At 39.2% G+C, this 72089-nt stretch overlaps 1 protein-coding gene across 1 annotated transcript; it reads right to left on the bottom strand.

The window, feature by feature from the left end:
- Window positions 1-43310: 43310 nt before the first annotated feature.
- On the bottom strand, window positions 43311-45378 carry LOC132614941 (cytochrome P450 78A7-like). Its single transcript, XM_060329488.1, is given in 3 exon segments — window positions 43311-44060; window positions 44062-44210; window positions 44366-45378. Coding segments are annotated over 3 exon segments (1602 nt in total). The 5' UTR covers window positions 45338-45378; the 3' UTR covers window positions 43311-43579.
- Between the last annotated feature and the right edge of the window lie 26711 nt (window positions 45379-72089).

Genomic DNA, 72089 nt, shown 5'->3' with positions numbered 1-72089 from the left:
TCTATAATGGTGATTATGAGTTAATTGGCTATTTATAACTTGTTGAAGTAATTGATGAAGGTTTATTAAAAGGAATATGATGCATATTGATTCATAAGGTGATTTCGGTGTTATCCATAGCATCGGATGCCTGTTACGTTCAGGGTAGGGTTCGGGGTGTGACAAGCTTAGAATCAGAGCCTAGGTTTAGATGTGTCCTAGGATTTGTCTACGTTTGTGGAGCTATGCCTAGTAGAGTCTTCCTTGTGCAGCCCGATCACCTGCATGATCGAAAGTTTATTAGGACATTTATAGGTGTTTCGCATTCTTCTTTATTATAGATTGTGCTATAGAGCTTGAACTTTCGTGCGGATAATTCTGACGTGTTTGTTAATTCGTGCCTCACAGAAATGGCTTTAACTCGTGCGGGAGCTGCTAACCAAGGGAGTAATGGTGCTTATGATTCAACATCTGGCGGACCAGCCGCTAGGATCACTAATCGCACCACTGCTGAGACTACTACTGGGGTTGAAAACAACAATGGAAACGAAGCACCACCTGCTCCAGCTGCCCCTGCCGTAGGTGTAGCTGATATTGGGCCGATGCAGAATATGATCCAGATACTTACCACCCTTGTCGTAGCCCAACAACAACGTGGGGGTGCATATCCGACACTTGGAGATGGAGGAAGACTTAAGCACTTTTAGGGCTGAATCCGCCCAAGTTCTTTGGTTCGCGGGAAGATGATGATCTTCAATAATTTATGGATGAGACTTTCAAGGCTCTACGAGCAATAAGTGCCCATGGTTATGAAGTCGTGGAATTCGCGGCCTACCAGCTGAACTCATGTTTGGTTTGAATTATGAAAGGCGGAGCGGGTAGTAATACTCCGGCTCCTACTTGGGCTGAGTTCAAGGAAGCATTTATGGAGAGATTCTTGTCTGACGAGGAGCGGTTTGCTATGGCTACTAAGTTTGAGAAGCTTGAGCAGGGAACTATGTCTATTCGTGAGTATAGTTCAAATTTTACTCGTCTGGCAAGGTATGCAATGTTTATGATTCCGGCTGAAAAGCACAAATTGAGCCGATTTATGCATGGTTTGGTACCACGTATTAAGTATGCGTATGCTGCTGCTATGTCTCCTACTTGTATATTTTCATCCTTGGTTGGGTTCGTTGAACAACAAGAAAATTGGAAGGTGAAGAGAAGTTAGAGAGGGAATAAAGTAAGAAGGCCTGATATGCGGGTGGTTTTAGTGGTTCATATAATAGAGGACAGAGAAAAGGGTATTCTGCACCTGCTTAGTCTGGCGCTTATTCCAGTGCTAGTGTTCCGTCTGGTAGATAGGGTCAGAGAAACAATAATCAGAGTAGATTCTCGCAGGGTAATAGCCGACTGTCATCCAGTTGGGAGGATCGTATTTGTCACCATTGTGGAATAAGGGGTCATATCAAGAAGGATTGTAGAAAATGGCTTCATGAAATGGCTAACTCTTCTGGCCAGAGAAATAATTCATTTGCTCCTGCTGCTGCTAGAAATCCGCCTGCTGGTAATGCTAATAACGCTCTTAATGCTCGTGGTAATGGGAATAGTAAAGTGGTTACTAACACAGCTAATGGGGGATAAGCTCGACTTTATGGTTTGACTCTTAGAGAGGCAGCTGAAGCCTCAGATGTTGTGGTCACAGGTACTCTCACTATTTGCTCTTTTGATACGTATTCGTTGATTGATCCGGGTTCAAATCTCTCTTATGTGACACCATAGTTTGCTCTTGATTTTGGGGTGGAGCCCGAACTGTTGTTAGAACATTTCTCTATGGATACCCCTACTGGTGTTCCCGTTATTGCTTCTAGAGTTTATAAAAACTGTGTAGTTATAATTAAAGGTCGTGAGACCATAGCTGACATATTTGAACTGGAGATCGTAGATTTTGATGTGATTATGGAGATGGATTGGTTGTCCGCGTGTTATGCAAACGTGGATTACCGGCACAAGTTAGTTCATTTTGAATTTCCTAATGAACCGGTTACTGTGTGGAAAGGTGAAACTGCTAAGCCTCGAGGTAGGTTTATTTCTTATCTTAAGGCTCATAAGCAGATCTCGAAAGGGTGTATTTATCATCTAGTTGCTGTCAACGACACTCAAGCTGTAGTACCCGAATTCGTGTCTGTCCCTACAATTAATGAATATCCCGAAGTGTTTCCAGAAGATTTTTCGGGTATCCCACCGGATAGAGTTTTTGATTTTGTGATCGATGTGATTCCCGATACTCAACCGATCTCTATTCCACCATATCGTATGGCTCCAGAGGAGCTACGAGAATTGAAAAATTAATTGAAGGACTTGTTGGATAAAGTTTTTATTCAACCAAGTACCTCACCTTGGGGTGCTCCAGTCCTGTTCCTCAAAAAGAAGGATGGATCTCTTAGAATGTGTGTTGATTATCATCAGCTTAATAAGGTGACCATTAAGAATAAGTATTCTTTGCCTAGTATAGATGATCTGTTCGACCAACTTCAGGGTGCTAAATTCTTTTCAAAGATTGACTTGAGGTCTGGGTATCATCAGTTGAAAATAAAGGAGCAAGATATTCCGAAAATAACTTTTCTTACTCGTTATGGACACTTTGAATTTCTGGTGATGTCTTTTGGTCTGACTAATTCACCTACTACATTTATGGATCTAATGAATCACGTGTTCAAACATTTTCTTGATCGTTTCATTATTGTCTTTATTGATGATATTCTGGTGTATTCGAAGAGCCATGACAAACATGCAGATATTCCGAAAATAACTTTTCTTACTCGTTATGGACACTTTGAATTTCTGGTGATGTCTTTTGGTCTGACTAATTCACCTACTACATTTATGGATCTAATGAATCACGTGTTCAAACATTTTCTTGATCGTTTCATTATTGTCTTTATTGATGATATTCTGGTGTATTCGAAGAGCCATGACGAACATGCAGATCACTTGAGAATAATCTTAACAACGCTTGAGGAGACTAAGCTTAATGCAAAATTTTCTAAGTGTGAGTTCTGGCTTAACTCTGCGGCTTTCTTAGGCCACGTGGTGTCTAGCGAAGGTATCCAGGTTGACCCTCATAAAATTTTGGCAGTCAAAGACTAGCCTAGACCCACGGGTGCAACAGATATTCGTAGCTTTTTGGGTTTGGCAAGTTAATATCGGAAGTTTGTGGAAGGTTTCTCATCGATAGCCTCATCATTGACAAAATTGACTCAGAAGACTGCTAAGTTTCAGTGGTCTGAAGCCTGTGAAAAGAGCTTTCAAGAGCTTAAGGCGAGATTGACTTCGCTCCTATTTTGACTTTACCTTCACGGTCTGGTGGCTATGTAGTTTATTGTGATGCTTACAGGGTTAGTTTGGGTTGTGTGTTGATACATAATGGTAAGGTGATCGCCTATGCTTCGCGACTGTTAAAGAAGCATGAGAAGAATTATTCAACTCATGATTTGGAATTGGCTGCTGTGGTTTTTCCTTTAAAGATTTGGTGTCATTACTTGTATGGTGAGCACTGTGATGTCTTCATTGATCACAAGAGCTTGCAATACATCTTCAAGCAGCGAGAGTTGAATCCCAGATAGAGAAGACGGTTAGAGTTGTTGAAAGATTACGACTTGAACATCCTGTATATATATCATCCTGGTAAAGCGAATGTTGTTGCGGATGCTTTGAGCCAAAAATCTATGAGCACGTTAGCATATTTGCTTGCTCAGAATATGTCAATGGGTAGGGAAATTCGAAAACTTGCTAGCCTTGGGGTCCCACTCGATGAAACTGAAAATTGGGGAGTTAGTGGGAATTACGCAAGCGCGATCCAATATTGTGGAGAGAATTAAGTCCAAGCACTGTGAAGATGGACTTTTGGTGAAGCTGCGAGACGAGGTGGAGAAGGGTGAGTACACGTCATTCACCGTTGGTGAAAATGACGACGTTCTGCCATTTCAAGGACGCTTATGTGTTGTCCCTGATGTTAATGGCCTCCGGTAAGAATTGATGGTGGAAGTGCATAGTTCCAAATATTCAGTGCATCCGGGATCCATCAAGATGTATAATGATTTGAAACAACACTATTTGTGGAAGAGTATGAAGGTAGATATCTCTAATTTTGTCGCTAAGTGTTTGAAGTGTCAGCAAGTGAAGGCCGAACACCAAAGGCCAGGTGGATTGGCTCAAAACATTGAAATTCCCCAATAGAAGTGGGAGATGATTAACATGGAATTTGTTGTAGGTTTACCTCGCACAAAGGACAAGTTCGATTCTATTTGGGTGATCGTGGATAGACTTACCAAGTCTGCTAATTTTCTTCTTGTGAAAATAACGGATACCGCGGCGCATTACGCCAAGTTATATTTGACGGAGATAATCAGATTACATGGGATTCCGACATCTATAATATCTAACAGGGGTACGCAATTCAATGCTCATTTTTGGAAATAGTTCTAAGAAGGTTTAGGAACTCGAGTGACTTGAGTACTGCCTTTCATCCTTAGACGGACGGGCAGGCAGAGAGAACTATACAAACTCTGGAAGACATGTTACGAGCTTGTGCAATTGATTTTGGAGGTAATTGGGATGAACATCTACCTCTTGTGGAATTCGCGTAAAACAATAGTTATCAAGCAAGTATATAGATGGCTCTGTATGAAGCACTTTATGGGAGGCGTTGTAGATATCCAATTGGGTGGTTTGAACCCACCGAAGTAAAGATGTTGGGTCCTGACTCAATACACGAAGCAATAGAAAATGTGAACCTCATTTTGCAACGACTCAAGACAGCTCAGAATCGACATAAGTCTTATACGGACATGAGGCGTCGTGAGCTAGAGTTTTCTGTTGGTGACAAGGTATTCTTGAAAGTGTCACCGATGAAGGGAGTAATGCGGTTTGGTAGAAAGGGTAAGCTTAGTCCTCATTTCATTGTCTCTTATGATATTGTTAGGAGAATTGAGACGGTGGCTTATGAGTTGAAGTTACCATCTAAGATGGCGCATCCTGTGTTTCACATTTCGATGTTGGTTGTATAAACATGGTCCTTCTCATGTCTTGACTCATGAAGAGATTGAAATCAACGAAGGGTTATCTTATGAAGAAGAATCGGTGCAGATCTTGGATCGACAAGTTAGGAGGTTAAGAACAAAAGATGTAGTTTCAGTTAAAGTCCTGTGGAGAAACCATAATACCGAAGAAGCGACTTGGGAAGCGGAGGAGGTCATGAAGAAGAGATACCTTCACTTGTTCCCTATTTCAGGTATGTGTTGAATCTTCTAGTTGTCGAATGCTTGCGATGGTTTAGGCTAAAAGTGTAAATCCCTCATTTCATGCATAGGCTTGTTTGGGGTAGTTGCAAGGAGTTCCCCGTGAGGACCATATGGTTATTGTTAGAGTATTAACTGAGTTTTTTTAGACAGCTTGAGGCTTAGTGAATACCTTAGGCTATGACTTTCATTCGGGGATGAATGATCCGGGGGGGGGGGGGGGGGGGGGGACAATGTAACACTCCATAAATTCGAGTTAAATATGAATGTATTAAATGAGAGGTAATGTGACATTTTAGGTATATAAATTCCTATCAAGATGATTCTGGAAAGAAATAGTTGATTTAAGATCAAAACCAATTAGTGAAGTTCGTAAGAGTTCTCAATCTCGTCTAATTTTCAGTAAGTTTGTGTTGTAGGCTAATTTCGTGAAACTCCATTGATAATTTGGGACAACTTGCTCTAATAGAAGTTGTAGATCTTTGAAATAGATTTCCAATGATATAAGGTAGAGCTTAAAAGGATTTGTGAGAAAAATGTTATACCCATTTTACTGAAGCCTATCTAGGACGCCGGCTGAGATGCGACCGCAAACTCAGAATGCGATACCGCAAACTCAGGATGCGACGTCGCATATTGGTCATATTTTGGCCAAATTTTGAAAGTTACTAGAGTGAATTTTCATTCATAATGCGGCCCGTATGCGGCCGCAAACTCGAGATGCGACCGCATACTCATCGTAGCATACTCAATTGGGAAAATTTTGTATAAGAACGTGATTTTCTTGAAATATCCAAATCTGCTTCATTCTTGGCCCAATTTTTGAGGATAAAAGACATTAGAACTTCTCTAATCCTTACAAGGTGAGTTCCTAATCATCTTATGATTAAACTATATCAAAGTAACAAGAATTAACACTATTTCATCATCCAAAAACCTTAGATTATTGAAACCGAAGAAAGAGAGGAAGAAGGGACATTTGGGGGAATTTGAGATTCCTTCAAAAAGGTATGATCCTTGACTTTTCTGATGTTATTGAAGGGGTTTAGACTAGTGTAAGTTATCCTATGGGATTAGAATCTATGAATGATTCATGAAGTGTTCAAGAACACGTTCTAGACATGAAAATCCTAGTTTTTCTGTAAGAGGATATATGGGTAGAATTAGATTAAACCTCTAATCTTTCTCATCTAAATCCATTATAGTGTGATTGTAGAACCTTGAGAATTACGTTTGAGCGGAATTTGAGGTATGTCTATATTTCAAAATCATCTTTTCAAGTATGTCTACTTTTGAAGTACACTTATATTGTGAAAGCATGATTTGTATTTTAGAATCCTTCCTCGATTATTTGTATAAGTTAAAACCCTAGTTTGGTGGTTGTTCTTTGTTGAACTTGTTTTCAAACTAACAGATGACAATTGAACAAGGTCATGCATGTTTAAGGTCAAGCCCGCATCGAACCTTAAATGAATTGAACTCTTCCAATGAACATGTTTTGCCCGTCATAGGATGATTGAATTTATTTCTAAAAGTCTGAAGTTTCAAATGTGTCGTGAAATTGCATAGATGATTTTAACATGATTTCTAAACAGAATGTGACATGAAATACCTCTATTGTGAGAAGATGGTCTGATAAGTGAATTCGACTATAAGCCATGATTAATAATTCGGTTATATGCCATAATTGTAATTGTTTATGTTTGGGCATGTATAGGCAAGCTCTGCTAGTCCAGAGGACGATTAGCCATTATGAATCCTAACGTATCGATACGTTTATTGTTGTGTTAGTACATAGGACTATTGACCTCCAAGGGGTGTAGCCCGGTGCATCTATTGTTGTGCTAGTCCAGAGGACGATTAGCCTTTGTGGTTTCCTAGCCCGAAGTATCGATTAATTGATTTGCCTGTGAGTTGTTTGTTTCGTATTTTGTTGCCTGTGAGTGGCTTGTGGAAACCTTCAGTTCGTAAATGAAACACATAACAATGTGAACGATAACATAAGTAGAACTTGATATATTCCTGCATGTTGACTCTTATTGGTGATTTTCCTAGTTTACTGGCTTACTTATTTTCTGGAGTTCGAACTGTTTCTTTTGATATCGTTTTATTGATTTTACTACCTTACTTTGGTTTTATTAACTATTTCCCCTTAGACATTCACTGAGTACCCAGTACTCAAGCATACCATTGTTGTTTTTGATATTGTGTTGGTAACACAGAGGAGCAGGTTCGCGAGACACGTGCGACTTAGAAGAACTTACTGCTTTTGAGACTATTCGGTGAGCCCACATGATTGTTCGTGGGGCTCCATTTTATCTTTATTTTATGTATGTTAGTTTCTGAGCTGCGTCCCGATGAGTTAGAAATTTATTTAATTATCTTAGAAGCTCCACAGATAGACGTTATTATTGTGGATAGTTGTTGAAGTCATTGTTGACTCTTTGGGTGTTGCTACGTTTCTTGACGATGCATTTATATTAGACTTCCACTGATTTTAATCTATAATGGTGATTATGAGTTAACTGGCTATTTATAACTTGTTGAAGTAATTGATGAAGGTTCATTAAAAGGAACATGATGCATATTGATTCATAAGGTGCTTCCGGTGTTATCCATAGCGTCGAATGTCTGTTATGTCCAGGGTCGAGTTCAGGGCGTGACACTTTACGGCATCTATTTTCTGAGAGTCAACCTTCACACCTTCACCTGAAATTACATGGCCTAGAAATACCACTGACTTAAGCCAAAATTCACACTTAGAAAATTTAGCATAAAGCTCACGATCCTGAAGTGTCTGCAACACTATTCTGAGATGTTCTGCATGTTCAGTCTCACTACGGAAATATACCAAAATATCATCAATGAAAATAATGACGAATATATCAAGATAAGGCTTGAATACTCTGTCATAAGGTCCATGAAAGCAGCTAGCGCATTGTCAAACCAAAAGACATGACAAGAAATTCTAAGTGATCATAACGGGTTCTGAAAGCAGTCTTCGGAATATCAATTTCCTTAACCTTTAACTGATGGTATCCTGATCTGAGGTCAATCTTGGAATAACACTGGGCACCCTGAAGTTGGTAAAAAAAATCATCTAATCTAGAAAGAGGATACTTGTTCTTAACGGTGACTTTGTTCAACTGGCGGTAGTCAATACACATGCGTAAGGAACCATGCGTGAGACACTTGGCCTAATAAATCCCTTGTCAAGGAGATCTTTCAACTGGGCTTTTAACTCTTCTAGCTCTGCTGTAGCCATTCTGTATGGCGAAATAGATATCGGCTTAGTGCCGGAAGGTAGATCAATTTCAAAGTCTATCTCCCTGTCGGGAGGAACTCCGGGAATATCTTCTGGGAAGACTTTTGAAAACTTATTAACGACTGGTACGTACTGGAGAGTTGGGGTTTGGGTACTGTATCCCTGACTCAAACTAAGTGATAGATCTACCCCTTGGAAATCATCTTTCTGGCTTTAAGATAGGAAATAAATCTATCCCTAGGTACTACTGAATTACTTTTCCATCTTATGACTGGTTCGTTAGGAAATTCAAATCTTAATATTTTGGTTCTACAACCCATTGTAGCATAACATGAAGCTAACCAATCCATACCCATGATTACATCAAAGTCTACCATCTCTAATTCTGCTAAGTCGACTATGGTTCTACGGTGATAGACAAAACTAGGCAACCCTTATAAATACGTCTAGCTATAACTGACTCCCCAACTGGTGTGGACACTTCAAAGGGTTCATGCAACTTTTCTGTTTCTATCCCAAATTTCTTAGCAATAAATTAGGTTACATAAGACAAGGTGGATCCTGGGGAAATAAGGGTATAAACGTCGAAAGTGAAGACTGTTAGTGTACCTGTGACAACATCTGCACATACCTCTGTATCCTGACGACCTGTTAAAGCATACAAGCAGTTTTGACCTCCGTCTGCATTACCAGACTTAGCTGCACCATGCCCTGACTGGGCTTGAGAATTTCGAGGAGCTGCTGAATTTATGGACTGAGCCACCTTACCTCCGGTACCCTGTTTCGCTGATGGACAATCCCTCTAAAAATGGCCCCGCTGGCCACACCCATATCATATATCCATACCCTTACGACACTCCCCTGGGTACCCCTTACCACACTTGCTGCAAACCGGATTATCATAAGTCTGCTGACCCACACTAGCCTGAGAATAGAAGTAAGTTGGCCTGAGATTCCGTCTCTTCTGATCATTCCTGAACTTTGGGGTTAGGGCACTAGCTGCAGATGGAGCGGGTCCTGATGATCTGTTCTTGAAGAATTTCCTGCCTCCACCTCCCCCATGACTTAAGTTACCTGCAGACTTAACTCTCTTATTGAATTCCCTGTCCTTCTCTTTCTGAAGAGCTTCCTCTTCCTTTATTCAGTTGTCAATACCCTGAACAAAATAAACTATCTTGGTGATAGTCATCGTCCCATTCTAAGCAGCAATATTTGCATCACCATACAAGTCGGGTATAAGGCCCAACACAAATCTCCTAACTATGGCCCTCATATACTGAGCATACTTAGCCAAAGAAACAAACTTGAGGTAATACTCATTCACACTCATACCATTCTGCGTGAGTCTCTCAAATTTGTAGGCCTTCGCCTCTCTGACCTCAATCGGCTGGAAATGCTCAATGAAAGTATCTACAAACTCATCCCAAGTTGCTGGAGATGCATCTTTCCCGCGGGACTGTTCCCACGTCTCGTACCAAATATGAGCAACATCCTGTAACTGATAAGCTCCTTGCTGCCGCTGTCTCCGTAGCGTGCATAACATGAAAGGCTTTCTGAAGCCCATCAATTAAGTTATGGGGATCTTCACCCTTAAGAGACCCTGTGAACACTAGAGGCTTCATGTTCAGGAATTCCTTCATCCTAGAACTATTTGACCCTCTACTAGCACCAGTTCTAGGAGCTGTTTCATGACGTTGAGCTTGGTTGGCAACAATTTGCGTAAGCAGTTGGATAGCTCCCTTAACATCTATGTCTGAAGCATTCGGCTGCGGAGTAACAGTGGGACGGACCTCTGCAGGCCTCTCTGTAGCTGGGGGTGCAGTATCTGATGCAGCCCTCTGAGTCTGAGGCTTCACTTCTGGAGTAACGTTAGCGGTAGCCCTCTGGCTGGTAGTTGTAGTCCTCTTAGTGTACTTTTTTTTCACAGGCATTGTCTGAAAATACGTAATACGCATGAGTTAGAAGAATTCCCGAAAGCATAGCTCTAACTGCACGATCTAGAGTAGAAAGAAGTGAGACAATCCTAGATGTCTTGGTGATCAGCTGTTCATAGTGTGGTGCGCACACACATATAAAAGAGACCCTATTGGATACGGTTTCATACACTCCCTAAGACACTTGAACCTAGGCTCTGATACCAAGCTTTGTCACGCCCAAAACCATGGCCTGGGCATAACACGACAGTCGGTGCCTTGCTGCATGTGACCGAGCGAACCACATGGTTCGCTGAATCAACATGGGGCATAAGCTGATACTGAATGTATTATAAGACATGGATAGTCTAAATAAAACATGTGACATCATAGTAATACTGAAAATACTGTTTAGACATGATGCGAAAATAGTCAGAAATTATAATAATAAGTACTGAGCCAATGCTGGCTATACGACTCTGAACATCTGACATAACATAATTGACTAGTTTATGAAACCTCTGACATGAGTCTGATTGTTAAACTGTTTACCGGGACAAGACCCCCGGCATACCTTTACTGCATAACTGATAAAAAATAAATAAAGATAAAACCCCGAATGAGATGGGGATCACCAATAGCTAGTACGTGCAAAGTCCTAACGAGCTGATCCGTCGTCCTGTAAATAAATAAAAAGGGACGTCAGTACATTCGAATTGTACTGGTATGTAAAGCAACTGAATGAAATAAGTATTGCACATAAAATAATAGGACTGAAATTGAAACTGTATCTGTAAGCTGAACATGAACATGAATATCATCTAACATGAATATGCATAACATGAATAAAATATTTTAAGTCTGTAAAGATATCTGTGGGAGAGCATTAGTATAACCAACATCTAACCACCACGTAAGCACGTCGCATCTGATCTCTGCCCAATTAGCTAAGCCATCTTGTACCTTGCTGGGGTGTAAGACATGAACATGACATGAATGGAGCTAATAACTCGTAATGGGTAAACATGAAGGAATCGTCCTAACTGGGTGGATCGATCCTTATCCTATGCTGGCATACGTAGTTTCAGGTATTAAACCTTCTCGGTAATCTGTGCAACTCCCAAAACATGAACATGGATATAAATGGCTTAGTAGCCTATGAATTATATAAACATGATTGTAATTTGTAAACATGAAGATAGATATATTGTATAACTTGTATGAAAACATGGAAGCATGTAGAAGTTCATGAAAATAAACATAAAAGTTCATATCTTACATTTAAGAACCCATGGAATGCAAAGTATGGGTTTTCATGGATTACAGACAGATTCTCAATAACCCAAAGGGAATATTAAGAACAAATAACAAACTATTAATGGAAACATGGTATGTCATGGTACATGTACTTATGGTTATCATGAACATGTCTAGAACCCTAGTTTTGGGTAAAACTTTTTATAATCATGAAAGAACATGGCGTGGGGAAAGAAAAATGATGTTCCCATACGTAGATAGAAACCCTACATTCCTGTAACTCTCCAAAACTTTGTATAAAAGTCTGAACTTTGAGAAGAAGTCCAAAAGCCTTCGTCTTGAATCCTTGTGATGGGTTTTCTTGAAAACCGTAGGTTAGGAATGATGAACTCTTATTTAATATTCAAGGATATCTGTTAGAATTCACTTGAGATGCTTAGAATAGGCTTACCTTGATGTATTCTAATGGTGGGAAGAGAAGAACTTCATGCTAGGGCTTGGGAATGTGAAAAGTAGAAATAAAAACTGAACCCACGTATTTATACTATTTGCTGAAGCGGGGAAACTACGGGTTCAAAGTATGTCCCGTACGTTTATGTGCGGCCCGTACAATTGGGTCGTACCTGGATTGCCAAAATCCAGTGACTTGATATTTTTGCATGAAGGGTATGGGACAAAAGTACGTCCCATACATTGATGTACGTCTCCTGTTCATCCTAAGCCGTACCTCGTTGACAATTTCTAGTGACTTCAACTTTCCCCCCCGAGATGTACGCCTAAAAAGTACGTCCCGTACAAAATGGTCCGACCCGTACAAATTGAAGTAAAACGTACAATTACCGTTCCAAGGCCAATTCCAATACTTCCCATCTTGATTTCTGAGCCTCGAATCATGAACGTAACTTAGTTAGAAGATACGAGGTGTTACATCTGCCATCACAACCACTACAAGCAACCACCATTGTTAATCACCACCACCGTCGCCAACCATCAGCCACCACCAACCACCTCTGACATCACAATCACTACTAGCAACCACCACTACTGCCAAACATTACCTTCAGTCGCTACTACTCCTATCACATCTATCATTATAATTATATCACTGTCACCACCACCATCGTCGCCGACGCCACTACCTCCGCTACTACTATCAGCCACTACCACTACTACGGCTAATCCCTACTACCAACCACCTCCACCGTCACCACTATTACCGTCATCAACAACCACCAACACCATCGTCAACCACCACACATTCTTTAGCCGCCACTATCAACATGGTAAACTATTGACATCAACTAGCTCCACCATCATAACCACCGCCACCAATACCGACCGTCACCATCGAGCCACTCACTGCAACACCAACGACCTCCACCATATCACCGATGCCATTACTAGTCACGAACACTAACCACCATCATCAGCACCACTACTATAAACCATCTCCTCCATCACTATCAAATATAAATGTTTCATTTTCTTATTAAATAATGCTTTTTTATAATTAAATTTATAGTTTTAACTATTTTTAATTATTTTTTCATTTCAATTGTATACATGTAAAATAAATTATGCTCATTTAGATGTTGAAAAATAAACAGTCTTTAATCATTTAGTGTTCAGATCTAGTGACACCATCTTAATCATTCAAGTTGCGTTCAGATTCAATGTCTTAATCTTAATGCAAATAAATGCGACCTTAGTACCGCAATTCTAAAATTCATTTTCTTTCAAATTTTACAACCTTGCTTTATTCGTTTTTTCTATTCACCACCTAAATCTTTCTTTTAGTTTGCAACTGTTTTTCTTTCCTTTATTTCTTTTCACAACAAGAAGTTTCTTTTTCTACATTAATTCCATTTTTAACTTTTTCTTCTCTTTTCGTTCACTTTCATATTCCAATCAACATCCAAATTAAAATTTACTTAATACACCATTCAATTTAATTAGGCCTCTAGCCTATGTCGAAAATTAAAGTATTCAAGGAGCTAGGTTAGATATCAAAGAACAGTAAAATAACTAAGCCAAAAAAAAAAAAAAGATAAAACTTGTAATAATGCTGCCCAATAAAATTGTCCTTCCCTTCAACGTATGTACAAAACACAAGAGAAAAAACTCATCCTTAATCAAAGGTTTCGACTTCCCATGAGTACGGAATTGTCTTTGTTAGAGAGCATTTCACCCCCTAATATAGAACGAGTTTAAATTTTGTGTACTATCAGTGAATAAAATACTTTACATAATCCGGTAAAAATTAACACAATAACTAATTAAAATTTAGGAAAAAATACATTAAAGTATCCTAGACTCCTAGTTATACTCTAACCAAATTAGCTACTGTTTCCTTCTATAACGTAAATGAAAATCTAATTTTTCCATGTTTGTCTCTCAACAAAATTTTCAGGCTTCAATGCAAATACACGACACTGGATGAAAAACCAAATAAAGAGATAAAACTATGAAATATTCATCATAGTTGGAAGACTGACGTAACTGAACGATGAGTTCCCGACGTAAATCCAACATAGTCAAGTCCCAATATAAATATCGAACACGGGCAAAAAACCCAATAAAAAAAAAAGATAAAACTGTGAAATGTACATACGTAACTGATGATGGAATATTGGGGGTAATTAAAGAGCAAAGAGGAAGGAAGAGAGGAAGGTGGGATATCTGAGTTGCAGAGGCAGTAAATAATTGCACAAATTCACGTGGCAATGTTTTCTCTTCGAAATATGAGCTTAACTCAATCAACCGAATTTGCAGCGTTCACCCAAACAGCTGCATGCTCTATTTGTTGCTGTACAGTCTACTGTTTAGCGCAGAGTCTCTCTCTGTCCCTCTGTGGGCGTTGTCGCAAACACTATTTCAAGGATAGATATTTAAAGAGTGGTTGGGGTCGTTTGGCTGTAATTATAATGAAAAAATTAATAAAGTAAATATAAAATAATACTTAGTATACTCCCTTTGTCACAGTGAATGCCGATTAATTTGAGGAATCAAATAATTCTTTCTTTGATTGTAATTTTCTTTAATTATTTTTATACATTATGAATTATTAATTATGCAGACTTATATAACTTTTTATATAGTTTTCAAATATGTAAATTTTATTATAAAAATACTTGAAAAATGTATATTTAAAATTAAGTAAAAAAACTATTTAACTCCCTAAATTGATCAACCTTCGTATAAATTGAGACGGATGGAATAATTGTATTCGTAAAATACGGACCTGACATGTGGACAACTAGGGTTGACGCATGGCAGCACCCTTCTAGTCAGATTCAAGTTAGCCTAGGCAACCTTGACCCAAAATCGAGATAATACCCGAGGAAGTTAACTCAAGCTTACTGCGAACTAGCTACACCGGCACAAGAAGGCCTTGCTCCCAATATTGAGCGACCGGTTAGTCATTAGTGGCCGGATATGATAAGCTTCACAGATCACCTATCTCAAAGGAATTCGAGATCCATTAAGATAGTTACGTAAATCAGCATTCATTATTTGGGAGACATGCAGATAATGGTCAATATGACGTAGGTGATCTTAAGAAACATTACTTTATGGTTAGACTAGCACCCCGTTTCCTCCACTTGTACCGCATGTGGATTTTACGATTACTACTGTATACGGTAAAAATCGAATATATGTTAAACCGGTAAGACCGGTGACAGAGGGAAGAAAGAAACAAGTACGAGCATGAAGATTCTTTTGGGACCGGAGAAGTGTTTGAACCGGAGAAAGCGAAGAACATCGTTTGATCCGGTTTCTTCATAGCCGAGTTGATTGTGGCCGTTGTTCCGTTTGATCGTAGTCATTGGTCCGTTTGATCGTGGCCGTTGGTCCGGGTGATTCGTTACACAATTGTCACGCGTCAATACCGTTCTGCCACATAGTACTACCAATCGTACGGGTATCAGACCGTACGACCAACCTTATCCATTTTAGGGTTTTTCTTTATTCTTTAAGACCTTATGTTGTATAAAGCCCATGAGGCAAAACTATAAATAGGGGTCATTATCCTACTTTTAGGGGTTGGCTTCTCAGATCTAGAACATATTGTAATAGCAAAATATACAACATTCTCCTACTTATTATCTGATTGTGGTCCGAATTTATTGTGTTCTTCTTAGATTTGTTCAATAAAGCAATATCATATATTATTTAATACACGCATTATTACAAGCCATCAATCACTATTCAGATTACTCATAGCTCATCTTAAGTCATTTTCTCTCAATCAAGAATAGATTAAAATTCAACCACATATCCTATACCTCACTCATAAATTTAATTGGTTATCCAAATTTGGGGTAAACAGTTTGGCGCCCACCGTGGGGCTAGGATAATAGTGGTCTTTGATCTAGATCTCTATCTTACCCGTCAGAATCAAAAATATCTTTTGTTCATCTCTGTAAAAACGGACCAAATGGCTAACAGTGGACAATCTGGTCACGTCAACAACAACGAGATTGTGGCCGAAAATGAAGACAGCGGGCCACGAGGATTACCAAACCCCGCTGACCCGAACCCCGTTAATTCGAGGGAGGGCCTCAACCGGCAAAACACCGTGGACCAGGAGAATGCCGCCCAGCCGGCCACTGATCCTTTAAATACTCACAATTCAATTACTTTGTCCTGGACACAGGGCCGGAAAGAGCCGGATACCCCGAATGATAATATTGACTTACGTTTAATTTTTGAAATGTTGCAGGAACAAAGAGCAGTGATTGCCGAACAAGGAATCGCAATAGCCTAGTTGCAAAACAGAAGAGATAAAACGACCCCGGAAAAGGCGAAGGGCGTTGTTGAACCCAGAAGAGATGAGGCACGGATGGTTGAAAGCAATGGGTCCGGAGCTGGTTCATCCACCGAGGTTCTGAGAATGCTCGAAACATTGGTGAAGCGGGTAGACTCGACCGAAAAGAGGGTGGAAACATACAACTCTCGGGTGGATCAAATCCCGGGGTAAAATAAAACACCTTTTCCGTGGTCTTATTTTAGTGTTTATAGCTTGCGGTAATGGGTGACTCGGTTATTTAATTGACGGGGAAACATTTGAATATTTATTTATTTATTTATTCATCGTGTGTGAATAGTTTATCCATAGGAATATTATTTGCACCCATATAAGGTATAAGTTGGTAAATATAGTATTTGATGGAGTGGATAATTTTTAAAGTAAGACAAATAGTTAGGGAATTAAGGAAGTTACTGTGAAAACAAATTGGACTAGGCCCACATATATTTTAATATCCTTATCACATAACCCATGAAGAGAATGAATTAAGTTGGTAGGGTTTAATATTTCTGAGTCTCAGTACAAAATAAGATAGTTTCTTACGGCATAAGAAGAGAACTACTTTTCTCACAGTGGACGACAAGTTATAAAAATTAAGCAGGTACGTTTATGTTACGTTTTGCTCTTGGTATTCATTTATTTGTGTAATCATTAGGTAATGATGATGGAAAAGATTATTCATTAATAATCAAATGGTTTCCTACTGTACGAAAATGTTGGTCACATGATTAAATATTTTGTTTTGTTAATGATTAATTCAACATAGGGAAACGTAAGGGTCAATTGTTAAACAGTTAATAGTGGAAGTTGCTGACATTGTTTTGTTGGTAAAGAATCTTTCTTTATATTATTAAATTGGCACTTGTACTTTTGCACTTGGTTTTAAATGGAAGATTCTGACAATTTAGGAAGGGAAATAGAAGTCAAAAAGTATACTTTTGGTTTACTGTAACAACTTATTTCATACTACTCAGTTTTCGAAATTTTCTTTCTAGTTCATGGTATTTGAATTGTGGGGAGTAAGATGTTAATTCTAAGTTAAGATTTTGGGGTAATTGAAGGTTTTGAGTCCTAGTCCTAATATATATATATATATATATATATATATATATATATATATATATATATAGAGAGAGAGAGAGAGAGAGAGAGAGAGAGAGGTTTTGAGTCCTAGTCCTAAAATATATATATATATATATATATATATATATATATATATATATATATATATATATATATATATATATTGCAAACCTCTATATGCGTTTTTAACTGTTACTACTTAGTACGTAGTGCTATAGCAGGAGCTATGTTCGCTCAAAATTTCTAATGGGACAAAAGTTTGTCAATGTATATAAAGTATGTTATAATTGCAATAGTGCTTATACGTAAGGTCACACTGCAGGGAATGTTCTTATTCTTTTTGTGGTTAATTTGACAAGATAGTTTCTCAACATAAGAGTACTGTTGCAGTGGTCTCCTCGAATATTAAGTAGACCGGTTTAACTAAACTTATTTAAATGGATAACTAATTACATGGACTCTTTAAAGCATCTTGATGAGAATTTATGAATTGTGAGCCTATTTGTGGATGGAATTGTAATTTATTAACATAGAATATTTAATCATTTGATTTCGATCGTTCGGAAGCGTTCCGGAAGGGTAAAGCTCAAGTTTGATTGTTTGTGGCTCTCGTTCAGCTTTGAGGTAAGTTATGGCTTACCTTTTTGGTTAGACTTCGATTAGCAAAATATATGTATAGTTAGATACTGTCGAAGAAATCATGTACGCTTTCGGGTACGAAGTTGGGATGGACTAGGTTGGTATTGTTGACTGATTTGTTAGCTTTTAGCCGTATATGGTTGTGATGTGACTTGATTGGAAGTGATGATAAGGAAGAGATTACACGAGGCCCGAGGCCCTTACTGGGATCGTGAGAGTACACGAGGCCCGAGGTTCTTACCGGGATCATGAGAGTAAACGAGGCCCGCGGTCCTTACCGGGATCGTGAGAGTGGTACATGGACTTCGTGAGTCCCTCATGGGTCATGGCTGTTGGGCGACGATCTACACCGCCATAGCGTGTGTGTACGGGCATTTCATTGCATTGTATTGCCTTGCGTTGCGTATTCATTCTTTATATCATTCTTTTATGCCTTGGATTCTGTATATGTCTTCCCATATTTAGACTGATATAGTGGATTGTGATTTCTAATTGTACTTGATTGCGAGCATGTCTATCTTTCAGTTTCTTCCTGTGTATATGTTAGCTAGTTGTTGTCGGCCTATGATACCTACCAGTACTTTTGTTTGTACTGACCCTACCTTGCTGCATTCTTTTTTAGTGCAGAGTACGAGATTGGTACCACTTCTGCACCTCGACATTGATCCCGAGGCTATCTGCGGAGTTTGCTAGGGTGAGCTTATTGGACGAGTCTGCCACCCCTGGGACTCCTTCTTTACTACTTGTCTTACTTTGATCCTTAGACAGTATTTCTAGTTTTGAGACTCAAGTATTATTCAGACACGTTGATCAGTGGCTCTTGTACTATTTCTGACCATTTTCCTTGGGTGGTATTTAGAATTGGGAATTCCGCACTTGGTATTTATAATATATGTTAGACTCTTTATTAATTTCTCTTTATTTAGTAATTAATATTGTATAACTAATTAAGGGAAGGGTTATCCTACCGAGGTGGGATACGGTAGGTGCTCGCACGACTTAGCGGCATTTGGGTCGTGACAGTTCAAATTAAAGGAAAGCTTGCTGGAATACGAGGCTGTGACATGGGCAGATGTCCATAACCGATACGAGTCGAAGATTCGGGTGGAGGATGACCAACTCGAGCTTCCCCCGGGGCCAGTAAATATGAACAAAAATTTTGAGAGACCAAGGAAAAATTACGAACCGGAGGCCAAATCATCGAGGGAAAGGTATCGGTCATATTCTCATTCGAAAAATCCAAGCTTCAGGTCGGAGAAATCCAAGGTTGGCCTGAGCTATTTCTCCGGTCGGGGTGATAAACTGGTCGAGCGCCCGTCGAACAGTCGAGGTCTCTCATTCAGGAGCGATGCTGGAAGCTCCGCCGACAACAAAGACTTGCTGAGGATATCGGAGTACAACTTCAACGTCAACACCTCAGACCTCGTCTCGGCTATTGGCCGTATCCCGGATGTAAGATGGCCGAGACCTCTAAGGTCGGATCCGGGCCAACGGGACCCGAACATGATGTGTGAATATCATGGGACCCATGGACACAGAACTGAGGATTGTCGCCAGCTAAGAGAGGAGGTAGCCCGGTTACTGAAGAATGACCATCTTCGAGAATTGCTGAGTAAACGAGCCAAAGGTCACTACAAGGAAAGGGAGACTCATAAAAGGGCCGAGCCAGTAGAACCCCAGCATATAATCAACATGAGAATCTGGGACACCGATACTCCACGAGGGCCGGTGATAAAACGAACCAAGGTTTTTGCTGTGCGTGAAAAGCGCGGCCGGGATTATATACCCAAGGGTTCCATCTCTTTCAGCAACGAGGACGCATAAGGCATCATTCAACCGCACAATGATGCATTGGTAATCTTTATTCTTATTTTTAAAACTCAAATTAAGCGTATTTTGATTGACCCAGGTAGCTCGGCCAACATCATCCGGTGGAGAGTGGTCGAACAGCTAAGGCTACTCGATCAGATTGTACTGGTAGCCCGGGTACTCAGCGGGTTCAACATGGCGAGCGAAACCACAAAGGGGGAGATCTCATTGCCGGTAAACATCGATGGCACTATCCCGCAGACGGTGTTCTATGTAATCGAAGGAGATATGAAGTATAATGCATTACTGGGTAGACCCTGGATACATAGCATGAGGGCCGTGCCGTCGACATTGCATCAGCTACTAAAATTCCCGACTCCGGAGGGGATAAAAACCATCCGAGGTGAACAATCCTCTGCAAGGGAGATGTTCGCGGTCAAGGAAGCGACACCTCAGCCCAAAAAATCGGATCAAAAGGAAGAAGATTCAACCGGGGGAAAGGACACCAAATAGCAATCAAAACACTCGGGGTTAGATCCAGGGTATGAATAGGATGATTTCGGTGTACCCAGATCATTCGTCATGCCAGATGACTCGGATGCAACCAAGTCAACAGTAGAGGAGCTGGAGCAGATCATCTGGTTCGAATATGTACCGGACAGAAAGGTATACCTGGGCACGAGGTTAACCTCGGAGCTCAGGAACAAGTTAATTGAATTTCTTCGAGCTAATGTCGATTGCTTCGCATGGTCCCATATAGATATGATAGGTATACCACCGAAAGTAACAACTCACAAGCTCAACTTAGACGGGAGGTTTCCCCCGATGAAGCAGAAGAGAAGGCCCATGGCAGAGGCAAAACACACCTTCGTAAAAGACAAGGTAACAAAGCTTTTAAAAATAGGATCTATCTGGGAGGTAAAGTACCCGGACTAGCTAGCTAACGTAGTAGTGGTGCCGAAGAAAGGTAATAAATTTCGAATGTGTGTTGATTATAAGGATCTAAACAAAGCACGCCCGAAGGATTCTTTTGTGTTGCCTCACATCAATAGAATGATCGATGCGACGGCCGGGCATGAGATGTTAAGTTTTCTCGATGCTTACTCCGGGTATAACCAAATCCGGATGCACCCGGAGGATCAAGAGAAAACATCCTTTATTACCCGATATGGGACTTACTATTACAATGTCATGCCTTTCGGATTAAAAAATGCCGGTGCAACTTACCAACGCCTAGTTATGGGATGTTCGAAGAACAAATAGGGAAAACAATAGAAGTTTATATTGACGACATGGTGGTCAAGTCCCTGGAAATAGAGGACTATTTAAAGCATTTGCAGGAAACCTTCAATGTACTCCGCAAGTATAACATGAAGCTCAACCCGGAAAATTGTGCCTTCGGTGTCCGGTTTGGTAAATTTTTGGGATTCATGGTGTCGAACCGGGGAATTGAAATCAACCCGGACAAGATCAAAGCCATCGAGGACATTGAGGTGGTGAATAACATCAAAGGAGTGCAGAGGCTCACCGGAAGGATAGCGGTGCTGAGTCGTTTCATATCGAGATCCTCGGACAAGAGTCACCGATTCTTCTCCTTACTGAGGAAGAAGAACGACTTCGTTTGGACACTGGAATGCCAAAGAGCTTTACAAGAATTAAAAAGGTACTTGTCCAGCCCACCGCTATTGCACACACCAAAAGCGGACGAGCAACTTTTTATCTACCTTGTTGTCTCTGAGGTAGCGGTAAGTGGCGTTTTGGTCTGGGAGGAATTAGGTTCGCAATTTCCTATATATTATGTAAGTGGAACTTTGGGGGATGTGGAGACCCGTTATCCCCACTTGGAAAAATTGACATTGGTATTGGTAAGTGCTTCTAGAAAGCTCAAGCCCTACTTTCAATGCCATCCGATATGTGTAGTGACTACTTACCCCCTAAAAACCGTCATGCACAAACCGAAATTATCGGGTAGACTAACTAAATGGGCCGTAGAAATTAGCGGATATGATATCGAATACAAGCCTCGGACGGCCATCAAGTCCTAGATCTTGGCAGACTTTGTGGCAGACTTCACCCCGGCTATGGTCCCCGAGGTTGAGAAAGAACTTCTACTAACCTCGGGGAAAGCTTCGGGTATCTGGTCGCTACACACGAATGGAGCCTCCAACCTCAAAGGTTCCAGGCTGGGAACCGTCCTTAGAACGCCGGCCGGGGATGCCATTCGACAATCCATTAGAACTGCTAAATAGACTAACAATGAAGCTAAGTATGAGGCTATAATTTCAGGTTTGGAATTAGCCCGGAGTATGGGGGCTGAAATAATTGAAGCGAAGTGCGATTCGCTTTTGGTCGTTAACCAGGTGAATGACGTCTTCGAGGTCAAAGACGAACGGATGCTAAGGTATTTGGAGAAGATCCAAGTGATACTACACCGGTTTAAAGAATGGACCATGCAGCATATACCGAGGGAGCAGAACAGCCAAGCCGATGCATTGGCCAATTTGGGATCTTTGGTTGAAGGGGAAGAAATTAACCCCGGTACTACGGTGCACTTGATGAACACGACAATAGAGAACGGATATGCCGAAATAAACACAATGGGTTTAACTTGGGATTGGTGCAACAAGTACGTCGATTACTTAAGAGATGGAAAGCTCCCGAGTGACCCAAAAGAATCCCGATCGCTAAGGACAAAAGCTGCGCGTTTCTTCTTGGTAGATGGCCAATTATATCGACGATCTTTCTTCGGACCCCTGGCCAAGTGTTTGGGTCCCGGAGAAATGGAGTATGTTTTAAGAGAAGTCCACGAGGGGACTTGCGGCAACCACTCCGGCGCAGAAGCCTTGGTCCGAAAAATTATCAGAGTCGGTTATTACTAAAACCGGATGGAGGAAGATTCAAAGAATTTTGTCCGGAAATGTGATGGGTGTCAGAGACATGCTCCGATGATTCATCATCCCGGGGAGTTGCTGCATTCGGTAGTGTCACCTTGGCCTTTTATGAAGTGGGGAATGGACATTGTTGGTCCATTACCATGGGCACTAGGTAAAGCCCGTTTTATTCTGTTTATAACTGACTATTTCTCTAAATGGGTTGAAGCGCAGGCCTTCGAAAAAATTAGAGAGAAGGAAATCTTGATCTTCGAAGGGTTGAAGATCAAGAAAATCGTATCAACCACATACCACCCGTGTGCGAACGGACAAGCCAAATCCACGAATAAAACAATAATTCAGAATCTGAGGAAAAGACTTGAAGCGTCGAAGTATCACTGGAGGGAAGTATTACCGGAGGTATTGTGGGCTTACAGAACCACATCGAAATCAAGCACGGGAGAAACTCCTTTCTCGTTGGTCTACGGGGCCGAAGCCCTCATTCACGTAGAAGTTGGTGAACCGAGTCTCAGGTTCAGCTATACCACCAAGAAGGCAAACGAGGAGGCCATGGCCGTAAAACTCGACCTCGCGGATGAACTTCGCGAAAACGCGTTGGTCCGTATTGCAGCCCAGAAACAGAGAATGGAAAGGTACTACAATCGGAGAGCCAATTTTCGGCATTTCCAAGTTGGGGACTTGGTGCTTCGAAAAGTTACCGTGAACACCAAGAATCCCAACGAACGAAAACTGGGTCCGAACTGGGAAGGACCGTACAAGATAACCAAGGTAACGGGCAAAGGATCGTACCAGTTGGAATCCATGGACGGGAAACGGTTGCGCAATAACTGGAATGTGGCTCATTTGAAAAGATACTACAGTTAAGGTATGGACTCCCCGCGTTTTTCTATTAACCTTTCTTTTTTGCAGGAAGTCAAGTACTGGATAAAGTTAGAATCTAGGTCTGAAAACACGTGTTGCACTCTTTTCCTTAGTACGGTTTTGTCCCAAAATGGGTTTTCCGACAAGGTTTTTAATAAGGCAACAAGTACAACGTGTTACTCGACGAAGACAAGGACAAACACTCGGAAACCCGGGGTCACACCCTATAAATGGGGACTTAATAGCGCTTACCCGATCTTGCAGCTCGAATAAACGCTAGGGGGCTATTATACCCACTTCGGAGTTTACCTCGGAAATCGAAGGAGCTCAACAAAACAAAACCGGACCTTTTATATTAGGTTTCGATGTAAGGACCAAACGATCAGAATGAATCGTGTCCACTCAGTATTTCGTACGGCAAAACCAAGAATCGGACCTTGTGCATTAAGTTTCGATGTAAGGACCAAACGATCAGAATGAATTGTGTCCATTTAGTATTTGCTACGGCAAAAGCAGAAGGAAAAAATTCTCATGTATATAAATACTTGCAATGCAAAAATTATTGAAAGTTCGGATAACGATATCTCGGATGTCTTCTTGTTAAAACACCCTACCCCGACGATCATCGCCGAATTTCGGCATTACTTCATTCATATACCCTATTCCGGGCACTACGGTCGAAATTCGACAAAGGCAACAAGGTCATAGTGAACCAAGACAAACTTATTAAAATTCCTCGAACGGGGACTGTTACATCAAAATTTAGCTAAGGCTGGGATTCAGGAGTCCGAAAAATACCGGCCCTAAAAAATAGCCGAAAAATACCGGCCCTAAAAAATAGTCGAAAAATACCGGCCCTGAAAATGCCCATCGTGATTCGGAGACGTCTGAATTCACAAAGCATAAGATAAGTCCCACGGGCAAAAACTCCATCAAATTCCCTGACAAAATGTACCGGATGAAGAGAAAAGCCGATATTTAGGCACAGTCTGAAATATGACTCTTTAAAACGGACCGACAATTCGGGCAAAAGTCATAATAAACATTCAAACAAAGTAAATAATCAAGAAAAATGCATGTTCTATTTATACAAAGAATTTTACATCGAAGACTCCTACAAAGGCAAAAAACAAAAGGCTAAACACAGGCCCTGGTCTATCCGGTATGGCTGGATCCGGAGTGCTCGGACACTGTCCGCTCGGAGTCAGTCCCGAGGGCTCCCTTAGCCTCTTCCTCGACCCTTTTAGCTTTAAGTATCAGGGCCGGAAGATCCGCAAAGCCATGCTCGGCTTGCTCAAGGGTGATCCTCCGAGACTTCCACTTTTCATACTCAGCAGCAATAGTAGTATGAGCCTCGGCGGCCTCCAAGCTCTTTAGAGGTTCTTCCAAATCGGCCTCGGCCTGGGCTAGCTTTGCCACCAGAACATCCTGATCTTCTTCGAGGACCTTTTACATTTGAGTGGCCGACTCGAGCTCGGCCTTGAGAGTGTCATTAGCATCAACCGTCTCTTCGAGCTCGGTTTTTAGATCATCACATAACTGGGCCCTCTTCTCCGCCTTATCCTCAAACACCCCCATACGCTCTTTGTACCGGGCACTCTCAGATTCGAGCAACCGATGCCTCTCGGCCAAGCTCGTAGCATCGGACTTGACAGAGTCCAGCTCCTCCCGGAGTTGAGAGATGGTGGTTTCGAGCTCACCAATCCTTGAGGAAAACGAGTGTTGTCTCGGCTAAGGCCGATCTTGTCCGCTTCGAGACACCGGTTATATGCGACCATCTCGGCCAGCTCACCCTTTAATCGACGTTTCTCGGCCTTTGTTGCATCGAGCTCGGGTTGGAGGTTGGACAGAGTGACTGCTCGGTTCAACTCGTCCTCCTTCACCCACAGAAGGTGCTGAAATTTCTCCGTCACTCAACCTTGGGCATCCAGTTGGCCCTTAAGATCGTCCACCTCTTGCTGAGCACGGCGAAGGCTTCGTTGACAAGCACCATGTTGACACCCAATTTTGTCCCCCCTTTATTTAATTTACTCGGGCTTTCTAAATTTACTGACGAGCTAAATACTTTATTTTTACAATATTTTATTGCCATTTCTACTAATATCATTACTTTTATTTTCGACGTTACAAGTATTACTTTACTACAAATTTTAGATGATTCGTCATCATTTCATTTTTTCGGGTTTGGACTCATTAAATTAATTACAATACAACATTTTGCAAAATCTTTATTCTTCTACATATTAATTATTTATTGTCTTTACATAATATATATTATACTAGTTATTAAATTGGAAGCCCAAAAATAATTTAATAGCGGAGGAAAGAACAACAATTTTCAGCCAAATTAATGACCCAAAATACGAACACAATATTATTTCCCTACCCAAATACACAACCCACATTTTAATACCCAACCCACATTTTTAACCCACACTTTCGGCCCAAAACAGTTCACCCGACCAGCCCATTACCCATTTTTGACCCGTCCGGCCCACTTATTCTAAACCCTACCCCTCTTCTTCTTTTCTCTTTCTCTTTTCTCTCCGCCTCATCTCTCCCTTCATCTCTTTCACCCGCCTCCCTCTCTTTCTCCTCTCCCTTCTCTCCTCTTTCCTCACCCGCCGCCTCCCTCATTTCTCGTCTCTTTCTCCTGTCAACTCCTCCGCCGCTCCTCTCCCATAAAACCCTACCTCTTCCTCCCTTTTCCCTCTTCTTTGTCATCCTCTCCATCTCTCTTCCACCCCACACCCACGTTCTCTCCACTCACCTCTCTCCCACGTTTCCTTTCGGTCTCCTCACGTTCCCCTCCACTTCACCCGACATCGCCCTGCCATTCCCACGTTTCATCTCTGCCATATCCACACATGTCTCCCACGCTCTGTCAGACACTATTATCGCTCATACGCTCCGCTCTTGTCGGATACAAACGAAAACCCTATAAATGGAATCAGGGATTTTCAGGTTTGAGAGGAGAGACAAGTTTCCTACCCTCGAGTCTTAAACTTCATTTTCTACTCTAGTCTGGATTCTCTTTTAAAATCAGAAAAAAACCCCCTGTTGAAAACCCAAGAATCTGGAACTGCAAAATTCCCTACAAAACACATGTTTAATCATAAAAGATAGCATCGCTCGAAAAGAACATCCAACAATCACTCTATTTTGGTTGGAAACGTTTTTTACTTTAATCGGGTTCTTCGGGTTCGAGTAGATTCGAGACATCGACACCCAATTCACTGCACCCACAAGAGGTAAAATCATTATCTCTGTTTCTATGTTGTCGTTCGTTACCGTTAAGACGATTTCCCATGTAGTATAATATGTATTGTTTGCAATTTGGTTGCTTCCTTTTTGCTCGATACAATTATGTGAATGTGAACGCAATTTGCTGAATTTGATTTATTTTCGAATTTGAGGTGTTGGGCTGAAACTGGTTTTAAAGTTTGGCTTTGTCTTTTGAATTTTATCCGAAATGATAGTTGACGAGTATGAGTAGCTCCTGGGTTTAGATTAGTTTGCTGGTTGGTTTATCTTATATTGGTATGCACAAATATAGGATGAATGATTTCCCCTTTCAAGTTTTCTATATCGATTTTGTTTCTCGGATCTTCAGTTTATTGAAGCAGTACATAGGCACATTGATGACTTGCCTTTACTCAAAATCTGTGGTATCTTGTTTCTGTTGAGTAGGCTGTTGCTTTCATTACTTTGCTTGACTTTCACTGCATTTTTTTTTTACCTCCTCTCAGATTCATGGTGTAGTTTAGACAGTCTTTTTTGTTAACCAGTTTCATCTCTGTTCGGATTTCTTCCTTGGTGCTCATATTAATTTGTATGATCAGTGAGTCCCACTGTTTATTTGTTGAGTTGTTTAAATTAGAATGGGATAGGGTATTGAAATTGTTTATCAGGAAAAATAAAATTGTGTTTGTATACCTTTGTTGATTGCCAATCCCCTGATGAATGTCCTGTTCTGCCTTTCTTTATGTTTGAAATTTCTCTTCTGAACAAAATGAAGCTAATCTGCTGGCTTGCCTGCTTTGTGTCCAGAAAGTACGATGGATATTTTTTCCTATAGCCTCTAGGTTGTGTATGCTGCGTCTCTCATGTCTTGGACTGTCGATACCCTTATTGCTCATGGGAAGATATGAAACATATAAGCCTTCACATGCTTGTTAGTATCTGGAAACTAGCAGACTGTAACAAATAGAAAACTGTGCGTTGGTTCTACATAATTGGTATCAGTTGTTATATTAGTCCATCTAAACTAGCTCCATACCAATACATACCACACAACTACATATCAAGACTATATAGCAAGTAAAATGCATGTGGTATAATCAAAGAATGACTTTTATACCGGACCAGTATGAGTATAACTAACCCGGTCAGTGCCTCTTTTCAGTTGCTTCCTCACTGTTTGCTTAAAAAGAAGGGTGCGGTTTAGTGAGTCCTTCTAAATGCTGTCATTCTCATTAAAATGTTGAGTGATGATGTGATTGCGATATGTCTTTTACAGGTTTCTTTCATTATTAAGGTGTACTAAAGCATTTCTAACTCCTCTTCTTTTCTTTCCTCTCTTTGCATGAATTGGGAACTTCGAATCCCAAACGTCCTCGTGTCACTTTACCGCTGTTTACTACTATGTTGTACAGTTGTGCAGCTAAATAGAATCTGTATGGACATGAGTGTTTAGTTTAAATCTGAACTTGAATATAGTATAGGTTATATGGGTTAACATCGTCTAGTTTGAAGTTGGAAAAACCTGTAGAATTCTTCGAGTGAAGTTCGATCAGTGGCCCAGTTGAGGTGTTCGGCCTAAACCTTTAAATATTTCAGTTTGATTGTTATTAGTTGTTTGCTGGAAATTTCACCCTCCTTCCTCCCCTTTGCTATTATGCTTTTGCTATGCGAATATACATAGCATATACACCATATACACAAGCGATTGATTTTGTTTTGGTTTACATCTTATATATTCACCCTTATTCACTGATAATATACTAATTATTTCCTTTTATTCTTGTGCATGAACATCGTGTACGAGTCCAAGAGACTCGTCATCTTCCGCATCCGGTGTTGGGCTAAAGGCCCAACGTAACATTCCTCGAGTCAGCCCCCATATAGTAGCAGCCAATTCGCAGCCAAACAAGGGAATAAAAATCTGGGCCGAAGCCCAATAGGTGTGACAACAGCAGCAACAAATAAAAAGTGTTACTGGGCCGAAGCCCAGTTGCAAACGGATCACAACAATCCAAATGGGCCAAGCCCATTTATATTATATATGTCCCTCTATTTTTCATTTCTGTGTGCATTTAACATGTATTGTATGACTAATATTTATGCTTGTTAATTAAGATAAACTTTAGTAACATTGAAAGTTTAGTTTAATAATGGGTAGTTAATTCAAAGAGGAAACTAACAATTAACTCCATTAGTTTATGTCAAAATTATTTACTATCCATAATATTTATCTTGTAGAATAATTGATTTTCAAAGTATCATGACTATATATTTTTTTGACTAAGGAAACTAAATTATACTTACTATTTTAGAAGCTTTACACTAACTTAGCTTATTCTAAGAAATAAAAAGATAAATTAGTTTCAACGGATAACTTTCCACTTTAATTCCTTCCAACACTTGAAATACATATTTGTCTAAGATAACCTTTAAAACTTTATTAAATAATTCTTTTAAATTTTAGTCATTTCCTCCACATATAAACATTACATGTCCCGCTTTCTTTTAGTCTATTTTTGACTAAAACTCTTTTATGCAACTATTACCTTTCCACAAGTATTATACTTTCGTTTAAAATTTTAATAACATTTATAAGCCGTGTTTACAAAATAACATTACAAACACTCTTTTATACAAATCATTATTATTCTACAAATCCTATTTTAAACAACATATTTATCTATAACTTTAGTCATACTTACAAAGCTACTTTCTTTTCCTATAAAACCATATTTACACTTAGCCTAATTAATTATAAGTCCGGTCGGTCAACCATTGTTAATGGGTCTTAAAGGATGCCTAATACCTTCCCTTTAGACTAATTGAACCCTTACCTAGAATCTTAAGTTTCGCAGACCTTAAACAGAGCTAACTTTAAACATAACTTAATAAACTTTAGGTGTCCTAATTCACCATAAATAATTAGGTGGCGACTCCTTAATCCCTTAAACAAATAACAAAAAATAGGAATCTCCAATATGTCGTACTTCTACTTTAACTCCCGGGGTTAAAAAGGGGTGTGACACACCACACTCTGCAAATGAAGTTAAAAACTTGAATGTTGTTGCTTTAAATGCTCCAACCACTTCAAATATTCAAGACTTAAAGTTAATGCTCCCAAAGAAAAATCAGAATAATGAATTAAAACCCTACTTTAAGTATTTATAGGGCCAAAAATCGCGCCACGTTTCTGGACAAAAACACCCTTACGCGGCATCGTTACAGACCGTAACACTGGTTACGGTCCGTCCTTCGGTTCGTCCTTTGTCAGCATGATGTCACAGCCACTATGCGACGAACCGTAACACAGGTTACGGTCTGTATCTCCCAGCGGATCATGGCCTCAGTCTTCAGTGGCCAATGCGTTACGCCCCGTAACCTAAGTTACGGACCGTCCTTCCGGGGCGTAACCTGTGACACTACTTAGGCAACTTTCTAGAAATTTTCCTCAGCTTACGGTACACATTACGACCCGTAACATGAGTTACGGACCGTCCTTTATAGCGGCACGTATCCTCTCTGGTACGGATTATGTTACGGTCCGTAACTCGAGTTACGGACCGTCCTTTTGCTCCAAGTTGTCCGTTTTTCAGCATTTCATATCATTTCCGTTCCTTAGTCAACCAACCCTACAAAACACTAAAATAACATAAGAAACGATGTAAAAACACTTAAAAACAAGCAACACTTCTAGTGACAAAGGCATAAAATGTGGCGAAATTCACGGCACATCAATAAACGAGATCAAGGATGGTTGATAAGCTTACTCGGTTGCCCGCGTGCATACCCTCGTTAATGAGGCACTGCCAAGGGACTCCGTTAATCTTTCGTTTGTCCGAGTCCGAGACAAGGGGCCTCAGGTAGCTTGCCACACCCACCGGGCGAGAAAGAAAGCTGCAATCCTCGGGAACGCTGATCACAGCTGATCTTGTCCTCCTCGGTTCCACACTTGGGGCCGGAAAGGTGCGCACTAAGCTATTCCTAGCACTGGATTCGGTGGTCCGACTAGCCACCCTCGCGGCTCGAGGGATCGAGAGATGTCCGAAACCAGCAGCTTCGCCGGTAGCAGAAAGAGTGTCCGAAAACAAGTCATCAAACTCATCCGGTCTTGAGGCCGGAGTTGGAGAATTTGGAGGGACCTCAGCAGCTTCGGCAAAGGCAGGGATCTCCGAAGTTGCGGCAGTATCATAGTGGGGCAGCGGACCAACATCCGTGGGGACTTCGGTCTCGGGGACCGGCTCAGTCCTTTGACCGGCTCCGGCAGCAGGTGCCTTCTCGGATCTTCTTGTCCTTTGCAGAGGGGTTTCTTCGGAAGAAGCATCACCTGAAATATCAACGAATTCAATCGACCTTAAAGGAGCCGGGTAATGAATTTCTTCCCCACCTGTGTATAATGCCAGAGCTGAAGGTCCTTCCCCGGCTGAAGGAAATGGTGAAACGGTGATACCCTCCTCTGGAATGGGAGCCACGGAAGGGGCCACACTGATCCTCCGAACGAGGAGCTCGGGCTCTGTTTCATCCCTTAAAGTCCTAACGACGCCCCTCGCCTTCTTCTTCGGTTTCTGCCCTTTATCTGAGGGCCTTTTTCTCTTGGCGGCGGCAGCAAGGATACGGGATGCACCCGCTGAATCGAACTCGGGTGCCGACGTTGCGGGTTCAACTGCTGACTCCGGCCTTAGATCCACCGAGCCTTTAGGTAAACCTGAAAATCGAAGATGTTACAAAAGGGTAGAAGATGTAATGAATACAGATAGAAGCAAAGTATTACCGTGGTTCTGGGCGACCCATAGTCCACGAGAAAGGAGTCCCCATGTCCGATGGTCGTAGGTATATTGGCTGAGGAGAGCAGTAACCCATTCATTGAGATTCCGGACAGCCGGAGGTATCCAACCCATGGCTATTATAAATAAGAGGATAAGTAGTGAGAATGTGGAAGAACTGGAGTTTGACAGAACATTCAAAAGCAATTATTAGAAGAATTGAGACTTACGAATATCATTCCACCACTCCGGGAAAGGCATGTTACTGGCCGGAATAATGTCCTCGGTCCTCACCCGGACATAATGCTCTAATCAGCCCCGGTCTCTATCTTCGTCCATTTTTGAAAAAATTAGATTCCGGCTACACTTAGCGAGTTTTATTACACCACCCCGGAATAACCTCGAGGAGTATAACCGTATTAAGTGGCCCAGCGTGAACGCCTTTTCTGTATTATTGGCCAACAGCCGAGGCAAGCCACGGTCCTCAAAACAATCGGACCAATCTGTGCCAAGGTTACGTTATAAGTCCGGCACATGTCTAAGATGACCGGATCGATCGGGGGGTCGAACTTGAGGGTGAAAGGATAAGTATAAATGTACAAGAAGCCTTCCCGATGGTCGGTGACTGACTCATCTGGTCCGGGGGCGAAAACTTGAATCGAACGGTTATCCCATCCGCAATCGGCTCGGACCAAATCGAGTTTGTCCTTAGTAATGGACGAGGGATATCACCTTACCTCAAACCCTCTATCAGAAACCAGAGCAGTTTTCTCGACCTCGAATTCTTTGTTATAGTTAGGTTTAGATGGTACAATGTCCAAAGCACTGGGTTCGAAGGTGACCTTCCCCTTGGGTTGAAAAGTTGGCTCGGTTCCTTGAGAAGAAACCGAGGGAACATCATGGGAAGTGGTTTCGGTGTTGGCAGACATTTGAAAATATGGAAAAGAGAGATTTGGTGAATTCGAAAAGGAAGTTAAAAAGTGGAGTAAGGGAACAGTCAAAGAATTCAAAAATGGTAAAGAACGAGAGGAAGAAGCAGCAACACAATTACAAGAACGACTAGTGGAGAGCTTGGCAGAATCGTTCCGTTTGACGTAGTATAAGCAGCGAATCAACAAGAAATGTGAGTTGAAAGATGATAAGTGAAGAAATGAAATGGAGAAGAAGTGAAGAACTGAAAACAAAGAAGAAGTGAGTTGAAGAGGTAAAAATGTTCAAATGAAGAGGTAAAGGACGTTATATAGGCATGGGATCGAGGCAGTTACAGATCCCAGCCAACCGGGGAGAGCCACGTGTCCCATAATTAATGAGACTTGAAACGACGTGCGTTACGGCGATTGTCAGAGTTGACCGCCCGGAATGAAACACATGGCTTATGACAGACGGGACATGACACAACTGTTCCCGCCAAAATGAAAAGATAAGAACGAGCATTCGGAACCACCGGTTTTTGATTCATCCACTTCCCGTTACTCCGATAAAGCTACGGTCCAGGAAGTATGAGGACTATCTGTATACGGTAAAAATCGGATATATGTTAAAACGGTAAGACCGGTGACCGAGGGAAGAAAGAAACAAGTACGAGCATGAAGATTCTTTTGGGACCGGAGAAGTGTTTGAACCGAAGAAAGCGAAGAACATCGTTTGATCCGATTTCTTCATAGCCGAGTTGATCGTGGCCGTTGGTCCGTTTGATCGTAGCCGTTGGTCCGTTTGATCGTGGCCGTTGGTCTGGGTGATCCGTTACACAATTGTCACGCGTCAATACCGTTCTGCCACATAGTACTACCAATCGTACGGGTGTCAGACAGTACGACCAACCTTATCCATTTTAGGGTTTTTCTTTATTCTTTAAGGCCTTATGTTGTATGAAGCCCATGAGACAAAACTATAAATAGGGGTCATTATCCTACTTTTAGGGGTTGGCTTCTCGGATCTAGAACATATTATAATAGCAAAATATACAACATTCTCCTACTTATTATCTGATTTTGGTCCGAATTTATTGTGTTCTTCTTAGATTTGTTCAATAAAGCAATATCATATATTATTTAATACACGCATTATTACAAGTCATCAATCACTATTCAGATTACTCATAGCTCATCTTAAACCATTTTCTCTCAATCAAGAAGAGATTAAAGTTCAACCACATATACTATATCTCACTCATAAATTTAATTGATTATCCAAATTTGGGGTAAACAACTACTGCCTAAACTCTCAAAATTGTAACAAAGCTCACATGTCATACTAGAAACAAAAGTTTTTTTCACTGGCATTCAGTGATAAATTTATGTTATAAAATATGATTTTTTCACCTTATTCCCATTGAATCAGCTCACTGGAAAAATGCATGGTGAAAAACAGGATTCCATTGAAACGCTGAGAAACTTCCTAATTTTTCAGTGAAAAATATAGATTTTTTAGCAGCGTATTCTGTTCTGGCCACATTGCTTATCCGCTTAGCCAGGAGCTCTTAATAAGATTTCTCTTACTTTCTTGCTTGCTTTTTTGTTCGTATATTTTAAACTACTTATTTTATATCGAGTCATTCAAGCACGTACTTGCAGGAGGTTAATTGTGATAATTATAACTCTGATCACTTACCGACTTACCGTTCATGTCCTATATTGATAAATTTAATGACTAATCTTTAATACAAATTTTATGTTAAACACTAATTATGATATTGCTTATATCGAAATAAAATCAATCAAACGCGAAATAACATAATTTTATAGTATATCACGAAATTATTATTTCTCATCCCAATAACCCAACGGTGGGATATTCAGGATATACCATGAGGTAAGATATTCCATCGGATTAATTATCCCACTTTCTGTTTAAGATAATTAAACTCACCATTTTAGCGTAAAAGTTATTTCAAAATTGGCTAATACCTTAAATTAAACATGGGATAAAGTTAATCCCAAATTTTATTCCGAAATTATTATTCTTATTCATGTACCAAACGACCCTTTGTGCGACCCAAAGACATGCATAAGGAATTGGACCAGAGTGATTCACTACTCCCTCTTGCTTGTTCTCGGAAAGCAAGATCAACTCTGTTCAAAGAATGCGACTGCCCATAACTCATTTTGTTTCTTCTGCTATAGTATGAAAGATATGACTTGAGTGCAGTCTCATCAAGACTTCTGCATTACTGAATCCATCCTGACGATATTGTCTTTGTACTTTTCCACAATTGCTTTTTACATTTTTTTACTATTACTATTATTATTACTATAGAGAAAAAAGAGCGGAAAAACTGTTTTAGAGAAGCTAATAAGGTTGCGGACACTCTTACTTCATTGAGCCACTCGTCCCAGACCAACAAGCTTTACAACAATTTTAATGATCTCCCCCTAAAGGTTAAAGGTCTGATCAATCTGGACAAAGCAGGTTTTCCAAACTTTCGGGTAAGGAACAAAAAAGCTAAAGAAATCAATCTGAGTGATGTGATACATAATGTATAGTTGGTACCTACTTTTTTGTGAGTCCAAAGGAAAATATGAGAGCACTACTCTCATCAACTGTAAAGAGCCTTTGGGGGATAAGTTCTGCATGTTTAACAAGACATTGTCTTGGAAGAAACATTATAGCACAATGGGCATGTCTGTTGGCTTAAGTAGACTCGGAGAGGTTAGGCAGCATGTACCTCGAGTTCATGTATTCTCGTTTTGAATTTTAATATACAAGACAGGGGTCGCCTAACCCCCCACCATGAAGGTGGCTTTAAATTAAAAAAAAAAAAAGACTTAAATTTATTCTCCTGTTATTATCTATTGGACCACAATTATTCTTAGCGTTAATTAATCTCAAATTAAAACTGTCTCTCCTTTCATCTATTGAATCTTAATTTTTCTTTACGGTTAAAGATCCCACTCATTTCAACGGATTATGAGACGACATATGTGAGACTTTAATTAAATATTAATTGATATTGATTTATTCGTCCACGTGTTATTAGACCCAACTCATAAGTAAACTGACTCATCCAACTTTATTTGTTAAAAAATAATCGAGTTAGATTTCTAAGTATCTATCATTGTTAAAGAGTGAAGAAGCTGAGTTAAACCTAGATTTGAAATCAATTGAAACTTGTTTGCATCGATTTTGAATTAAAAAATCGTAGCTTCAGACAAAGAAGGCATTATCATCCTTTGAATCCATTCAGTTGCAACACGTAAGATTGAAGGAACTGTGTATGAACAAATGATTTCGTGTTGTTTTGGTTAAATCAGATAGGTCGGTTTATTTATAGTTGACCACATAAACAGACAAATCAGTATGTGTCTCACAATTTCGACAAGAGAAGGGCCCAATTCGAATTTGAATTGAGTACTTGAAGTATGATTTCAGTGACGTAACTCGCGAGACAGATGTGGAAGTGGGGATTGATACACAAGTCATCACCAAGAGAGGAAGTTTCAAGTATCTTGGGTCAACAATTCAAGAAAATGAGGAGATTTGACAATGATGTTGCGCATCGTATTTGAGCGGGGTGGATGGAATGGAGGTTCACATCCAGTGTCTTGTAATAAAAAGATGCCACCAAGACTTAAAGGTAAGTTTTATAGCGGGGTTGTTAGACCAACTATGTTATGAGAAGGGTTGTTGTCCGGTCAACAACTAGCACGTCAAGAAGGTGAAGGTAGTAGAAACGAGGATGCTAAGATGGATGTGTGGACATATTAGGAGGATATGATTCGGAACAAAGATACTTAGGACAAAGTGGGAGTGGCCTCCGTGGCGGACAAGATGAGGGAAGCGAGGCTGAGATGGTTCAGACATGTGAATAGGAGATGCACAGATGTCTCCGTAAGGAGAGGCGTGAGATGTTGATCAGTATGGTGGATATGAAGAGAGGTAGAGGTTGACCAAAGAAACATTGGGGATATGTGATTATACAAGTCATGACGCACCTTCAGATTACCGAGGATATGACCCTAGACAGGAGAATATGAAGGTCGAGGATTAGGATAGAAGGTTAGTAGGTAGTTGAGCATTGTCTAGTTTTAGTTATCAGTTTAATTATTATTACTATCCTATTTACTCTTTCTTTTTTTTATTAGTAAATGTTGTTTCCTTTGCTTCGGTTATTATATTACTTGTTGTTGTTACTGTTTTTTCCTCTATTATTTCAACATGACTTCTTCACTACTGTATTTCCTTATCAAACTTGTTTTGAATTGCTTTATTTGAGTCGAGAGTCTTTCGAAAACATCTTCTCTATCTTCATAAGGTAAAGGTAAGGTCTACGTAAACACCATTCTCCCCAAATTTCACTTATGAGACTACACTAAATATGACATTGTTGTTGTTGTAATTTGAATTTGAATAGCGCAAGACTCAAAAGAAAATATTGCTCTCCATTAAAAGAATTTCTATTCACGTTCGGAACTTCCAAAGGGATCAAGTTGAGAAGTTTTGCTTTCCTAGATGAATTTTTTCATTATTTGCTTGGCGTAGGAATTCAAAGGCTTGTTATATTCATTCAAACTATTTGCGTACAATTTCATAGCAATCTCACAGAAAAGAAGGAGCAAATATTATTTTTAGGAAAACATTTGACACATATTTTTTAATTTTCTGTTCGTTGTTCATCGTGTTAAACCTTCGTCTTGGTGTTCTTCTTCGTACATTTTTAGCGTTCTTGAATCATATTTTCCAACGGGAAGAGCTGAGGTAGGGGAGGGGGTAGTGGTACGTGGAGTGACCCCAGAGCTGAAGAAAACCAGTCAAAATCAAAAGGGGGGAGGGGTTACACGTGAAGAGTGGTACGGTACAATGTGCAATCAGAAATGACTCTCATTAACCTTGTCGACTTACCTTTGACCTATGCCTTGGGAACACGTCGTGCGCGTTAATCGTCCTTTTCAGAAACTCATTTTAGTGGTTGAGGGACCCAAAGGGTTGCAGAGAAGCAATTAAATAGAATATAGGGACCCTGAATTTATTGGCCCACATTTCATCTAATTGGTGGCTGTGGGGTACTACAAACAGAGCTTTTCTTCTCTCCACTGTCACTGTTTTGTTGACTACGTACTGACCCAAATGAGTTGGCTATAATTATTTGCGGAGGCAGAATAAAAATTTAAAATTTATGAGTTTTAAACTTTAATTCATTTAAGTTATTGAATTTTAAAGTAATATTTTATAAATGTTTAATGAATTTTTTAAGATAAATATAAAATTTAAACAAAAATTATTAGATACGGCCGAAACTAGGGGTCTTATGCTAATTCAGCCTCTGAATTTCAGACTACTTGCTCCTTTCTGCACTATCTTTACACTAAAAGCTGCTGCTCTCACCCTACTTTTCTTTTGGTTTTTAATTACTCCTGCCGTTTCGATACAAATGAACTTTTGACATTTTTTTATGATGAATTTTCTAAAGTTAAAAGAAGTCATTAATTACTTTTCTCAAAATTACCCTTCTGTATAATGAGTCATCCAAAAATTCCAACATTGACCATCTTTTTTTTTTTAAAAGAAAATTTGGGAATAAATAAAAGGGTAATTTTGACATATTACCATTTAATTATTGTCTCTAATTAACTTTCTTAAGGGGTTTGCCACTCCGAAAAATTCATTTATTTTGATATGGAGGAGAGTATTAGTATTGAAGTCCGATTAAAGACTAATTCAGATCGAAGAGTTCCACATTGACAGATAGAATACTCCCAAATAAATATAACTCCACACTCAACAAATATTCGAACATGAAATTTCTAATTAAAGCGCTCCTTAATAAAAATAAGTCTATATCCATCAAATTTTGAACCTGAAATTTCTAATTAAAATTGAAGAAATTCTTAACTCTCTTACTCTCCTCTTCAAACTTTTCCTTTAGTTAACCTTCAACAATTATATATGAGTTCATTATTACACACTGCTAACATAAATTTAAAGGTTGTAACATTGAGGCACATCATCCCTTCTAGTCTATTTGTTGTAATTTGATTCGGCACGATTTTTTTCTTCAAAACTCGTAATTTAAGATATATCATAATATTATATAAGTATAAATTTTTTGAAATTTGTAACAATGATATACATTAATATAATCACAAAAGATTTCATTAAGAAATATAAAAATGTGTTATTTTCTTTTAAATGGACTAATAAAAAATAGTATGAAACAAAGTGGGACGGAAAGAGTAGTTAATAGTTAATACTCCTTCCATCCCATCTTTAAGCAAAATGTTGAGAATAAAATAGACCCACAAAAATAATATTCACGGTATTAGTGATAAAAGCGGAACACTAAGTTATGATTAAATCAGCAAGAATAAAATACAGCAATAATGACACCAAGATTTTACGTGAAAACCCTTCTAAATAAGGAAAAAATCACGGCCAAGAGGAGCAGCTGATATCACTATAGTAAGGAATTTTACATTGTGTAGTCACGAGTATAAATACTCCAAAGACCACTACACACTCAAAAAGAAAAACACTCTTTTGATTTTCCCACCTTACTACAATATCACTCACACTCTATTTTTCTTCACAGACTATTTTCTTACAGTCTATGGAATACCTCACTTTGCTCTCACTCAGATGTATTGTCTGAGATTTTGGTGTGTATAGCAAATGATCTTGGTGTCTTACAAATGAACCATAAGCTGCCTATTTATAGGAATGAATTTCCTATGATGAGGTAAGCGCTTACATCACGACTACGATGAGGTAAGCGCTTACATCACGACTATGATGAGGTAAGCGTTTACATCACGAAAATGTGAATAAAAGAATTGGCTTGTTGGCCAATTCCACAATTGCTACCAATGTGATTTTGTCAAAGGAAGGAAAATCTTCCTTCCTTAAAATATGGGATAGGGGACTGGACCCACAAATCTCCCCTTCCAGTCCCATTCACCTGAAGGAGGGTACACTGGCTTCTAATTTGAGTCTATGATGTTCTCTATTTTGAGAACCACGATTCTTACCTCTCCCCCTAGTGTCAGTCACCAAGACATCTGATGAGGAGGAACCTTGAGATTTTCTTCTCATCTCTTCATTTAAAAGACTACTCTTGGCAAGATCCATAGACATCACACCATCCCGAGCATACAAATTTTCAAGATGCTCCCATAGGGTCCGAGCATGTCTCTCCCCAGAAATATGGTTCAACACATTATCATCAACCCACTGTCTAATAAAGTCGCAAACCTGCCGATGCAACAAATTTCACTCTTCATCTGATTTATTATCAGGTTTTTTATTTGCAAAGACAGGTTGATGAAAATTCTTGACATAGAGCAAATCTTCCATTTTGCCCTTCCAAATGGCATAATTTACGCCGCTCAAAGTAACCATTCTACTAGTGTTGACTTCCATCGTTTATCACAAATACAAATACTATTTTATTCGAAGACCAAAGTAATTCTTTTCTGATGTGGAAGTTCAGACTGTGCTGCAACCACAGAGCATACTCAGACAGAACCTTGGCTCTAATACCACTTGTTGGGAATAAAATAGACCCGCAAAAATAATATTCACGGTATTGTGATAAACGCGGAACACTAAGTTATGGTTAAATCAACAAGAATAAAATACAGCAATAATGACACCAAGATTTTACGTGGAAACCCTTCTGAATAAGGGAAAAATCACGGCCAAGAAGAGCAGCTGATATCACTATAGTAAGGAATTTTACACTATGTAGTCACGATTATAAATACTCCAAAGACCATTACACACTCAAAAAGAAAAAACACTCTTTTGATTTTCCCACCTTACTACAATATCACTCACACTCTATTTTTCTTCACAGACTATTTTCTTACAGTCTATGAAATACCTCACTTTTCTCTCACTCAGATGTATTGTCTGAGATTTTGGTGTGTATAGCAAATGATCTTGGTATCTTACAAATGAACCATAAGCTGCCTATTTATAGGAATGAATTTCCTATGATGAGGTAAGCGCTTACATCACGACTACGATGAGGTAAACGCTTACATCACGACTATGATGAGGTAAGCGTTTACATCACGAAAATGTGAACAAAAGAATTGGCTTGTTGGCCAATTCCACAATTGCTACCAATGTGATTTTGTCAAAGGAAGAAAAATCTTCCTTCCTTAAAATATGGGATAGGGGACTGGACCCACACAAAAATGTTTCACATTTAAATAACTTAAGAAGACCTTTAACTTGTAAACTAAATATATATAAGATTATCCTTTTAGAATGAGTAATGATTAGAGTTTTATATTCTTTTATTTTTTTCATCGATAAGTACTCCCTCGATATGCTCCAATTTGTTAATTTGGTATAGTCTGACTCGATACAAAATTTAGCAAAGAAATGAAATGTTAAATGCTTATTATCAGTTTTAAAACATCCGTGTCGAGTCAAGTCAGCCAGTAATGCTTCTAGCAATCTAGCCATTTGTTTGGCATAGTTTATATAATTGTTGAAGAATGAAAAGGTCACATATCGGTCTTAATAAGATGGATGGTCTCCTTATATCGATTTGAGCAATTCTTCCGCATGAGCTAACTTTTAGGGTTGAATTTGATCCAAGAAACATTTCTTTACATGGTTATTAGAGTGAGACCCGTCCCAATTCATTGATTACGATGTTGGGCCCCCCATCTTATATTGTCCACGCTCCATATGTCTAGTCCGGGGTGTGGGCCGGGGTGGTGGGGGGGGGGGGGGGAGGGGTATTAAGTTCTCCCACATCGATGGGATAAGTGGTCCTTGGTCTCCTTATATGGCTTGACAATCCTCCTCCCTTTGAACTAGCTTTTGGCGCTGAATTATGCCCAAGATCCATTCTTTACATGGTTTCGGAGCAGAACCCATATCACTCTATGCTGGGCCCCATATTAAATTGCCCCTGGTCTAGATGTCCAGCCCTAGGGGTTGTCTCTTTGTATAGATTTGGGAAATCCTCCCCTCATGAGCGAACTTTTGGGGTTAAGTTAGGCCAAAAATCTATTTCTTTACCATAATTGTTTTAAGAAAGAAAACGAACAAGCAAATACACAAATGGCTAGATTGCTAGAAGCATTAATAATGCTGATAAAACCCGTAGATCAAATAATAAGAAAAAATTCTAATTTCATAACAAATGTAATAAAACAACTTGTATTTATTAAAACAAGCTGTGCGTTCTGTTTCTTCATGGATGACCAACTATGGAATTTCATGCATTATTGCTTTTGGTATTCTTATTTATGATATATGATATATTTTTATCAATCTGCATGCTGAATGTTAAACAATTAATGTCAATCTGTTGCTAAAACAGATACGAAAGCTGTTAATTTTCAATCTGCATGCTGAAAGCAAGTTCTAACTAGATTTAAAACTTTTTTGGGTGTCGACCTTTGATGTGTTAATTTGTCAACCTTCCTTCAGCTAGAAACTCTTATAAGATGGGATAAAAACAAAAACTATACATATTCTCAACACTAGTAAAAATAAATTTAAGTTAATCCGTTTCTTACTTTAGTCGCTTTGGGTTAGTAATGTCGACACTTTATATTTTTTGCAAATAGAAAGGTTAACTTTGCATGATTTTTCATATAGTCACTCTATTAAGGGGATAAAAATTATATTTGAAATATTCTTACAGTCACCTTAATTAAAACTATTCTACTTTGAGTTATGTTTTTATAAAAAAGACCATGATTTAGGCATAATCTTTTGAAATACAATTTCTTATAGTTTATGGACTTCATTACACGCTATGGTTCTGAATGCTCCTTTGAATCTTATTAAGGACATTTCCAAATTTAATTTTCGGTGCATCGGACATATATAGAGCCTGTTTGGATGGGCTTATTTTAAGCAGTTTATAAGCTGCAAACAGCTTATAAGCTAAAAAAAATAAGTTGGGTAGCCCAACTTATTTTTTGTGACTTATAAGCTGAAAACAACTTATAAGCTACTTTAGATAAGCTAAGTCAAACTGACCCAATTATTTTTTTTGAGCTTATTTTAAGCACAAAATGACTTTAAGCTGGCTAGCCAAACACTCAAAAAAAGCTGAAAAAAGCTTATAAGCAACTTATAAGCTAAAAAAAAAATAAGTTGGGGTAGCCCAACTTATTTTTTGTGGCTTATAAGCTGAAAACAGCTTATAAGCTACTTTAGATAAGCTAAGTCAAACTGGCCCAATCATTTTTTTGAGCTTATTTTAAGCACAAAATGACTTTAAGCTGGCTAGCCAAACACTCAAAAAAGCTGAAAAAAGCTTATAAGCAACTTATAAGCCAATCCAAACGTTAATTCTACCGACAGTATCTTCTTATAGTAAAAGATTTATGCATTCAATGTTCCCGGTTGAATTACCTGACAGTTCAATTTATCATATCTTTGGTTTATAGATACTTTAAATTGAGTATGATCTTTTTGAAGAATATGAGTAGTCTTACAACAACAATTTTAGCATATATACTTAATTTTAGTGATAGAAGATAGCAACAATAATAGAAGCAAATACTAAATAATTAAACGAGAATATCATTATACACCACTTGCAAAAAAACATAGCATAATTTTTTTTTTCCGAAACGAGAGAGCACAAAGTCTGGACTCTCTACATAGGTTCAAAATTGGAGTCCATATATATTAGTCGATCTAGCTTTCCTATTTGACTCAAGGATAACTTGTAACTATATGCAGGAATACTATATATGTTAGACACACGATCTTCCATATCCTATCCTGCCCCAAGTTTAACAATCAATAAGGTTCAGTGATGTAGGAAACTATCAAAAAATAAGTAAAAAATGAAAATAAAACAGACACACAATTCTAAAATGGAACATTCCTCTGCATGGCCACGACAGTGAGAGGATACTTCATTTCACAAGACAATTTCAGAACTTCTCCCAAGTCAACTGGGTGGGCCGCATCCTCCAAAAACTCGAAATGATGCACCAACTTAGCCACCCATAGCATGACCGTGACCAACCCCAAATTCTTCCCTGGGCATACTCTCCTCCCTGCCCCAAACGGTGCCAAACGGAGGTCACTACCCCTCACGTCCACGTTTTCACCACCTTCAGCCGCCAACAACCTCTCCGGCTTGAATTCGAGCGGATTTTCCCACACATCAGAATCATGAGTAATAGCCCACATGTTAACCATCGCGGTCGTTTGGGAAGGAACAACCATGCCATTGCTGAGCTGGACGTCTGATGTTGAAAGCCTTGCCCACGAGAGAAGTGGGCCTGGCGGATGAACTCTTAGCGTCTCCTTTACCACTGCTTGTAAGTACGGCATCCGAGCAAGTAGCAACGTCAGCATCAGTCACAACTTTTCCCATCGTGACATTATCAACTTCTTGTCGTAGCGTTTTTTGCGCTTCAGGGTGCAACACAAGTTCCGCCATCACCCACTCCGTTAAAAGTGCCGTGGTGTCTGTCCCTCTAAAAATCATTTCCTGAATTTACAAAATTAAAATCAAAACCCATACATATGTAGAGACAAGTTATAAGAAGCTGTGCTATTCAAAATGAATTTACCCAATCTGGATAAGTTGGTCACGTGAAAAAAGATGCTAACACAGTGAATAATTACGGTATATCATATACGTACCCAAAGAACTGCGACCATGTCATCTTCTGCTAGCTTTTCTTCTCCATCAAGAGATAATAAAACGTCCACAAAATCATCATTATCAGACACTATTTTGGATGCAGGACTGTGTTCGTCAATAATGGCTTTGACGAACTTTCGTACACGTGGCACAAGAGCTCCGCACCGTTGCACAATGCCCGAAGGGTCATAGAAAAAGCTCAGCCACGGAAGATAATCAGACCAATTAAAAGCACCTAATAACTCAAAACCTTCCTTCACCATATCTTGCAACTCTGCAAGCTCTTTGCTGTTTACATTATTATTATAGCGTTTTCCAAAAACACTTCCCATAATATTGTTTAAAGCAGCCAACTGTAAATGCTTCCTCAAAGAGACGTTCCCATTTTGCGACTGCTCACTTACTATATTCTGTAACATAACGGAACAGTCAAGTTGACGGCCCGTCTCATGCGCGGCAATTAGCTTGGGAGAGAAGAGATGTGAAGAAGCGATACGACGGAGTAGACGCCAGTAAGTTCCATTAGGAGCGAACCCAATGGCTCGGCTAAACATGAGGCTCTTAGCCGACTGCTTGATGGGACGGTCAGCAAAATGAGGCGAAGTGAGAATCTCTTTAGCTATTTGAGGGTCAGAAGATACAACTACAGGAGTTGAACCAAGGCTAAACGCCATAAGCTGTTTAGCTTTATGACTTAGAGCCGCGGTGGCTAATGAGCGATGAGCTAAGCCACCGCTGCTCAGAGTGAAAAGGCTTCCGATAATCGGAAAGCCACGTGGTCCAGGAATTTCACTATTAGGGTGGTTTTTCCAAGCTACACCCCTAGGAGAACAAGCCCAGGTGATTAGAGTGATTGAACAAAAGGCTAAAACAATAGAGAGGATAACATATTCATCAAGAATATTTTTTGAACCAAGAAAAGCTGGTAGTGTAAACACCCACCAATTGGGGTCTCTTGTGGCCAAATCCATGAGACTAAAAAAAATAAAATGTTCTGGACAGAGATAGAGAAAGAATTGAAGAAGAGAGATGGAATTTGTGATGTTGGAAAATGAAAACTATACCAGTTTATATAGGCTGGAAATTTAATCACTTACCATATAACTTTGTCTAGTAATCACATCACTCACATGTAAATCTAGGTTTATACATAAATCCAAAGATTTTTTTCTCTTTAACTTCTTACGTTAAAAATACTACTCCCTCTGTTTCAATTTATGTGAAATTATGTAGAAACTATACAATCTTGACTTGTTTCATTCATCACCAAGAGAGAATATATATAAGATACAATCTTGAACCCTAGTGAAACAAGGAAACTAAGATCCTAGTGAAACAAGGAAACTAACTAATATATGATAATTATCTCTCTACAAATATGCTACCAAATAATATTATACCGCAATACCCCCCCCCCCCCCCCCCCTCAAGTTGGAGCATGGGAATAAAAAATGCCCAACTTGGAAAGCAAGAAGTCAAACTGAGTTTTGCCGAGAGCTTTGGTAAAAATGTCTGCCAATTGTGAAGATGTTGAAACGTGTGACGGAGAAATCAAACCTTCATTAATTGCATCACGAACAAAGTGACAATCTACCTCAATGTGCTTTGTTCGTTCATGGAAAACCGAATTTTTTGCGATGTGCAAAGCGGACTGACTATCACAAAACAATTTGATCGCCTTGGGATGTTGTATACCTAAACTCAACAACAACCTCTCAGCCACTTCAACTCACAAGTGACCGCAACCATGGACCTATATTCCGCCTCTGCAGAAGATCTAGAAACTGTGTGATGCTTCTTTGTCTTCCAAGAGATGGGAGATTGACCTAGAAATACTAGCCAACCTGTCAACGAACGACGAGTAAGCGGACAAGATGCCCAATCAGAATCACACCATCCCTGCAAAGTCAACTCACTATCGGCACGTAACTAAATACCCTGTCCTGGTGTGCCTTTCAAATAACGGACCACTCGTAAGGCCGCTTCCCAATGTTCAATCCGGGTTTCTTGCATGAATTGAGACAAAATATGAACAGAATATGCCAAGTCCGGTCGAGTGACCCCCAAATAAATCAAATGCCCGACTAATCTACGGTAGACCTCCGGATCCGACAACAAATCTCCATTTGCAAGACCAAGTTTATGATTTTGCTCAATAGGGAACCCACTTGGCTTTGCACCTAACAATCCTGCTTCAGAGATAATATCAAGAGTATACTTACGTTAACACAAAAACAACCCTGATGAACTACGAGCTACTTCAATACCCAAAAAATATTTGAGAGACCCAAGGTCTTTCATTTTGAAACAATCACTCAAATAGGCTTTGAAAGTTGCAAGTGCAGCGGAATCATTCCCAGAAATAATAAGATCATCAACATAATCCAAGATATTAATCTGAATATTCCCTCTAGTAAATGTAAAAAGAGAATAATCAGAATAAGATTGAAGGAAACCGTACCCTTTCAAAGCAGTTACCAATTTTGCAAACCAACATGTAGGGGCCTGTTTCAACCCATACAGCGATTGGCGCAAACGACACACCAACGTAGGATCTGGACTTTCAAACCCGGGAGGGAGCTTCATATACACCTCCTCATCAAGGTCACCATGTAAAAAGGCATTATGAACATCTATTTGGTGAAGTTCCCAATTTTTGGATGCTGCAATGGCTAGGAAGGCTCGAACAGTAGTCATCTTGGCGACCGGAGCAAAAGTTTCATTGTAGTCAATCCCGCTTGTTGATGATTTCCCAACACAACCAAGCGCGATTTGAGCCGTTCCACATCTCCATTTGACAAAAACTTGGTCTTGTACACCCACTGATTACCAAGTGCTTTCTTACCCGGAGGAAGATGTTCCAAAGTCCATGTACCATTGTCTTCCAATGCACGTATCTCTTCTTTCATTGAATGTTTCCAACCTTCATGTTTCATGGCTTCTTTGAAGGTCTTAGGATCCTTACCCGAAATAATAGCTGCAAGAAACTTACGATAATTTACAGAAAAATTGTCACAATTAATATAGTGTGCCGAAGGATAGGGAGTACCTGAGGATTGATTGGTAACAGAAGTTGTAGGGGACAGACTATTAGCAAAAACTGAGTGTGTCACATAATCACGAAGCACAACAGAGGGAAATTTCTCCCGAAAACTACGCCCCAAGCCACCTTCCACATTCGTGACTGGGGTATGGTGTTGCTGCCCCCCCTCGCTACCAGCGGGCGCGGGGTTCCCAGCGGGCTGTGCAGTGGCTGTTGGCAGCCGCTCAGCCTTGCTGCCAGCTGGCGCTGGGTTCCCAGCGGGCTGGACAGTGGCCGCTGGCTGCAGCTCGGCCTGGCTGCCAGCAGACGCTTGTTGGGCAGTGGTTTGCGGCTGCTGCTCGGCAGCCTCCGAACTATCAACTTCGCCCCCTAATTCATCCCCGTACACCATAAAATCACGATCAATTTCAGCACCCTCATAAAAAAAACTAGACGAAATATTAACATCTTCCGGACAAGCAAAAGGAAACACATCCTCCACAAACTTTACATCACGAGAGACAAAAAATTCCTTCGTATCAAGATCAAACAACCGCCACCCCTTCTTACCAAATGGATATCCCACAAACAAACACTTTCTGCTCCGACTAGCAAATTTGTCACCCTGAGTTTTTTGATTATGAGCAAAGCACAAACACCCAAAAGTACGAATAGCATCAAAAGAAGGAGGTTTATTGAATAAAATTTCAAAAGGTGTTTTATTTTCCAATTTGGGTGTGTGGGTACGATTTATGAGATGAGATGCAGCAAGAACACATTCACCCCAGAAAAAAATAGGCAAATTGGCCTGAAATCTGAGAGCCCTCGCAACATTCAACACATGTTTATGCTTCCTCTCTACCCTCCCATTCTGTTGCGGAGTACCCACACAAGAGGTTTGAAACAAAATACTAGTGGCGGAAAAATAATCGATCAAACAATTAAATTCTGTACCATTATCACTTTGTACAACTTTAATTGTTTGATTAAATTGTCGATCAACCATAGCAACAAAAGCCATAAACATCGGAAACACTTCTGTTTTATCAACCAACAAATAAATCCAAATAGCTCGGGAAAAATCATCAACAATTGTTAAAAAATAACGAGCTCCACACGACGAAACACAGCGATATGGGCCCCACAAATCACAATGTATTTTCTCAAATATTCTAGATGCATTATTATCACTTAAAGAAAATTTGTCTCTAGGATGCTTAGCACGTAAACACACTTCACAATCCTTTGCTAAACTACTCTTATCACTACTGACATGAGGAAGCAACTTAACTACTCTCTCGGAAGGATGCCCCAATCGTCGATGTCACAATTCCAATGCGGACGTTGCCACGACAGTAGACACATGTTGCACCACGTCCGGTTTGCTAAAATAGTATAGTTCGTCCCTCCTAACTCCCGTTCCAATCATCTCCTTCAATGGGTCATGAATAGCACACATATAAGAATTAAAAGAGACAATAGTATGTAAATTATCAGTAAGTTGGGGGACGGAGAGTAAGTTACAACGTAAATAAGGCACATAAAGGACATGATGTAAGGTGATTTTTATCTGACAGTCGAACAGAACCTTCCAAAGAAGCAAGCACCTTTTCACCATTAGGCAAACCAATAGGACAATCAACAGTATGGACATCAAACAACTAAGATTTATCACCGGTAACATGATGAGTAGCACCAGTGTCAATAATCCAAGAAAAAACATCAAACTTACCATTCAAGCGATTTTCGGGAATTGTAGCATTACCAAAAAATCCCGTAATAGCCTTCCATTGTTCGGAAGTAAAGTGCTGACCGACGGCAGCGTTATTTGATGCGCCCTTGAAACGAGTAGGCGTGATATAGTCCCCGGGTCGGTCTTGAGGACCGAGAAAATAGGGAGAATTAGACTCAATTTTGGGTGGTGGTGGAGGAGGTACGGCGTCACCGACCATGGAAATTTACGATGAAGAGAAGAAAAACGTGTGGCCTGACACCATGTAAAAACTATACAATCTTGACTTGTTCCATTCATTCACCAAGAGAGAATATATATAGGATACAATCTTGAACCCTAGTGAAACAAGGAAACTAAGATCCTAGTGAAACAAGGAAACTAACTAATATATGGTAATTATCTCCCTACAAATATGCTACCAAATAATATTATACCGCAATAAATTAATATTTGGGAAGTTTTGAAGGTGATTCTTTGCATTTTTTCTAAATTATTTGAATTATAAATTATCATGACTTATAGTATTTTTTATGTAATTTCTAAACATATTAAATTTTATTTTTACAAACTTAAAAAATCTATGTCAAAATTTAAGGTCAAAGTTATAAAGTTTGACCCTCGTACTCCGAAAAGGTTCACATAAATTGAAATGGAGGGAGTATATGGTAATCTTATTACTGCATTATTATCTTGAAAGAAAGATCAGGAAATTCTTAATTAGTTTGAATTTGTTTTTTCAAAGTAAAAAGATAGTATTGTTTACCCCTGAAAAGGGTACAATTGAATTTATACGTGGTTTAAAAGATATGTGATTTGATTTGTCAAAGTTAGTATTTAAATATGAAATAACTAATATGAAATATAAGTAAGGTAAAGTTAAAACTAGAGAACAAGCCTGGGCCTCTGTGAGTTTTCGGAATGAATTCCGTGAAAGGGAATGCCTCTGAATAATATTTAAGCTTTAAAAGACTAAGGAAAAACGAAGTGAATTGAACTTCTAAAAGATATAAAAAGAGCTTTTGAGTAATTTGATTTGAAGTTTTTGTGTATTACAATAATATTGCCTTGTATCTCCTGATGCCAGATTACAAGTAACTTGACCCTATTTATAGTATATGAATTAGCCATTAGCCCTTAATCATTCTCAATAATGACTAATAAAGAATCATAAATGCCGCCTTGAATGCCAATTGTAACGTCTGCACCGAATCTAGCCCAGTTGAATAACGACTGCAAGACGTGATATGCTCATTTAATGATCTTGTTGGGCTGCCACTTCGGAGTGGATTTACTACGGTGGATTTGCCTCGAGTAAAACCGTAGTCCTCTTATTTGGTCCGCTGAAATGACTCGATGCTTCCTACTCTAACCGCCACGTGTTTTGCTAGCTAGAGGCCATGTGTAAAGCTGCGTTTGTTATACCCCATTTTAACTGGAGTCAAAATGGTTTACAACATTCCGATAATTCCGGGGTTAATTAAATTTAAAGAGTCAACACCTAATTATTTATGGTGAATTAGGACACCTAAAGTTAACTCCGCTTTAATGTCTACGAAACTTAAAGATCTAGGTAAGGGTTCAACTAATCTAAAAGGAAGGTGTTAGACATCCTTTAAGATCCATTAATAATGGTTAACCGACCGGACTTAACATTAATCAGAAGACCTTGTAGAATATAAGTAATAATGTATAAAATAATTGATTAATAATGAAGGAAGAGGGGATTAGTATTTAAAAGTGAAAGACAGTGACTAATTTTGTAATTGAGGCCATTTGACGTTATTAAAACGTGTTGTAGAATTAGAAATATTTTTATCCTTGGATTCAAGAATCAAGAGTGGACAGCAAGGTGATTAATATTTTAAAATCTTGTTTTGTATAGAAAACCAATTTCTGTGTTGAATTCCTCATTTAAAAATCGTTAAAGTTATCCATCATGCCAAGTTAGGCCAAAATAAAGCCTGTACTAAAAAAAAAAACGATTTCATATTTGGATCCTGGACTAAATTTTGGAGTTCAAGAATGAATATAAGAAATGGACCAAACACCTAAAAAAAAATCGAACTTGCTTAAACAGCTAAAACGAGTGTATGTCGAATAGGTGATACTAAAAGCTAATTAATTATTTACCTCTAACTAGTTAAGCTATTGAACTATATATTTTTAAACTATGAGTCTGCTACTAAATGGGCAAGTTATGGGTCAACTAAATTATATAACACAACAAATTTAAAGGCACGAATTAGATAAGGCAACAAACGGTTAAAAGATCGAAAACAGAGCAATATAAGAAGACATTCTAGTAGGCTTCCCGAAGTCAAGAATCGTGGCAGTTAAGTTTTGATCCATTATAGACATGGATTCAAACACGAGGGGAAGCGCAGTAATAGTCGATGCAGCGATGTTGTCGAGTCTCAGGGCGAGACCTGCTTAGACAGTGAGAGTCTTTTACAAAGACTCCATTTTGCTCCGGTGTTCATGCAAAGACAGAAATGTAAAACTGGTCAGTCCATCTCTAACGGTAAATAAAGTGTAAGATGAATCAATTTTACAATCATATGAAAGTTTACTAGAATATTATGTATTCCAACATAAGCACAAAGCAAATCTGGAATCGGACAAATATTCAAAATTATATGTTCATACCCTGGTTCTGATGTTACTAAAGTGTACTGTCATTAAAATATATATAAAAAAAAGAAGATCACTGGTTATGGTAGAGAATTTAGTCTAGCATTATCATAAAACAACATGGACTAATTCACAACAAGAAATCAAAGGTATAACTTATTTTCCGTATCTATCAAAACTAACATAGAACCAGAGAAAGCAAAGTGTCTTCATACGGGTATTTCATCGGACATTATCAAAAATCTAAGAACAAAATTTATAGGCGAATAGACACTAAACATAGTTTTTACGCAACCCAAATAGCGTAGCATATCTCTACGGTATGTTCATTCAACTTGCATAAAAAAAACAATAAATCCCTATAGCCACAACATATAAGAAATATAGTCATATTTTAGGTGTAGCCTGAAGAATCCACATACGTAGTCATTTGTTGACATAAGGAAATTGCATCTATCTTAAAAACAAATTTGAACATATCACAGATAGTAAGAAGTATCTATTACGCGACAGGGGATATCATTAATCCGAGAGATGGAGTAGAATATATTTATGTGTGAATGTTTTATAGGCATGTATTCTTTCCTAGAGACGAGATTCCATACTTAGATGAATTAGAAGCCTAATACGTGATTACTAATAAAGCTAACACAGATTAAAGACTTAAAACCAGATAAAGCCAACAACCAACATAGACATACCATATAATTATTTCATTTTGTCTAAACCCAAACAGAAGGAATCCTTACTTAGACTTCATAACACGATACACACTATTTAAAATAAAGCAAAAGAGGAGGAAGTGCCGAGCATATTGAAATGTGAACAGAAAGAAAACAGACAAATTCATGCTTGCATACATATGAAATTTAAGGACACTACATCCATAAACTAACAAAAAACAGAACTGAATATTGCTTAGCCTACTAAAACCAGCTAATCTAACTACATCGAAAATACACGAAACTGAGGAGAAACATCAAGACAAGGAAGAAAAATCACCTTTTTGTCGAGCAGCGACGGGGGCGACGATCTAGATCTACTCTCCTACTCACAAAATAAATTCGAATCTCGGAGTAAAAGGGACCAGAAAATCTTATCTATGAGGAGTATTCAAGAGTCAATAAAAGTAACTAATCATATAGCATGAAGTCTTAGGAGCAGCAACCGACCCCAAAAAAAAAACCCCCCTTTTGCTGAAGATGTAAGGTAGTATTTATAGGAGACAAAGGCTAGGGTTTGGATATTTAAATTTCAAATTCGAAAATGTCAAAAAGGGTGTCACGGATTTGAACAAAATTGGTAAAGCTTTACTTTTGTGGTCAAAGTTCAGAGGAGAAAAAAGGATTTTTGCACTAGAGAAGAAAGAAATAGCCATTTGAGGGTAAATAGAGGGGTGTCACGAGTTGAGATTCAATCTCTGCTTTTCGATTTTCTTGTGTAGAAAATCAGACTTTTTTAAAAATTTATTGGCCTCTTATGTTGACTATATTCGAAAGTTGCACGGAAATGGAATGGTCAAGCTCCCTGCCATGGCTGTGAAAGCTGATTTTGCCTGAAAGGGGAGAGAGATGAGCTGTGTGGCGTCGTTGTTTTTTGTTTAGGGTTGGAAAATATGGATTCTATAGAGAAGTGGGCTGGTCGGGTTAAAGAAAGTATGGGCCGGGTTGTTGAATAATTTTGGGGTAATTAGATGGACCGAATGGGCTGGTCTCACACGAATTGGGCTACTTCTTATGGTTCGGGCTGCTCGTTTGGGCTGCTAACTTGGCTGAGATATGGGCTCAATTTGGCCGAATTTCATGGCCCTTTTCTTCCTTCAACTTAATTCCCTTTGAGCTTCTTAGTAATTTACTTCTACAACTCCTAAGTGATTAACTTGTATATATATTATGATGAAAATTAATGATCAATATGTAGAAAATAAGGACTTAATAAAATATTAACTTATAATTAATTTAACGATTCCAAATCCAAAAATGAAATGGTGACGAACCACTAAAAAATTATGATAAAGTAATGCTAGTAATGTTGATAGTAAAATAGTGAAGATGAAAGTAATAAGAAGGAGAACAATATTAATAGTAGTAGCAATAAGAATAGTGGTGAAAATAAAGTATTTAGCTCGTTAATAAATTTAGAAGCCCAAGGAAATAAATTGGAATAAAGGAGGGACAAAATTGGGCGTCAACAACGTTTACCATGTATATAGATAGTCCCTCCATTTCTCGGTGGAAAGCATTGACTTTGGGGAATGGATTTGAACCGTTACTGAAGCTGCACAATGGCGGGAACACAAAATGCCCGGTTCCTCCGCCTGAAAAGACAGCCATCGACTTCAGCTTTAATGTTCTCTGCACGATGCAAAATATTAATAATTTCACCATTGATTTGATCTATCTTGGAAACCGCTACCATTTGAAAATTCGAGTGTATATAAGGCAAGGATCTCATCCATTCTTGTCACTCACTCACTTTCCTTCTTCAACAAACCCTACATTATAATCTTTGCAATTCCCTTCTCTTAAAGTTTTAGCCACTAACCATGTCTTCTCTTCCATTGTTAACCTAATCACCAGCAAACTATGCATCACTAGTTCATCACTCAGAACATATTTCGATGACTTCCCCTAACTCGAAGGAAGAGCTCGAGTTTCTCGCCACCGATATTCTTCCGGCCGGCTTCAAGTACTATGATGATTGCCGCATCTCTGCCCATCTTGAGTCAAACAGAATCCTGTATCGATGCACCAATTCTTCCCAAGGTTTGAGAGGAGTGCAAATTTGCTGCCGACATTGATGTTGTCAATGTTGATAAGTAGATGAGAATGACTCATCATGTTGAATGTTTTTCCATGACCTACACTTACCCTTTTACAATTGGCTACTCCTTCCCCATTCCGCAAATCATAGAGGACTTTTATCGTCGCTACAGATTTTGTGTCGGGCAAATTGCTCCGCAACTTTGGAGGTTGATTTACTGTATTCAGCTCTTAGCTAACATAACTGATGTCTCCTTTACTTTAGACCACTTGATCCACATATACATTCCTCGTGGGAGGCATGGTTTAATTGATCCGGAGGATGACTATGATAGAGGCTGGCTTCACCGGTTTTTCATGATCCGTACAAGCCAACCCCATCGTCAACTATCTGAGCCCTTTCCTGAATCATAAATCCTACTCGTAAGTTTTCCATATTTTTCTTCTTCTCCACCGTCAACTATCCGATGCTCTCCTTCAGATATGCTTGCTTTTATGCAACTGCTTCCCTTTGTTAATTTTCCTCTGTTCTCAATTGTTTAATCCACTCCAAGGTTATGTCGCCACAACTTCAGCCATTGGAATTGTTCGCCCCTTCGCTCCTTCCCAACAAGATATAAATTTTCACGAAGAAATCAAACGTCTCCGAGCTGAGAATAAGAAACTTAGGTCTGACCTTCGGGATTCTGATTCCCTTCAGGCATCTTTGACCTTGCGTCTTTATGACGCATCTGACTCCTTGAGGGATAGGGAAAATCCCTTCAGTTATTGACTAATTCTTTCATAGGTCTTCAGAACAAGAACGTTCAACTGGAAAAAGCTGCATTTTGTATCCGAGACCAAATTGCCAGTGTTGAAGTTTCTTGAGACCGCTTTAAACTTCGGTGCAAAAGATTGCGCTTTCATCGCAACTTATCCATTATGGAGATGAGGAAAAAAACTTTTGAAGAAGTTTTCGGTGCCGGCTTCAATCTCTCTTCATCCCTCCTTGAAGTGGAAAATGATGTAAGGGATGCTGAACTATCCCTGGCAAACATTGACAAGCCCAGAGTCACTGAGTCAAAGGAAAAAGACCCACATCCGAGGTTGCTGATCAAACCGCACAGGCTTTGAATTTTCCTTTTTGATTTTTTATTACTTGGACAATTGCTTTAATCTTGTTTTGTACATTGTTATAACAGAGAATTTTGCCTATCTTTTAACAATAGATCACTTGAGCCAATCTTGTTGGCCTTATAATATAACTTGTGTTCTTATGTCGTTAGGAATGTATTCATTTGTTGTGTTCCTCGGGGTTATTCGACCGAGGTATTTATACCGACAACTTCTCTTAGAAGCTTCACTTTTTTCAAAAACAATAACTTCCGAAATAGGCGGGAAACTAAAACGTCTCCACTTCTCCATGTTCTGACACACGTCTTATCACATTGTCACTCCGGACATGTGTTGATTGCTGACTGGTAAATTGAAGCGGTTCAAGAACTTGAAGCATCACTGTAATGATGATAACTCCTACTATAAAATCACTTCACCACTTCACTTTTCATTGTTTTACCTTCATCTTAAAATCCTCTCACTCTCTAAAAACTTTTCAAGCCACCGCCAGTTTTTCATATCACCGCCTTTCATCAGATTTTTCTCTCTGAAAAATGACTAAAACAAGTAAAAATAACACTCGTGCCACTCGGCCTAGTTCTTCTCCTCCTTCTTCTTCTCCATCTGTTGCGGCTTCGTCCACGGCGACCGGAGGTTTGGAGCCAAAGGCTTTCAATATGCTATCAGTACAAAAACTAACAAAGATGACCGACAGACATCGGTTGATGCTTACCCTTATTCAATCACCCTCGATTTTGAGGATCAAGTCCGAGAGGACTGCGATTGGGGAAAAATCCCGGCAGAAAACGACACCAGTACCAACTCTCAACTAAGCTTTGGGAACATAATTTCTCAAATTATTTTCCCATCACAGGAGAAAGACTCAATCCTCACCCCAGCCAAGTTTCTCCAACGTATACACTTATCCTTTCACTCTTAAATTCGAACCACCCATCGACACCATCATTCTAGACCTGTACCGCACCTAAAATGTGTGTCTCGCATAAGTAGGCCCATCTGTATGGAGGCTAGTAGCATGCCTTCATTTTTTAACATCAGAGGCCAAGATCCTATTTACTTTGGATCACTTAATCCGTTTGCATACCCCCACATTTTTTCTTGGTGGCGTAATTCGATTATGCAAGCGGGGAAGAAACCCCATTATATCTTATGTTGATGAAGACAACGACTGAGGCTGGACAGAAGGCTACGTCGCAGTCCCTACTGCTGAGATCATTCCGGCAGACTATATGCCTTTCCCGGAGGCATGGAATTTATCTCGTAAGGAACATACTTTACTATGTCATTGTTTTTGAGCTTTTGCTAATTCTTCTTTCTTTGCAGCTACCACATGGACCCCTCGTGCCATTACGGATATACATGAATGGGTCCAGGCCATTTTGGCCATTTAAAATAAGAAATCTCGCTAATGGAAAGTAATTTCCAAAGGCCGATAGAAGGCTACAAATCATGGTTAGTATTTAAGGAAGTAATCTTTAAGTTAACCACAGAATGATTTTTAACTACCTTCTTTTCGCTTGCTAGGACTTCTAGAGGGATCACCATTCCGAGGGTGATGAATTACCTGAAATTAGATCTGGGCACTTCAGCCCTTGTAATTTCTCAAGCCGCAGTCCCTAAGAAAAAGACTGCGAAACCTCCTTCTGTGCCATCATCCCCTTCGATCCCGAAGAGGAAAAGAAAGCAACAGATAGTAATCCTCTCCATGGCTGTTGCCTTGTCCTTCGAGACCCCTGCTTCCACACAAGAGCCTACCGGGGCAACTAGGGTTACCCCTATTGGTGAAGTTCTCCCTACTCCGGAGCCCATGGAGGTTGTGGAAATTGATAGGGAAGAAACTGAAGATGATGTTCCCTTCAAGAGATTAAGGGTCTCTTCTGCTGAACCTGGTGTCCCTCCACTTGCTCTAGCTACTGCCCCGGTTTCTACTTAGAATGCTGCTCCGGCTTCTACTGCTGTTCCAGCAACTGGTCTTGATGACCTCGACCAATATTTTAATGGAGCCGATGCTGCTGAAGCTTTGGAGTCCTTTTCGAGTGCCACGGGCTTTAAGCATATTTCCATTCCGCAGAGATTTCCCTCAAGAAGATCTCAAAATCAATCCTCCTCTCGCTCCACACTCGTTAGTGTCTTTCCAGCCCCTAGCTCGAACCCTCCCGATGTAGGCATGCTACTACTTCCGTTCTTGTAGATACAAACTTCTTAGGCCGATCTGTGGGGGGTTGCAAGCTACTTATAGCCGTTAGTCTGAGAGCTTGACAAAGAAAAGATAAGCGGAGTCTCATGGAAGTGTTTGATCAATGAAGGAATGCATTCATCCCATCGGGTAAGTTCCTTCGGTGTTTGCATTCTTATATTTTCTCTAACTCTCTGTTCTAACTAATATTCCCCTTGCTCAGTCGTTCGTTTTGGTCAGTGAAGGCTTCCGCCAGGCCCTTGAAGAGAATGATGACCTGAAGGCTCAGCTGGATGCCCAAGAAAGGGAAATTTTCAATTAGAAAGCGGAGCTTGAAAGAAGGGATAGTCGGGTCGCAGAGGACCTTCCCTTAATCCAACATGAACTGATTGAGTACAAAAATGATTATGCTCGGGCCATGGAAGACCTTGGTTGATTTAAGAAGTCCGTTATGGAGAAGGAATTCAATCAAAGCTTCCAAGGACCTCGAAACTCTCCAACTTGAACTTGTGTTTAAAGAAGAGATTCGAAGAGGAGTTCACGAGGCCTTTATTTCTTTCAAAGTTGATCGATTCAAAAGTCAGCTCTCTAAAATTGACGACAGATGGGCATCCCAACTGGCTGCTTTTACTTAGCAATTCGAACTGGAGTTACAGCAGTCCCAGGTCGAGAATCGTCAATTAAATGATATTATCGACAAGCTGAAGTCAGACCTTGATGCCTCTGTTCGGAAGAACTAAGAGACGTCATCTCAGCTGGACCAGGCTCATGTTGGACTTCAAGCTGAAAGGGCTTAATCCCTCCTTAATGCTGAGTATATGAAATGGAATGGTCACAGGTTTACCCTCGAACAAACTAGCAATGGCCTTGAGAACTTGGACTCTAAAATTGCCGAAGCCAAGAAGGTTGAAGCTCAAGCTTATCAAAAGATGATTGCTACAGAGAGCTCTGAAGAAGATGAAGAAAATGAAGTTCTCGAAGATGATTCAGGATCTGAATCCGAGTGACTCTTATCTTTAATTTTTCTGTAATTTGTTTGACCTTTTTTGGTCTTTTTGTGAATGAACTGATCCAAGTTTCGTATAACTACCATAATTATCAGTTATCTTTTTCAAATAGATCTACGAGGTAATTTCCCCATTCTAACTTAATCTGGAACCAATTCCGATCCTTTAAGGTTTCTTTTTAAATAATTTGGGCCTTTACTTATGCTTATGAACAAGACGTCTCTTCTTCACTTCGGGCGCGATTCTATCTTGATCAACTGATCTTTGGATGGTATAACGCCTTTTAATCGAAAGGTTCGATTCCTTATTTTATATTGAAATTCCCTAGTTGGAAACGAGACTCAACAAGCTTTAAGTAAATAGAAGTTTACATGGTTAATTGAAAGAAACAATTCGGATCAATATTTATTCATACTTCCAAAAGCTTTCAAGCTAGGTTCATTCGACCTTTTTGTCTTTGCAATACAAAATTAACATTGGGGCTAAATTCATTAGATTCCCCATTTACACTTGTAAATTGAAAGAAAATTTCCAAATTTTCACTAGAGGAAATCATTACTTCGAAGGTATTCCCCCTAGTATTTGTGTTTGAAGTATGAAAAGAAAAATACTATGAGAAATTGCCTACTTTCGGGCAGTCCCTAGTATTCCTTTTAAAGTAACACGCTTTTTGTTGTTGCCTCGTTAAAAACATCGCCGGAAAAACCCTTTTCGGGATAAAAATTTGTCTAAGGAAAAAAGAGTGCAACCGTATTTTCAACAATAATATCATTTTAAATGGCTAACATTCCAATTGTTTAGTAACTTTCGTTCGTCTCCGTCTTCCAACTGATATGACCCTTTTCCTATGATTCTAGATACTTTATAAGGCCCCTCCCAATTCGGACCTAACTTGCCTTCATTGGGATTCTTCGTGTTTTGCGTCACTTTTCAGAGGATCAAATCCCCGACTTGAAAATGCCTAAGATTTGTTCTCCGATCGTAATATTTCTCCATTCTTTGCTTTTGAGCCACCACCCGTAAGAAAGCTTTCTCACGAAGTTCTTTTGATAAATCTAGTTTAACCGCCATAGCTACACCATTTGTTTCTACATCTGCATGAATATACCTCAAGCTCGGTTCTCCCACTTCTACCGAAATTAATGCTTCCGTACCATAAACTAGAGAAAACAGAGTTTCTCTAGCACTGGCCTTTGGCGTGGTTCTATATGCCCATAATACCTCCAGCAAAACTATAATGACCCTTTCGATCGTCACGGGTAATTAGGACTCCGTTGGGAATTTCGAGGCCGTGGACGGATTCGTGGGGCGTCTTTTTATATGTGTGCATGTTTTGTGTTGTGTTTTTGAGGCCTTGGATGAAATGTAAGGTGATAGGGGGAAACACTGGACAAAATTGAGCTCACTGCCCAAAATGAACTGCTGTGGCTCTGGCTGTGGAAGTACCGCTGCGGCGGTACCGCTGCCAGCGGCATCCATTTCCTTGGTGGCCGCTGTAGCAAGAAATGTACCGCTATGGCGGCACCGCTATAGCGGTGGATGGACCGCCATAGCGGTCATTGAGGTTTCGTGGTGGGCCGCTATAGCAGTACTGCTGCAGCAGCGTGATGACCGCTGTAGCGGTCGACGTAAAACAGTAGCTCGAATTTTATATACTCAGTTTTATTTTCTCTTCTCACAAAACACCAACACACTTCGCAACAAGCACCTAAAGAAAATTTTCAAGCTAGGGCAAGATAACCTTGAGAGGTAAGTTCCATTACTTTTCATTCTATCATTCCCTTCCCCTTCATTATTGTAATCATCTTCATATGTCTTAAATGGTGAAAGTGAAGTAGAAACCCTTGAATGTCAATAAACCTTCTAAACTTGATGGGTTAGGGTTATTATTGCTTTTTTATCATTTAAATGGATTGATTAGTTTCTATTTGTCATAAATTGAACATTTAAAATAGTAAACTAAGTGATTTGAGACCTAGGGTTCTATAAAAGTGGTGTTTTTTCTATAGAAAACTGTTTGTAATGGGAATGTTTGATAGAATGTTGTATAAATCGATGGTAAATGAATACTAGGGGCCTTGATAGATTGTTTATCACCTAGAAAATCATCCACCCTTAGAATGGGGAAAGGGAAGGGTATTCTTTCTTTGGTGTTTGTAAATTGAGCAATGTGACTCATTGAGCCTTCTATTTTTAGACCGTGAACATATTGAGGCTTTGAGAAAAGGAAAGGTTGTAGCAGAGTAACCTGCGTGTTCAAGCTCTACTTTGAGGTAGGTTACGGTTTACGTAAGTTAGACTTTGGTTAGTTGATTGTATGTTTGGTGATCTCCTTAGGAGAAAGCATGTCTAGTTATCATGCATGGTATTGTGTGGTTAAATTCCTACGTGAATGTGATTGATTGATTGTGTAGGCTCCGTGCCATTATTCCTTTGTGATTAAATCTACAGTGGATGTGTTGTGATGAGTTGATTCTTCATATTGGAAAGGTAAGAAACACTGTTCTGTACGAGGTATGGAAAGACACTCATGTTACCTAGATTATAGGTTCGTGGTCCAAGGATCGTTTCGAAAACAAGAGGTACTTTGATATGTCCCGCGATCAAGGTTCGTTCCGGGGCGGAGGTTTGTGCTCGGGTTCGAGGGGTATTTCGGAACAAGTGGTACATAGAAACCATGGGTCACCTACAAGTCATGGCTACTGAGCTAAGAGATCAGCTAGTATGTATGTACAGCGAGTGAGGTTATTGTGGTAAATTTATTTCTGTTGTGACTTACATGATTGTGATGCTTGACATCTTGGTGATTTGATTGTGATTGTTCTTGGTTGACTTATTGTGATTTATTGATATTCAGGACTGTTGACTGGCTTGTTTTATTCTATCAATTTTACGAAATGTGCATGATACTAATCTTAGTCGGCCTATGATATCTACTGGTACATAGTGTTTGTACTGATACTACCTTACTGCATTCTTTGAGTGCAGATTTTGATATAGAGACCGTTGCTCGTCCTCTCGTCCTTACATATAGCGTGGAGGATATTTGTTGACCGATTTTAGGGTGAGCTTCTTCCCATGCCAGGCTGCCTGAAGATCTTCTTGCTATGTTTTTAGCTTAGAGTCCTGTACGATGAGTTCCGAATTTTGGGGATTGTAATAGTTAGAACTTCCGCACTTATTTCAGTATTTATGGCATGATTTACTTGTTTTTTTGTTGTTAAATGAGTAATAATCGTTTAGTTTGGCTAATATAAAACGGATCAAATGGATAGGTGTCGTGTATGTTGGTTCGGCCACTAGGTTTTAGATGGGTGCCAGCCATGGCAGGTTGGGTCGTGACAGAAACCTTTCGCCATCTGCCTTTCGCCAAATCCAGCCTCTTCTTCAAGTTTTGAATAATAGTTTTATTTGTTGAGTCCGCTTGACTGTTTGCACTTGGATGATACGGCGTAGAAACAATCCTTTTGATTTTGAGACCATCTAAGAACTTCGTGACCTTCCTACCAACAAACTGTGGCCCATTATTGTTGACACCTAATTTTTGACCTCCCATAATTTATTTTGATTACCCAGAGTCCTTGGATATTAAACAGAGTGACATATGTATTTTTAGAAGTCAAAATGATTTTATAAAAATTATTCAGATAATATTTTACCATTTTATTTTGTAAAATAATTTATATAATATTATAAATCATTTAGAAATTAATTTACAGATTTTTATATGTTATTCATGATATGTTTGCTAAATCTAACCAAGAGAAAAACAATTTACAACAATTATTTATTTAATTGTCTAAATGGGAAAATTGTCAATTAGCAAATATTTTTACTCTGTTTAATTCAAGGAATTTGATTGATTAAAAGAATTAACCATTTTACTCCTCAAATCTCAATTTTTACATATTCAAGTATTAGAGTTTTATCACAATTAATTAAGTATTTAATTGTGATTAATTCTATAAATTGATCACTATATGACAAATAATGGCTACAATTGAAATGATTAATTGTTAGTTCAAATATGACCTTAATTGAAATGCCAAATTCATGGTACTAGCTTAATTAAGGTCATTCCTGCAAATTAGCTCCTAATTTGGTCAATTGGTTATTATCAGGTCATAATTGAAATGTTCAATTAATAGGCATTACTTTAATTTTGACCATCTGTTAAATATTTGCATGCATGCCCTCTCTGTATACAGGTATACATAGATATGCACATGTGTATACATATACACACATGTGTATCTACATATATGTATAGGACCCTTTCCCCCTTATTTAAAATCTGGACAGTGCCCAACCCTAAAGGGCAAGACCCGACCTTGATCAACGCATAACGGAGCATTACCCCCTCCATTCCCTTATTTTACAAAACCAAACACACCCTATACGCGTCTCTCTCTCTTCCACCTCCCCAAACCCTAAACGCATCCTTTCTCTCTCCTCGTCATCATCGCCAAAAATGGCAAAGTCTCAGGCACATCATGCTTTTACAGGTCTGTGTGATCGAGAAAGGCATAACATTAAATTCTTCCGCCATTTCTCACCTAATCCAACCTAAACAGAGCGTAAGTAACCTTTTCCTTTGCTTTTTATTCAAATTAACGGTCAAAACACTGTGAATCCTTAATGGATTTTGTTTGTATTTGTTTGAAATTATGAATTTTGATTAGTTATTGAAGAGCCTTTTGTGGATTTGTCCCACATCGGTTCCAATCTAGGGTTTGAAGATTTTGGGATTCTACAAATAAGAGCCCCAATCCTCATTGTTCAAGAGACCTTGACTGAATATTCATACATATTCACTCATATACTCGAAATACCTAAATTTCTAGGCAATTTGCTTTGAGATTTTAAGAGTTTGGGTTTAGTAAAATTTTGAAGTTATTTTCTGTTCTTGTTCTTATGTGGGTTTTGTGCTTTCGAGCATTTGGGGTGAAGCATTGAAGTTTCCAAGTCCAAATCTCTTCTATGGCTGCACACACAAAAGGTAATTCTTTGTTCCTTTCATTTTTCTGCATTTTTTAGTTTTAAGTTATCTGAAGTTATGTGTTTATGTGCTAGTTTAGTTAAGTGTGTTTTCTGCATTAGTTTAGCCTGATGTAGTTTAATAGTTAAGCCTGTTTTAGATGTTAGTTTTTAATCTTAGTTTATTTAGTCCTATATATTATCTTAGCTTAGTCTTATTCAGTTAAATATGTCTTATGTGTTATTATAGCCTTTTCTGTTAAGCATGATTTAGCTGTTAATTTAGCCTGTTTTAGTTAAGCATGCCTTTAGGTGTTATTTTGGCTTAGTCTATCTATGTTAAGCATGTATTATATGTTTTGCTCTAGTTGATCATTATTTATATGCTGTCTTGTTAGAACTACTTGAGTTGACTATTCTGTAGTGGAATTTAGATGTTGCTGGCTTTGAATCTGGTTGCAAAGTACATGTTAGGCTAGTCCTTGCCTGTTATTTACTTAAGTATAGTCTTGTTATTGGTTCTGTTGGTTCCTCAATGTGATAGATGTGGTGCTATGGTTTGATGTGCTAATATTAAATAGTCAGCCTATTTTGCATAATGTCCTGGCCCATTAAAAGTTGATCATGTTTATGCTTCTATGCTTTTGTTACTTTCTTCTGGTTAAATGGGAACTGGTGTTATATGTCTCCATATTGTATACTAGAGATCCTGTTTTAACTTGCTTGTTATTCTAAATGTGAGCCTAATGATCTATGGCCATGCTATTTGATGTATATTAAACTTGGTCAATATGGCCAAAGTATACTAGACAATGCGTAAGTCTCCCTGCTTGACACTATGATTAATATATTTCACCCTTTTTGTCTATCTTAACTAGCATGTGAATGGGTTTTGACTGTTTTAAAAACACATCTATACATGTTTAAGTCAAGTTTGGAGTCATTTGTAACTTATGGTGTCTAATGTATTGAACTGGTTTCTCAATGACATGTAATTTGAACCAAGATATTGTTTACTTCCAAAATGTATTGCTAACCTTAGAGTAGGACCTCTATGTTTGCTAACTTAAAACTACATCTTTTGAGACAAAAAGGACATATCAGTTGATTGGATAGTGAACCAGACCCTTTGTATGTTCCCGTAGTGACTATGTTTCTTAAGTTATGAGACTTATGCTATTGACTTGTTGTTGGTTGTTATATTATAAGTCTCAGACTGTGTTTAAGAGAGTTTAAGCATGTTAGATCTAGCATTAGCATATGTGAGCTTATATTGATACTCTGTGAAGCTTGTAAATGAATGCTTGAGATGCCATGTTGATAAGATGTGCAAAGTATGTATATTTTGTGACATCTGTGCTAAAAATCCAAACTTGTGACTTTTTATGACTACTACTTATCTCTTGGGAGTCTTTTGAAGCGTTTGTTTGTATTTCTACTAGGTTGTTTCATGATTTCAGGTTTTTGAGTTGAGGACACAAAAAGGACAAAACGATGAGAAAAAGATAGAAAAATGCTGATATGCGACGAGTATACGGGAGCGCACACTCTGTCATGCGTTCACATACTCGTCACCAGAAGAACCAGTGAACATCACAATTTTCACAAGTATGCGACGAATATGCGAGACCGCAAACTTGAAGTGCGGTGGCATATTCGTCCTTCCATAAGCCAGTGAGTGGAGCGAATTGGGCAAGAATGCGAAGAGTGTGCGACTTTGCCAACTTAGTTGGCGCTCGCATAATCCCATGGGAGGCAGCAAAAGTGCGGCGATCAACAGAGAGTATGCGGTCGCATACTTGCCCCGTACGAGTGCATTAAAAGCTACTTTTTCACTTTTTATCCCCCATATATAAAAATAGTCCTTGGTTGCTGTGTAAAGCATTGAATATTCCCTAACTTTCAGTTCATATTGTCTTTTAGCTCTAAAAGTGGAGCTTTGGAATATCATTTATTGTGAAGCTTTTAAGAAGATTCTCCTTCTTTTTGTCATCTTCTACATTAACATTATTGTAAGTTCCATGAATATTCTTTTGGCTACTACTTTATATTTAATGGGTATGAATAGATAACTCATTTAGCTAAGGTTGTGGGACCAAATGTGTTAGTTATGTGATTGAGTTTCATATTCACACTTCATCTATATGCCAAATGTGTTTTCTATTAACTTTTCGTGCTTCAATTTCTTGTGATGGTATACAACATTACTTGTGCCTTATTATCATTACTTTGCTTGGAAAAGAAAGTAGAGCTTAGGAAAAGAGTTAATAGCAACAATTTGAGGCATAACCCTCATCTAATAGCTTGCGCTAGGAATAGGAAAGCTAGTTGAGACTAAATGGGTGTTCCCATATAAAACATTCCAAGGCTTGGAAAAGCTTAGAATGAATTTTGCTAATTTGGTTGGAAAACGTTTGGCAAGAGTTAAGTGCCCCTTGGTCTACTACAATTATGCATAGAAATGAGTTGAAGTGAAACCCAAGCGTATTACTTTCCATTGGAACCACAACCTTAGTGCCTTTAGTAATTGTTAATTCAAAACCAAGCATTCTCTCACTAATGATAATGATAACTATTAAAATCGAACACTTTGTACATTCCCGTCCCTTGAAATATTGACTATTAGTCAAGCGTTACACTTAACAAGTTTATTTCTTCATTGTATTCTCTGTGGGATTCAACCCCAACCTTGTTGGGTTCTATATTTGACAACGACCTCTTACTCCTTATTTAGAGGTGTAATTTGGGCATACGGTTTAGAAATCTACTACTTAGTGTAAAACTTTACTTTTAGTCTTTATTTCTTTTCTTATTTTCTTTTGTTGTTGTGTGTTATGCAGGCAATATGGACGAGGATGGTAATCCCATTCAAAATCCACTAGTGGCAGTCATCGAAGAAGCAATGGGGGTAGGCTATGCAGTCACAATTCAGCCCCCGCCTCTAATTGGAAACTCGAGTTTCCACGTGACCAACACAATGCTACACCTGCTCAACACTACGGGCCTATTTGCCGGTCTACCCAAAGATGACCCGAATAGGCATCTTAAGAACTTTCTTGGGGTGTTTTCTACCAATATGCATCCGGGCGTCTCAATTGAAGCAGTCAAGCTACGACTCTTCCCATACTCCCTAACGGGGGAAGCCACGACTTGGTTAGATGATCTTCCGTCCGGGTCCATCACTGCTTGGGAGGAACTGACGGAAGCATTCCTTAAAGTTCTTCCCTCCATCCCGAATGTTGCAACTCCGTGACGAAATCAATAACTTTCGTCAACTTCCTGAGAAGGCTCTTCATGAAACTTGGATTTGTTTTTAAAAAGAAAGTCAGAAGCTGTCCCAAGCATGGGTTTCCCGATAGTGTGCTTCTACAAAAATTTCATAGGTCATTGGACTCGGTCGATAAATCAGTGGCGAACAACATTGCGGAAGGATCTATTATGGATAATTCTTATGCCACAGTTTGTGAATTGTTGGATAAATTGACCGAGACTAATGAAGCATGGAATACTAGGGAGTCGAAAGTAGGTGTAGGAAAGTCTTCCAAAAATGTTTTCACTTGTGAGATGATTAAGAAGGAGGAAGAGAGAGATGAGTCCATGGAAAAACTTGTCACTCAAATGGACCTTCTTACAAAATATGTCATGGATGGTGGAAGTAAGGCGGTGAATGCAGTATGATCTTGTGAAAGGGGTTCTCCGGACGAGCAATTCTTCCAAATGTATGATGAGGAGGCAAGTTATATCAACAATCACAGGGAGGGTTCCGGCCAAACTACCAAGGTCCTAATCAAGGATCTTGGCAGCAAGGTCAAGGGAATCAAGGTTGGAACAAGGATCAAGGTAACTTGAGTTGGAGAGATAATCGCGACAACAATCAAGGGGGTTACAACAACAACTACAACAATCATCGGAGTTCAAATCCGTATGTCCCTCCAAAGGGGAATTAATAAAACTCTAGTCAACCGCTTACTAGCGACCCCGTTAGTTCAAAAATCAACGATATGCTGTCAAGAGTGTTGAAGAAAGTGGAATCCATCGATACCTTTTGCAAGGAGACAAAAGATGAGGTGAAATCAATGGGGTAAGTCGTAAGTTCACACTCCACCTCCATTAAACAATTGGAGTCTCAACTTGGCCAAATCTCGGCTATCCTCAACCAAAGGCAAAAAGGCTCACTCCCTAGTGATACGGTTGCAAATCCAAGGAATGATGGTGATCATAATGGCAATGAAATTACTACTAGGAGTGGAAAAATAATTGGGGAAAAGGCATTGGTGAAAAATGATGTGTTGGTTGATGATGAGAAAATGGATGAAGAACCCATTGTTGTTGAAGAAGAAGTGATTCCAAAGAAGATACGCGATAGTATTAAAAAGCCCATTGTTGTTGAAGATGCTCTGGGAATTGATGATGCTTCAAAAAGTAAAAAGCGGTAGAAGAGGTACCAAGGGCTTCACCTGTTACACCCCGTACCTCGGAGAAACACTGGTTAAATTTAAATGTAAGTATGTCGCGTTACGACTAGGTAAAACTACTTTGGAGTATGAGGAACGAGACATTATTAAGTGTATTGTTTAAGTAAAGGATGATTACGATCTCGTAAATTGTAATTGGGAAAGACTATTTTGAAACACAAGAATATGGCCATTATCATGTATAATAAATGATAAATATCGTGTATGAAGAGTTTCGGAAGATTTCGAGGTCAAGCAAATTGAAGAAAATAAGTTTGACGAAAATTTGAGAAATGTTGGGCAGATTTTTAGTCAACTTTGGAGGGGCATATCTCCTAGCATATTAGGAGTTTTAAGGTGAAACAAAAGCCTAAAATGAATTTCGTCGAGTTTAGTTTATAATGCAACAAACCTATCATCGATAGGACATTGGAGCAGCGAATTATAGACGTTACAAACTGAGCTGTCGACACAGAAACAGAACTGTTACAGTACTGCTACAGTGATGCCGACTTTGCTCACTATAAAAGGGCTAAAATCCCATTTTTTCTTCATCCAAAAGCTCAGAAAATTTCCAGAAAATTCAGCAACATGGGGGAGCAAAAATACATCACAAAATTTAAAATTTTGAGCAAAAATTCAAGCTACGAGATACCAATCGAAGTCTGGGCAACGCGTAGTCACGATTATAATTTTGTTTGGTGTTGGAGTTGTCTTGGGAGTAAATGTTGAAAATTTTGCTACCTTCATAAAAATAAGGTATGAATTGTTGAATCTCTTTCTCTATCCATATGAATTAAGGAATAATTTCAAGAATAGTGGTTATGGTGTGTTGTGTTGATGTTGTTGATTTATGGATTGAGGGTTGAAGAGAAATTTGGATGAAAATACATATATTTATCTTGTAGGATGTTGTTATTGATGTTGTTAGTATTAATTTCGTCTTCTTTACGGAAATAAAGTATTCAAATAGTCGTATCACAAGTTGGTTAGTTGAGAAATTTAGAAAACATCGTGTGGGATATTTTAGGAGATATATTGGCATGAATAATGGTATTGATGATGTTGGTATTTTTGTTGTTGATTGGTTGTTGATATTATGATTTCGGGCTAGGCATATAAACAGGGGAGATGCTGCCCGAATTTCGACAGAATCTAAAAGGGTTTTAATTAAGGGCTTAAGACAAGCATATGATGATGATTCTAACAATAGTATGAATGGTTCTATATGTAGATTATGAGGCTATCAATGATCTTAAGTGAATTGCAAAACTGGAAGTAAGTTGGAAGTCGAGAAATTATCTTCCAGGTATGTTAAGGCTAGTCTCCTTCTTTCTAAAGGCATGATCCTTTCGTTATAAATCTTTGTATCGTACTCATAATATCATTGGTTCCGCAAATGCTAGAAGTCCACGAATTTCGTGATCCTTATAATTTTATTGAGCTTCTAAAGGCATGATTCCGATACTACGGCTTCATAAAGGTTTCCATATCTTTCTCGTTTTCCAAAAGTTAAATGTTTACGACTCCAAGGCATAATTCCTTTCCTAATAATTCACAACTGTTTTTCCCAAAATGCCGTATTTTCCAAATCAGAGATTTATGATTCTGTGAGCTCTTATGATAACCGCGATGAGCATGTTTTTATGATGATAATGATGATGTCAAAAATGAGGATATTTTCTATGATGATTATGATGATGATGATTTTAAGGCTAAAAGTCTCAAGTTATGAGATCAATGCTTTATGAGATTATTTTATTCATAGAGATTTCCATGTACATGAGCTTTACATTAATATGATGACTATGATGAGAACGATTTTATGTTCAAAGGTTCCAAGTATATGATTTCAATGACGATATGAGAATATTGAGCTATCTTTTGACCTTTCTTAATTTTATTCATTGTTGTTGGTCTCACCTTATAATAATTATTCCTTCAAGGTGAGACAAAGAGACAATGATTATTCCATAATATAATCGGAGGTTACCTACCTTACGTCACTCCGATGTACTCATAGATTTTATTTTGCTCTCATGCATGCTTTATATATTTATATATGTATTTTCTCATACCGCGCCGCGCTATAGTCGGCCGGGCAGGCACGTAGATGTGCACACCACTGCAGTGGGCATGTTATGATATTGCCCCGGACGCGGGAGGCCTGGACGCAGGCTAATGATGATAACACCGAGCCTTGATGGCCGGGCATGATATTAAATATGACACCGCGCCTTAATGGCCGGGCATGTTACTATGTATATGTATAAAAATGTTTTTTTTAAAAAGGCTAAGCATGTATGACATCCTCCCTACGAGGCATTCAGATGTACAGGTTATCTCTCTTATTCCTTGTTACCTTTCATATCTATGTTATGTTGTTACTCATGCCTTACAGACTCAGTACATTATTCGTACTGACGCCCCTTCTTGTGGGCGCTGCGTTTCACGCCACGCAGGTGTATACAGATGAGTAGAGGATATTGCTAGAAGATGTTCCAGCTGGATTAGCGAGCTCCATTTCTTTCCGGAGTGTTGCCGAGTCGGAATATCTATGTTATGGTATAATGATTTATGTTAGAGACTTTGCAGACAGAGTCATGTATACAGTATGTCAGCCTTGTAAGCGGCTATTCAAGTCGATGTGTCATTATGCATTGCTTTACAGGTTCATATGATTACAGATTTTATTTGATTCGAGAAAGATGAAAAGAATGTTTTCGAAAAGCTTTCATTATGCATTTCATTTCATGGCTTAAGAGTCCTGTAAGATTATGATTATAACGAGAAGCAGCGGGTTCGCTCGGCTCTAAGTAAGGGTCGGGTGCCCATCATGCCCTATCGAGATTGGGGTGTGACATCACCGACCGTTATGAAGCCTCGTCCTCCATTTCCTCAACGATTGGCAAAGAAAACGGATGATGGAAAATTTCTCAAATTTATAGAGAGATTGAAAGGGCTTTCAATTAACATTCCCTTGGTGGAAGCACTTGAACAAATGCCCGGTTATGCAAAAATCATGTGACCAAGAGGAGGCATACTAGTTTTGAAACAATAGGAGTTAGACATCATTGCAGCTCTATTGTGACAAAGGCCTTAGTTTAAAAGAAGGAAGATTCGGGAGCTTTCACCATCCCTTGCACAATTGGACTGTATAAATTTGGCAAGGCACTATGTGATCTGGGAGCAAGCATTAACTTGATGCTGCTTGCTATTTTTAACAAATTGGGGATGGGTACTCCCCGACCCATAACAATGAGATTACTAATGGCGGATAGAACTGTGAAGAGACCGGTTGGTATCTTATATGATGTGCTTGTAAGGGTTGATTGATTCATTTTTCTGGCCAATTTTGTGATCTTGGGTTGTGAAGTTGATTGTGAGGTACCCATAATCTTGGGGAGACCTTTCTTTGCCACGGGGCATGCTCTTGTAGATGTGGAGAGGGGTGACCTAAAATTTAGAATGAATGATGAAGAAGTCACTTTCCATATTTGCAAGTCAATGAAACTACCAGCGGATATGAGTGTTGTGTCGGTTATTGATACGATAGATAACGCCATGGATGCAATAGTTGAGCATGATCATGTGGGTGATATATTGGTGGCGGTGTTAATGAACTATGAGGGGGAAGATGATGAAGAGTTCGAGGAGACGATTAATGCATTGATTGGGTTGGGGTTATACCATTACAATCCAAAGGAGCTTGATCTTGACTTAGAAAACCGTGCTACTCCTCCCGCAAAGCCTTCAATTATTGAGCCTTCTACCTTGGAACTCAAACCTCTTCCTTCACACTTGAGGTATGAATTCCTTGGTCCTAATAACACATTGCCCGTG

The sequence above is a fragment of the Lycium barbarum genome, chromosome 10 (genome assembly GCF_019175385.1).
Source record: "Lycium barbarum isolate Lr01 chromosome 10, ASM1917538v2, whole genome shotgun sequence".
Taxonomy (NCBI): domain Eukaryota; kingdom Viridiplantae; phylum Streptophyta; class Magnoliopsida; order Solanales; family Solanaceae; genus Lycium; species Lycium barbarum.
This window is presented reverse-complemented; position numbering and strand designations above follow the sequence as displayed.